Source organism: Pungitius pungitius, chromosome 17 (assembly GCF_949316345.1).
Source record: "Pungitius pungitius chromosome 17, fPunPun2.1, whole genome shotgun sequence".
Taxonomy (NCBI): Eukaryota; Metazoa; Chordata; class Actinopteri; order Perciformes; family Gasterosteidae; genus Pungitius; species Pungitius pungitius.
The window spans coordinates 16,273,128-16,342,867 of NC_084916.1; the positions used below are offsets into that span (position 1 = coordinate 16,273,128).

General features: G+C 47.8%; 5 protein-coding genes across 5 annotated transcripts; 3 read left to right on the forward strand and 2 right to left on the reverse strand.

Moving 5' to 3' along the window:
- The first annotated feature begins 15,391 nt into the window (after nt 1-15,391).
- kpna6 (karyopherin alpha 6 (importin alpha 7)) lies at nt 15,392-22,163 on the forward strand. Its single transcript, XM_037473774.2, has 14 exons — nt 15,392-15,516; nt 17,884-18,017; nt 18,098-18,190; nt 18,295-18,394; nt 18,497-18,591; nt 18,856-18,987; nt 19,096-19,184; nt 19,292-19,391; nt 19,657-19,820; nt 19,915-19,993; nt 20,167-20,292; nt 20,904-21,031; nt 21,516-21,700; nt 21,970-22,163. The coding sequence occupies exons 1-14, from the start codon at nt 15,513-15,515 to the stop codon at nt 22,155-22,157; spliced, it is 1,617 nt and encodes a 538-aa protein (XP_037329671.1). The 5' UTR covers nt 15,392-15,512; the 3' UTR covers nt 22,158-22,163.
- A 4,882-nt stretch (nt 22,164-27,045) lies between these two features.
- On the forward strand, nt 27,046-32,968 carry txlna (taxilin alpha). The gene is made up of 11 exons (XM_062558552.1): nt 27,046-27,130; nt 27,846-28,341; nt 28,931-29,179; nt 29,309-29,400; nt 29,858-30,028; nt 30,286-30,480; nt 30,576-30,695; nt 30,777-30,851; nt 30,943-31,035; nt 31,114-31,209; nt 31,423-32,968. Exons 2-11 carry the CDS (start codon nt 27,855-27,857, stop codon nt 31,720-31,722), a joined length of 1,878 nt encoding a protein of 625 aa, XP_062414536.1. The 5' UTR covers nt 27,046-27,130; nt 27,846-27,854; the 3' UTR covers nt 31,723-32,968.
- A 238-nt stretch (nt 32,969-33,206) lies between these two features.
- eif3i (eukaryotic translation initiation factor 3, subunit I) lies at nt 33,207-35,818 on the forward strand. The gene is made up of 11 exons (XM_037473843.2): nt 33,207-33,355; nt 33,700-33,792; nt 33,874-33,961; nt 34,043-34,108; nt 34,197-34,346; nt 34,590-34,717; nt 34,857-34,967; nt 35,109-35,198; nt 35,288-35,361; nt 35,436-35,528; nt 35,616-35,818. Exons 1-11 carry the CDS (start codon nt 33,353-33,355, stop codon nt 35,695-35,697), a joined length of 978 nt encoding a protein of 325 aa, XP_037329740.1. The 5' UTR covers nt 33,207-33,352; the 3' UTR covers nt 35,698-35,818.
- Nucleotides 35,819-36,331: 513 nt separating this feature from the next.
- hdac1 (histone deacetylase 1) lies at nt 36,332-40,751 on the reverse strand. The gene is made up of 11 exons (XM_037473787.2): nt 40,601-40,751; nt 39,464-39,576; nt 39,172-39,289; nt 39,007-39,081; nt 38,734-38,872; nt 38,412-38,553; nt 38,230-38,322; nt 37,657-38,146; nt 37,411-37,566; nt 37,283-37,328; nt 36,332-37,158 (listed from the first exon to the last, which is right to left on the reverse strand). The coding sequence occupies exons 1-11, from the start codon at nt 40,647-40,649 to the stop codon at nt 37,131-37,133; spliced, it is 1,449 nt and encodes a 482-aa protein (XP_037329684.1). The 5' UTR covers nt 40,650-40,751; the 3' UTR covers nt 36,332-37,130.
- A 2,185-nt stretch (nt 40,752-42,936) lies between these two features.
- marcksl1b (MARCKS-like 1b) lies at nt 42,937-45,788 on the reverse strand. The gene is made up of 2 exons (XM_037473884.2): nt 45,406-45,788; nt 42,937-44,489 (listed from the first exon to the last, which is right to left on the reverse strand). Exons 1-2 carry the CDS (start codon nt 45,487-45,489, stop codon nt 43,878-43,880), a joined length of 696 nt encoding a protein of 231 aa, XP_037329781.2. The 5' UTR covers nt 45,490-45,788; the 3' UTR covers nt 42,937-43,877.
- Between the last annotated feature and the right edge of the window lie 23,952 nt (nt 45,789-69,740).

Consider the following 69,740-nt stretch of genomic DNA (forward strand, 5'->3'; position numbering starts at 1 on the left):
AGCGAGATTGCTGTACACACGCGGCCCGGCACTACATCCCAAAGCTATTAGTTGCTGACAGCGTCCTCCATTCAGCCCCCCCTCCCCCCCCCCCCCCCAGGCCCCCTCTCCCGGCACGCACACAACGCCTGGGGCTCGCAACTCTCTCCTCGCACGCCACGGCGCTCCCCTCTAATAGCTTTCCGCGCTGCAATCTAGCCGCCCGGCCGCCGAGTCAACCGCGTGCATTATTCCGGTAATTGGAGGCCATTGATTGACGGACGGCGAAAAATGCGTCGCAGGACAAACGTGCGGGAACTATGTGCACCCAAAAGCAAATGACAAAAGGGGGTCTCTTTTCTTTCTTTTCATTTTGAATCACAACGAGCGGGGGTGGGGTGGGGGGGGGGGGGGCGGCGAGTGGAGGACAAAAATCCAATGTGGTTCCATCAGGAGGGACTATAGGACGGAGGCTGTGAGACGGATCCTTTCCCACCTCACACAAGTAAGAGATCGGCCCAATCGCTGCGGCCGCTTTGTCGCCCTTTGTTGGGCCCCGTGGGGAGGGGGGGGTTTGTTGCAGGGACCACTGTCTGTGTGCGTCTGTGTACCGCGTTTCCCAAGCGGGTCTCGTAAAAGTGCCGTAAACTTTTCCGTTAAACGGCTCTGTGACGCGCCGTCCTCCCCCCCCCCCCCCCCGCTGCCTCTCGTCGCCCACACTTAATCAAGATCCATCGTTCCCAGGAGTCTCTGTGTGTGTGTGTGTGTGTGTGTGTGTGTGTGTGCGTATTCGTGGGAATTTCAGTTTGAATTAGGGCCTGCCGCGTCATTAATATCCTGTCTTCAAATATATGCTCTTTTCATTCACACTCAATGGTGCTTTCATTTCTGTCATTTCGCTCCCCCCCTCCCCCCCCAAGGTCAAGGCCGTCGTGCGGATGGATGAGTGCGTCTGAGGAAGAGGAGGAATTACGGCCCGCTGATGTAGAACTGTGAGGAAAATGCCCTTGGATTGATAGGCCAGGTAGATGCGTATTTTGTTGCAGCTCTACCTTGTTGGTCGGTGGTAACTAGAAGCTTCAAACTGTATGATTCATGCGGTGCAAAAGAGAGTTGGAGGTGGGTGCCCCTGAAAAACAAAGGAAAATCAGAAAAAATAACAGTAATTGTAATAAATAACTTTGAGGAGCTTTGACAATGTTGTAAACGATCCACACGTCTCGTCGTCACCGTCCGGCGTCATTTTAACGTCCTTGACGGAAGCATGGTTCCAATTAGCACACCACCTCAGTCAGATAAAGGATCAATGAGTCAGGCACAATTTTAGCTAAACAATCCCCCCGGGGACCCGCAATCTGCTGGAAGGGAATGTATTTTCGGTCATTTCGCGAAGAAGCGGGATCGCGTTCCTCCTCATTCCCTCTCAAATGCCCTGGCGAGGACGGCTAATGAGTCGCTACGGACTCTCGGCGGATATTATGTGTTTGTCCAATGGGCAGTTTGTTGGCGAATGAACGGCACGGTCCAACATTCACATTTGCGGAAAATGGGTAGAAATTTGCTTGCCATTCAATCTTAACACTTTCTTCTTCTTTTTTATTATCTGAAAGGCATTTTTCACATTACTGCTATTTTGAGGGTACATATGTCCCGTTGTCCCTGAAACACCCTTGTGTTCCATCTGAATTGCTGACACCACTGTAACCAAACCCCCTTTGGTAGTTTCTGCGTCACACTTCTCCTCTTTGTGTTTTTTTTTTCGGCGTGGCGTCCCGAGGTCACAAACCCAACAGGCAACACACTGGACCGAGAAAAGCCTGAAGAGACGGAAAAAGGTGCCGTCCGCGTTGGCGAGGTGGAGGAAAATTGCTGCTAACTGTCCCCACAGACGCGGGTCGGGGGGGAGGTCAAGGGTCAGAAGGGGGGCAGGGGCTTATTTAGCCGAATTAGCCGCGGGCCCCCGCAAGAGGTGGCCTGGGTCGCCCAGGCACCAATTGACCCCGCTGCCTCCCGGGCCCGACGGCGTGCTAGGAGTGCCAGATCAGCGGCGGTAAAAAGGGTGGTTTGAACAGAGACTTTGCAGAGCGCAAGCTCGTTTGTTGTGTTGTTTTTAAATATAAAACAGCTGCGTAGAATTACTCACAGCTCTAAATCACATTGTGACGAAGGCCATGGAGGGATGCGATTGCCTTTGATTCAAGGATGGTACCTCAAGTAATTTCACTTGTACAACAGCTTAATTTCTCTGTCTAAAGGACTCACAGTCGCATCATGTGTTTTGATCTGTTCACGCATTGAGGAAAGAGTGTTCCATAAATACCTTCAACAACTGCACATGACTGTTTCTCTATGTATCAAAGCATCTAATAGAGGTTGTCGAGTCAATACGCATGTTGCCACCTGTGCCTTTTTTCACCCGAGTGCAGTTTACAGGCAGAATTGATGTTGCGTTCCCAGCGAGGGACCTGGGGTGAGGCGCCCTCTTTGGAAACCTTTCCCGCCTGCAGGAGCGGACGCATTTCATCGACGGCCCCCTAAGCGCACACTTCCAACCAAACCTCCATTTTTATTTTCGCCCCGTCGGCCTATCCGTCACTCGAAGGGCTCTCGGGGACCTTCAGGTCACTCGGGTGCGCTTCAGGTGCACTCCATACCGGTGCTTTCGCCGCTCAAGCCTTCCCTGGACTAGCTTCAGATTGGTCCTCATGGGAGCGGCCCACGTGGAGAGGAACCTTTCGGCAGCATCGCTCAGACGGGAGTTGAACACTCCAGGGAAAATCACACCCTTGAACTTGAATGGTGTGTTATCCCATCGAACAAGCCAACGCGCTCCCTTCCTTTAGGTCTTGGAGAAGTTTTTCGACCCGCTGAGTCATCCCTCATCCCTCAGGTCCCTCCGGGTTCGTCGGACAGCAGCGAACCTGCAGTCTCATTGCTATTCTGGATCCGGACTTGACATTTTTCTCTCATTCGTTCCAAATGTGACCATATCTGTTCCGGCCTATATACCAAAATATACATATTTATATATAGATGTATACAAAGACGATACAAATTGCTTGATGACCTTCTCCCTTCACATTTAAATGTTCCACCATCACCCGTCCTAAATCGGCGAGCTTGCTTACTTGTAGGAGAAAGTTTGAGCGGTGGCGATAAAGTGCATCCTTCGCGGAGAGGAGGCTTGATAATCGTTTGCATCGTGACCTTTCCGTCTAAATGACAACCAACACGAGATCGCCCAGATTGTCGCACATCCGTTGGCATTTAAATCCACAAAAAGGCTCCCAAACACCAGACGTGTTCACCGTGCTCCGAGTGATGCGCGTTCATTTGTTTACTCTTAACCCTTTCGTTCTTAGAAACTTCTATTTAATGAAGGAAAAGAGGGAAAACGCATCGATGCACACAATGCATCAACCTTCAAAAACACACCATATCTCACATTGGTGCTTAAAAACCGAGGCTGTTTAAACTGTCCTGTTACCTGACATTAAAATCACTGTGTTTTATTATAATCTCATTTTTTCCAGCAGAGCCTTCTGTGTAAATGATCTTCTGTGCAGCTTGAAGATGAGCAGAGGGAGAGGCGTGCGCTACATATACACAATATCCAGATAATTAAGCTGTGACATAGCGGTAGATTGACAAATGTTCCTCTGATCAGATGAAAAGCCCGATTTGTCTCAGCAGAAATCCATTTGTGTGTGTGATCCCCAGCCAGATGCCCTGAAATACTGAACCACATGTACCATGATGAATTTAGATTATAGATTATCCTCTGTGCTGTGGAGTCCAGGGTGATGTCGGCGTTTATTGGATTCGATATGTGAAACGCCGAAAGCAGGTTGTGCATTTTCAATAAGATAAGAGCGAGTGGCTTATAAACACGTTCTCATATCCTTTATTTGTGGTGTTGGCCTACAAAAAAAGTATATGATGATATGATATAATGATAAAAAAGAATGTATGGATTCTGCTATAGAAATAACGTCCAGTAGCATGTGACCAAATGACCCCCCCCCCACCCCCCCCACCACCACCAAGGAGGTGATCAATACAAAAGGGAGAGAAAGTCGCACAACGCCATTGTGTTTTTTTCCTTTTCAGTGATGAGAAAAAAAAATCTATTTTTGAATATTCATATTTTTTGACACCACTTTTCTGTCTTTTTTGAACAGAAGCTCGACACATTCAAGGTATTTCCTTTTTCAAAAGGAACACGCGGACGAGCAGGCTTTCATTTCTTTTTTTTTCACTCCGAGTGTGTGTGATGTGCTTTTCGATTGACCGGCGAATTACCGCCAAATATAGACGGGGGGGGGGGGGTAAATTGATGTCCCCCCCCCCCCCGCCCGCGCAGGGCAAAAGCTGTTTTGTTTGTTTGTATGTTTTGTTGTGGCGTAGACATCAGGGACTGAAGGGGGGGTCAGACCGCTGAGGGTGACTTTGACAGCACGCCAGGGGGCTCCCACAGAAGACCGAGAAGAGAAGAAAGGAGAAAAAAAGGCCACCAGGGGAAAAAAGAGAGAGAATAAAAAGAATAAACGCAGACAAGAACATTTGTGAAAGGCAAGAGAAAATAAACAGCTTTCCTCCGAGGCTGTTTCTCCGATTGCCTACCCCCCCCCCCACCCCCCCATTGTATCCTGCAAAGCTTTGCTGGCCTGTCACAAAAACAAGGTTAGGTGTTGTGTTTTTTTTCTCCCCCCCCCCCGGCTTAGTGCCCCCCCCCCCCCGTTCTGTGGCAGATACAAAATGTTTTATCAAAACCTGTTTATGGAGACGTCATGTCTCGCTGCATAATACAGGAGCTGAAGACGGATGAAAAGGCCCAACCAGAGGCTGACGGGGGGGCGGGGGGGGGGGACGTTCCCGCGTTGGGGAGGAATTCTGGACAACGGGACAACTCGCAGAAGTGACCCGGGGGTCGACGAGACGGGTCACTCGCCTCGGAGGGGGGTCAACCGCGACGTCGCGCGCCCCGGGGTTCGGGTTTAGATCCAATCTGCCGCTCTACCCGTCTAAAAATGTGCCCCCATTTTTTTCGTGAGAAAAAAAAAAAAAACAGACAGGAAGAAATGTGATAACGCATGTGGGGAATGGGAGATGAAACTTTTCACATCTGTCAAATATCTGTGTGAAAAAGCTCTTTAATTTGCTTGTACTATTTGCGGCGGCAGCTGGCTTCTGCGAGATTGGAGGCTGACACTGAATTACACAAGCGAATTCCTGCAAGTGCTCCGAATTAACCCAGTTAGGCTTCACACACTCAACAGGCGCCGTCCCAATTTCCCCAATGCACCAGATGTTTTGGATGCTCCGCACCAGGGGGGGAAGAGGAGGAGGGGGGGGCCAGATCAAACCGGGAAGTTGTCAATTATTTGTTGATTTTCTGAGGAAATAATCCATCTGTCAACGAATAAAAGTTTGCTTTTGGAATACATAATGTACTTATGTAAAAAATGAAAATACGTCTCAAAGTACACCGGTTTCAGCAAGCGAGACTTCCTTGGGGGCCTTTTTTCCGGTACGGACGCCCACCAGACCAGACACGCCGGAGGCTCTCGGGGGGGGGGACAGCCGAGTGCAGCCGGACGCCCACGGCGTCCGTTAAGTTAAACTTAAATAAGTCTGGTGAGGCGCATGTCTGGCGGTTGTCGGGCCCCGGTGGGGTCAACGCGGATCGAACAGAGACACGCGCGCCCTTATTGCTGCGAGGCGGGGAGGGGGGGGCGGGGGCGGGGGGGGGGGGGGTATTAAGCTGCGTGGAGTAATACCGTGAAAAGGAGACCCAGAGGCTAAGCCCGTCGTGTGATTAGATGCTCTTTCATTCCCCTTTCTGCCCGAGCACACGCTATGAAACCAACGCCGCGTTTTCAGGTGATGGGCTTAGACACCACCTCACCCCCCCACCCCCACGCCCACCCCCCACACTGTGTAACGTGACAGGCGTGACTGTTGAAATGTCACCCGGATCCCAGCAGACCCGGCGGCTGGGAGGAGATTTAGGGAAATGAGATGAGGATGGCGAAGAGGGGGACGGGTTGGGGGGGGAACGAGGCCGCGTGGAATGAAAGGGAGGCACGGCAGAAGAGGGGGGAGGGGGGGGGGGGGGGGCGCGGGGGTCAGACAGCGGGATTTTCAAAGTGAGTGATGGGAGACGCAAAGGTGAGAGGAGGCTTCCAGGTGGAGGAGGCGGATGGTGCAGAACAGAGCTGGTGAGGTGAGAGGGGTTGATGAAATACACGGGGGAGGGGGCAGAGGGGGGTGGGGCGGGGGGGGCGGGGGGGGTAAAGGTGGAGCAGTGTCAAAAGGGGAAAAGCCGGGAAGGAGAAGTGATGCTCTGTAATCCACATGCAGAATAATTGGCTCAGTAAGTCAATACATTCATATCATGCATGTGCCGCTGCCTTAGTGTGAGTGTACTTAAGCCCCCCAGTCGGTCCTAGAAAGGATGAGCTCCACTGGTGGGGTGGAGGGGGGGGGGGGGGTAATAGCCAGGAAGCTTATTATTCCCTCTGGGAGATATAGCATCGCTTCCTGTAAGAGGGAAGAATGGTACGTCTGTTTATGTACATGTTGGTGTGTGTGTGAGACGCAGGCGGAAAGAGTGTGTGGCCTGCGCAGTCATGTGATTTACCATAGCAGGCCCTTTAGGCTTTATTTTTTTGGGGGGGTGGGGCTCCTTTCTCCCTCTTACTAGTTCCTACCCTGCAGAAATGGACTCCTATCTCCAGCAGCCGGGGTGTGTGGAGGCTCGATGCCCCGTGTTTGGACCTCATTGTGTGTCTGCAAGTGGTGTGTTTTGCCCCGCTGTTCAGAGACAATGTGCTACTGTGTGTGTGTGTGTGTGTGTGTGTGTGTGTGTGTGTGTGTGTGTGTGTGAGAGAGAGAGAGTATCTGCAGGCCTTGTTCGGCTAATTACTTGAAAAATGTAATGTTTTATTAGGTTGAATATTTCAAATTAGAAAAGTAATCACTCAAATAATTACCTAGTTGCTTGACACTCAACAGAAAACTCACAACCGATAAGACATTGACAAAAACAGTGTTACAAATAGACACAAATAGAACAACTCGAGAATCCTGTGGGGAAGTATTTCTGAATTTCTACTTCAAGGCATTTCAAGGACCTGTTTAAAGAGGCGAGAGCAGGCTCCTACTTCATGCTGTGTTTGAGTACCATTCTTTTTAGAAATGCAGTGGTATTACACAAGAAACTAGCGTTAGCTTAAACGACACTAGCCACTGATCCTAGTAACTCCTCGTAGTCGTAATTCCAACAGTCTCTGCCCCCGTTTAGCACTGTAAAGCTTTGCTAAGGAGCCCTTGGATCAGCTCAGCGTCTGAAGGTGTGTTATCTGTCTGTCTGAGAGGACCTGAACTTAAAATTGTACTTCCTGTACGTGTGTGTGTGTGTGTGTGTGTGTGTGTGTGTGTGTGTGTGTGTGTTGTGTGTGTGTGTGAGCTCGCCAGCGATCTGTTGACACACTGAGCGATTGCATCCATCCATCCTTTTTCTTTTCTCTCCCCGGGCTTTTGGACTCTGTTGGACCACAGTCACAGCTGTGCAACCCTGGTCCGACAGCACTGCCACAGGCCCCCCCCCCCCCCCACACACACACACACAGCCACAAAAGAATCCGGGGCTAAAGAAGTTGTTACGGATTCCGTCTCCCCCTTTCTTTGCTTCCTCCGGTCTCACATGAGCGGAGCAGTGAGCTTTGAGGAAGCCACGAGCAGATAGTAAATTTGGGTTTAAGTCCCCTGCGGAGCGGAGAGACGGAGCGCTGCTCTCTAATACGTCGCAAACCACATCTCTCGCTGCGCCTGGAAATCATTTGAAGTCAAGAGATTTTCACCAATTCGCGAGCCGAAAAGGCCTCGGAGACGCCCGGTGCACATAAAGTCAGTGTTTGCACAGAAATAAAATCTGGCCCGACCCAGAAGAAAGATTCTGCCTGAGTGTTGCATTGACTTTACTTCAATGACAACTGTGTTTGTGGATGTTCGATAGCGACAGGTACCGAGCTCCTAGCATCAGGGTCCCGGAGAACCTTGAGTGAGCGAATCAACCGGCGTCGTTTCAACCCACAGAAGTGCTTTTTACATTTCTAAAGATACGCAGATGGTTTCCAGACTGTGCTGGCCTGATGCAGTGAGAATGAGAGAAAATGGAAAAGCAAACCCTTCCTCAAAGCGTGCATGACTTTAATGAAGCAGAGAAAAAAAGCGAAGAAACTGAAGGGAAACGCATTTGAGTCAAATTGAATTCAAGAGATCACGCTGTAACGTGAGATCTCTTCCGTGCAATTTGATATAATTGGGACGGCCTGTGGATTCCTCGTCTTAACCTCAGCTCAGCAACCTCAAGGTTATCGGCTCATTTCTTAACATTCGAATTTACGTTACATGTCAGAAAGAGCTTTGATCCATATGTCGTTCACCGTAGTAGCTTACCCCCCCCCCCCCCCCCCCCGTGGTGCTTGTAGCTTCATTCTAATTAACAATGGCCACATTTAAAAAACACGTTTTAACACGTTATTCATTTGACGTTAGGAAGAAATACTTGCACAGAGTTAGAGGACACTCTCCAACAATGAGTTAAATATGAAGCCCCGCAGGTGAGGGTTAGCTTAGCATAGCTTAGCACAAAAGTGGGACTACTCGACCTGTACATTTTGGACTGTTGAACAATGCCTTCTGTGCTGACAGCAGGTCTGAGCGATACTACGACTGACGAGGTGAAAGAAAGAAGCCTCGCAGGGATACGTATCAGCATTTTGCTCTTTGACACTTCGGTCTTCGCAGGTAGAGAAACGCGTAAACAGGTTTTGTGTTTCCCACAGAGAAGTGTACGCCGCCTTGATGGGAAGTGCACAACATGGAGTCAGCGTCTGCAAAACGAGTTTGACGGCGACGGGTAAAGACGAAGGGAGTCCTTCTCACAAGAGGGTTTGAAAGGTGATTCATATTTTAAATAGATCTTTGTATTTCTGCTCTAAACGTTGCGTCTTCAATTCAACTGACAAGGCTTACTTTCATTGTTTTTTGCAATGCTATTTCATCTGGGCAACCATTCCATTCATTATTCATTCATGGAGTCTTTCCACACAGGGATAAATATGAAGCGTGGCAGAGGTAAACCCCTCTAATTGTCTTTACCTTTTGACACTTGACACTATTGGTAAAGAATGATACAATGCATTTTTTAAAATTTCTTTTCACTCAGGCTCAGTCCTGGGACCCTGATCCCCCCCCAAAAACCTTTACCTAGTAGAAAATAAGAAGAAGAAACCCCCAGGTAGAGCATCGGGGGCGTCTTACTTCCTCAGTCGGAGCAGTCTTTGCGGTCCAGACCGACCGTAGTACTCGCTCACTCCTTCGTGTCAAAGGTCACATCATCATTGACTTTCTCGATGCAGTGGCGCCACTAATTTACAACCAAGTTCATTCATCGCCAAGATGACAACCTTGGAGTACCACCTCAATACGAACTCATATCAGGATGGGGGGGGGGGGTTGCACCTCTACCTGGGGTAAACTACGCCATTTGAATGAGCTTTGCACCATTTGACCTTGCAGGCGGTGCCGTAGCTCGGGCGTATACATATATATATACCCGCGCCGCGTTGGCCCATGCCTCGCGATGCCATATGGCTGCGAATGATCAAAGATCCCGTATTTGACTTTGAGATTTCTCCAGAGGAAAAGCGCCGCAGCGATGGAGAGGAATTCACATTAAAAAGTCTCCAGCTGAATCTAATTGCTCCCCAGCCCCCCTCATTTCTTTAAGATGGAACTCCTGCCATGATGTGTGTGTGTGTGTGTGTGTGTGTGTGTGTGTGTGTGTGTGTGTGTGTGTGTGTGTGTGTGTGCGTGTGTGTGTGTGTGTGTGTGTGCAAAAAAAAAAGGGAATGGGGAGCTATGGTATGGTGGATATTACACCCAGTAATAAATGGGAGAGGAAAGAGAGGAGGACGCTGGAAGATGACTTTGTGTGTATCATCAGGACGACAGAACCGGCGCCGCCTCATCAAATGAAGGCTGACGACGAACGTCAGGCTTCAAACTGAAGCCTCTGATGAAATAATGATTAATTAATTGATTGTGGATCAAACCGGTCAGGGGAGAAGATGGAGAATTTCTAATGAAAAGGAAAAGCTGCTATTCATCCCCACAAAGGAGCATCTAAAATATGGTTCTCAATCTTAACAGATACTGACAAACTGAGATGATGAATTCAATAATCTTGCAGATGGAATAGTATCGGACCCTCCTTTCAAACTTTAAACAAAGAGGGAAAGTTTCTTCTTTTTTTTGCACTGACACAAGTGTTATTCCAAACCAGGGCGAGGGAACATCGGAGGCTGAGATGATTCAGAGGAGCAAAGAAGCACGTCGGCATGCAGATAGGTTGACGTTTGATCAGGGCTTGCATCTGTGTTTCTCTTTTAATTAAAAAAAAAAAAAGGTGTTGCAGGTATTTTTGACAGAGAAACCGTTTAGCTAGAAGATTACTGTGGAGATGTATTGTCTCTTAGATCTGCCACTCTTACGTAGCTTGTACCTTCTCAAACAGCTAGAAGGACAAACCAATATATTCCCATATCAACCACAACGGTACTTTGAGTTGCCTTTCTACATTTTCTATTAGACTCACCTGTCATCTCAAAGGCCAAAGCCCTTTGTATGAATCGTTTTATGAAACTCGGAAACCAAAAGGTTTGAACCCTACGACGAACAAGCAGCGCATTTGCATAATTACCAGGTTATCAGAATTTTGAGAAAGCATTCCAAATATCTAAGATAAGTAACAACAACAACGTTCTGCTCGCTGCAAATCAAAACGCGTCACCGAGCTGCAGGTAACGAGCGCCGGCTGGACGCACACAGACGGACACACAGACACGCCAAGTGCTCTCCCGTAATTAGGTGGCGATGTAGTGGCTTTTGTTCTCTCTGATTAATTATCAGCAAGCTTTTCAGGAATGCGAGGAAGCAGCCAATTAAACCCGTTTCCAGGTTCTCGCGCTGACGCTGCGTGCGAAAGGTCAGCGGAGGTCGGCTCCGGTTCTGGTGGGAGGCAGAAGGTGCAGAACGGGGGGAACGGGGCGTGTTTCGGGTCTCTGAAAGGCCACGGAGGCAATTTGCTAATTCATTTGTTGCCGTGCTTTCGCCATCCCCCCCCCCTCCCCCCCTCCCTCAATCTGCCTGTTACATGAGTAGCGGAGCGCACAAAAAAAACAAGCAATGGCGGCGCGGTGTTACGCTCGTGGGAAGAAACACATCCTGTCGAGTGACGCGCTGTCAGAGAGGATTCAGAAGTTAACTCAAAAGCCATTTTTCAGTCTTGAGCTTAATGTCTTTTTTTTTTTATTTTTTGTGGCCATCAATCATCACAACAAATAAGGCTGCGGAATAAAAAGCCAGAGCAAAAAAAAAAGGACTTTAATTTAGTTAATTCAGTTAATTTTGTGTCCCGTCAGAAATGATCACACTGCAGAAACCTGACTGACTGAACGGACCCTTCGGGTTTCAGCTCCGGGGGGTTAATTAGACAGGTTTGCTGGGGGGGGCGAGCGATCGAGGCCGCGAGGATCACGCTGTTATTTACCGAGCCCTGCGGTCCGGGGGCTTGTGGGTGATGCGCGTAATGGAACGGCGTGTAAGAAAAACGCGGGGGCCGCTCATTACCGCCTCTCTCCGGATTTACGCCCCCCCCCCCCTTGCAGGGAGGCCTGTGAAAGCCCTGTAGTGAGGTAGTTAGGTGTTGCCGCTCAGCCTCAGCCGTACACATCACCTTTACGAACCACTCCTGTCCGATTCCCGCATCGGAGCCGCCCGCGGGGGGGGTCTCAAAACAAGAGCCAAAAAGAGCCAACATCTAACGGCTTTAATTAAAGTCCCCCCCCGGCTGCAGCCGAAGCCGAGTCATTTGAAGACTACTTCTGAATTCTTTCTGCATTTTGTGCAGTTGGAAGCATGACGGTGAAGTTGAGTTGCGAGAGTTTCCGAAGCTGAATGTGTTGTAATTACTTGTTGTCAAAAAAAAAAGTCGGCACGGTGGAATCTCCCTCGATAGAGACTTTGAAGCCTTTTGCTGCCGAGGGGTTCTTCTAGAAAGCCCAATAACAACGATGCAAACGTCCTCTGATGCGGACGACGAGGCCTGAATAAAAGCACTCTTGAGTTAATTGGCCTCGTTGAGCCGGGTCGATTGGGCTGAAATTGGCCTGTGAGTGTTACGTGGTCATTAATTACAGCGTGTAAAATGACGGCGGCATATCGATGCCCGTCGGCCCGCGATTCGTTTTAGTCGATGATCCAATCAATTCCCCCACGAAACACTGTCCCGACTCTCGCCATTGTTTGCGCTGTTTGTGCTCTTACCGATGTCAACCCTCAATGTTCTGACATTTATCACTAACTACGTTTGAATGGTTTCTCCGTCAATGTCATTGTGTTAATTATATGTGTTACCTTACCTTACATAGAAATCATTCCAATGAATCCCGGGATGTGAACAGACTTTTAGGAAATAGAGAGCACTGGTGTTTGTACTTTAGTATTCATAGATACACTCACAGCTGAGTTAAGGGACTCGATGTTGTAAACGGAGGAAAAAGTTAAGGAGGTAGCCTTTGCCACTGTGTAAAAGTCTCTTCCCCAAATGTCCTCCACTGAAGGCATTTACACGCTGTAAGAATACCCCAATAAAAGTCCTGCATGTACAGAAGATATAAACAACCCTCAGCAATGGCAAGAAAGTACATCGACTTCAGCACCTACGCTGAACTGCTTCAGGTGATACATTAATAGATGAGTGATAAGAGCATTTTATTTAATCAGTCTGAACAGATGTGTTTTCCAGATGTCACCCAGCTGAGAGCTGTGCCTCCATCGAGTCCATCCTCCGCTCCTCCGCCGCCGCCTGGTTCTGGTTCTGGTTCTGATAGAAGTCGGGTTTCCCAGGCGGTGAGAGGCCTTACCCGGTCCACGATTTCATCACCTTTACAGGGCTCTCCAGTTGTCGTGTAAAAAAGTGGCTTCCATATTTGCTCAATGGCAACGGCTTTTTTAGGCCGATCTGCCGCCGATTTGTCTTTTATCCCGTGAGGTAAAAAAAAAAAAAAATCATACTATTACTATTCAAACGGTTCCCACAAATCTCCCTCTCACTCACGCCGAATGATCGAATGATCCGCAAGAATATTCCAAAAAACACCTACTCAGCATCCCACTTATCGGCCGCCGCCACCTGGCAGATGTCAGAAGGCGAGAGCGAGACGGGGAGAGAGAGGGGGGGGGGGAGAGAGGGAGGTGGCCCCAAGTCCTCAGATTAAAAAAGAAAAAAAAAGCAAGGAATGGACTGCGCCGAATGATTTTTTTTCAATAGTATATTATGAAGACATATCTCCTCTTTTCCATTCATGGTGCGACACGCGGCTCTCCTCCCCGTGGTGTTACCCTGCTCGCCCCCTTTATTACCCACAAAGCGTTCAGATGTTCTCTCTCCCGCAGGCTGCACAGACACTTTCTCACGTTTTTTTTTGGCAAACTAGCGCAATTATTATTATACTTGGTGTAATTGAATTAAGGAGCAGTTTAGACTGGGGGCATTTGCAGACACATATAAACTGAACTGCCCTTCGAGGCTTTGTTTTTTTCTTGTTTCATAATCCACCTGCACAGATTTTCGTCCCGCTGGATGTTTTATCATGGATTTACTGCCGGGAGCATTATGCAAAACAGCAAAGACCTTTGCCTGTGAAACCCCTCCTCTGGATTAAGTAGAGTTTCTTTACGAATGAAAGGGATTGAGGTCTTTTTAAAGGGGCTGTATGAATATGATGCATTATTACTATTATTAACCTCTTTGATATAATCTTTTGGACAAAAGGTGGTCCAAATGACCAAAGTGACTGTATTATCTTCTTAGAAACAACTAAAAACTCATTTTGATAAATAAAAAAAACTCAACTTGATGAACACGGTCGGTGGTCTCATGGTAATTTGCTTGTTGAAAATGCTGTGTGTTATTTTTCAATATTGCTGACTCGCCTTAGACGGGCTACTGCCGCTAATGAGGTTGGCGAGAGAGGTCTTCCTGTTTGTTAATTTCATCCTTTTTCTTTTATAATGTACAGCCTTTTGAATTTGGATGAAAAGGGGGGGTATTGATTGTAGTGTGTATTGTACCTACATTAGGGGGGGGGGGGTGATGGTGAGTGGGAGGCCAAAGCAGAATTGACCATGTCTTCCGCTTCACTCTAGTTTTAAAACCCGCTCGGCTCTTATGGTTCCATTACAGAAACAGTCTCTACTCTGTGGCACTGACTAATGGATAGCCTTTTGCTTCTCTGCAGAGTGGAGGCTGCGGTGCGACGTGCTTCGGCGGGTCTAGAAATGAAAAAGGTAAAGAATACAGAGAGGAAGACCTGTGAAATCAGATTCTGATGAGCCCCGGCGACGGGCCCTGCAGACGGGTTCTGCTCCTGTGTGTTTTGTTGTCCGATGCCAGCGGAGAGAGAGAGAGCCGCCATCCGGCATGTGCTGTCCTTTGATTCATCTCTGCACCTGCTGAGGGCTGCGGACCCTCGGACCACAGTGGCTCGGCTGAGTGGAAACCAAGCCGCGGCCTGTGGGTGTGAGCACGGACCTGTGAACAGGGTTGGTCCTCATCCGCTAAGAAATGGTAATTATGAGAAAGTATCTCGGTTTTGCCACGGTTGAGTTGACCTCCCGTACAATCTCCGATGGGGGGGGGGGGGAAGAGACGGCACGGCGAATGCATTACATTTTATTTGTACAACATTGCCCCCTGAAGTTCTTTCTGGTGTATCTCCCAAGTCCCCCTCGAGGGCCCACGTCAGAAGACAATGCTGTGGCACAACATAGTGCAGTAATTTACCACTACCTGCCCCCCCCCAAATTGACCACGCAAGCACCTCACCTGTATTACTCTGTCACATTCACTTTGGGAAAAACACCGGGGAACCACACACACACACACACACACACACACACACAACTGCACGCACACTCGAGCACACAGCACACCACACAGTTTATTTCAAAACCAACGTGGTTTAAGCAGCTTCACTGCCGAGAGGACTCTGAACCGAGGTATGCGGAATGTGGAGAATGTGAGTCATGTGTGGCCTTCTCCAACTTGAATGGCGTTTTAATGATGGGTGGATGAATGAACTGTTTACCGCTTATTCTACTAATAAACAAAAAAAAAACATCAGTGAGTCAAAGGGGCACGGAGAACCACCACATCTTGGTGTAATACTGTATTTTAAACATATAGTATTTTATATTTAAATATGAAGGAGTGTTTCGTGAGGCTCCTGCGTCCTCTGGTGGCAGGAAGTCGCTGTTATATGTTGACGTTTCCGTCTCCGGCAGACATATTGCTTACAGGAGCAAATTCTGGAAGGCTAGGAGAGAGAGAGAGAGAGAGAGAGGATTCCAATTTGATTTATATCTCCACGACTTGATACGCTCAAACGACACGGGACGTAATGGGTAAGTCTTTCGGCCAATCGAGAGCACATATATGCGTTTAGGTGGTCAAATGTCGGGAGGCGTCAGCGACAGCGGTGGCTGTAAAGCCCTCATCCTGTCACTGTTGTTTAGCTAACTAACGTTACTTAGCTAACGTCTTTAGCATAGCAGCTAGCCACAGAAAACGATATTAAGTTAGCTAACTTAGTAGCGTCAGTTGAGTTATTCATTTACGCGATTTGATCTATGTAGAGTTGAATTATTTTAAACATAGGGTGGGGTTTAACTCTTGTTTCAAAGTAAAACACTTCCAACATAACCTTATTTTGACCCGAGCAAACTTAAGGAAACTAGGCTAATAGCTAGCCAGCTAACTACGTAGGTGGCCGTGGCATTTCGTGGTACGGTGGTAAGACTCGCGTAAAGATTAACCAAGGAATTGAGTTATTATCAGTCATCTCCTAATGTTGGCCTGCTTCTTGGCAAAGTGGCGTGTTGTCTCCCGTCTTTGTCTGACATTACATTGCAGGTGTTGCTAGCGGCAACAGCACCACTCAAATGGAACGGTGGTAGAAACGCTAACGTAACGCTAACGTTAGATAACGTTATTCGGTGTTGTGTGGGCTAGCGTTAGCTGTGTGCTCCGTGTCGTTGCGGTGGCGTGGTCGATTGTAACGTGACAATAAACTTCCAAAAACTTATTGTTTTTGTAAGTCATCACCTTATAAGATGACACGGTTTAGTGGTCCCCGTTTTATCAGGCGCAGTTGTGTGTGCGTAGCGGCTAACGTTAGCTTAAGTTAGCTGTGTTAGCTCTGTCATCCAACCCTATTCATCGATCCAACAGATATAACTACACACTCTTAAGTCCTTAGCATTTACGTTATACCACATTTTTTCCACATGTTTTTACTGCAGAGTCGGAGCACGTAGAGTGACTTGAAATGAAAAGATGTCGCATTTATGACAGCTCACAAACGGCAGCGAGCGATGGTTTTGACACACCGTGGACTCGCGTGTAACGTTACATGTGACTCGGGGGGGTCCCCGTGTTTTCCAGACTATTCCCGAACAGGATTCCTGCTTAGTTCTGCGTGTGTTTGTCCTGTCATTTACAGACACAGCTGTTTTAGACCAACGTTATGTATCCGAATTAAATATTTAGATGACAATCTTCATTTTACAAAGTGTTCAAAACCATATGTCAAATGGTAACAATATATGTACAAGGACCTATCAAACTGGTCCAGGTGTATTATTGAGATCGTTCAACCATTCCTTTTTTGTTAGTCACCTTCAGTGTGTTATCTGTCACTAAACCAGGCTCTTGTACCTTGCCCTGTGAGACTAAATTTGTTAGTTGATTAGCCAAAGTCTGTCTGTCCGTCTCTCTCACACGAGGCTTTAAAGCCATGCAAATGTTTTGGGATTTTGACAAATCCGCTGTTGAGATTTCTTCCACCACTCTGCAAGAGCTTTTAATTCTACTGTTGTTGTTTTTGGGGTCCTGGCTCAAATTAGATTTTAGTCCACAGGCACCGTGGCCTAATAACCTCCACTGTTCTGTTTTCTTTCCTTTTCAAAAAGGGCAGTGCAGACATGTCCCCTGCAGGGCTTCTCCGCTGCTATCCAGCCTAAACAGTCATTGCAGTTCACGTAAAGCAGCTATTCTAACTCGCACGTTCCATAAATCAGAGCATCCAGCAGCAGCCCGTGCTCCCATGCTGCCACCCCCGTGGCTTTACCATCTGGACAAACTACACACACATTCATAAAACTTTTTATGAGGCTGGTGGTGCTAATGCTCTTAAAATTATCATGCCCTCAATTTGCGCAACTTGTTCAAATATTTAACCTCGAGGAACTCCCGCCGTTACAATCTGGGCTTTTGACAGACGAGGTTTCCACCACCTAGTGCTGTTGACAGGTTTCAATGTTGTCCCTCGCTCACTTTCTCTCTCCTGTTGCCCCGGGTGACTCAGGGATCTGCCCAGTTCCCCTCTCTGGTGGCATGACTGCACAAATACTGAGGACGTTTGTCCTATCTGGGCACCAATTAATGCAAACTCTGCGATTTAACTCTTCTGAATAAATACGTCTGTTCGGCCTGCCAGCTGACTGGTTGATGAAAAGCTTAGCGGTGTGTGTCTGTGTGTATTTTTAGGCTTTCGGTGAGCTTATTTGTACAGGGCCTTTTTATATATAGACCAGTGTTCATGCTGTGTCATCATCATGGCTTATAATTACAGATTGGTCAATGGTCACGTGTTCACTTACACTTCCCTCCATATGGCGTAGGCTTTGGTGAAGCAAATGGGGCTCAGCTGTTTCCTGCTTGTTCTTGTTGTGTCTTAATCGTGATGTCTACTTGTGTCTGCGGCCCATTAGAGCCGTCAGCCAGTCCGGCCAAAGACAACTATAGGATGAACCGCTACAAGAACAAAGCGCTGAACCCTGAGGAGATGAGACGCAGGAGAGAAGAGGAGGGCATCCAACTCAGGAAACAGAAACGAGAACAACAGGTTTAATCAGATCCGTTTTTATCTCCGTTTGAGTTTATGAGCTTTTATTGAACATGGTCTGATATTTAATGTAATCACAGCTTTTCAAGAGGAGGAATGTGGATGTTCTCAATGAAGAGGAGGCCATGTTTGAGAGTCCGCTGGTGGACCCGTTTCTCAGCTCTCCAACATCAGTGAGTGTTGGTTTTTCAACTCTTCTCACAACGTCAACAGAGAATTCCACACAGAGCGATTGTCATTATTGGTGTTGTGAGTGCTTGTGAATGTGTTGTTGCAGGAAGGAGTCATCACCAGAGACATGGTTGAGATGCTTTTCTCGGAGGACCCAGAGCTTCAGCTCGCCACAACACAAAAGTTCAGAAAACTACTTTCTAAAGGTATAAATTGTTGACTTGCAGTGACTGAACACCTGTTTTACCAGTTATGAAATCACCCAGGACCAAACAAAAGTATTCACATCCCGTGTTACCTCATTTCAGAGCCCAACCCTCCAATTGATGAAGTCATAAACACGCTTGGAGTAGTTGAGAGGTTTGTGGAGTTCTTGAAGAAGAGTGTCAACTGCACGCTACAGGTCAGTTTGTACACACAATATGCATTTGATGTGTACATGAGATGTATATAAATATCCACACAAATACACATACAATGTGTCACCTGACGTGTAGGGTTGAAGACGGTAGCTGCTGCTACTACGCCTAAACTTCTTTCTGATACCAATTTTATATTGCTGTAAAAACTCTATTACTGTATAAATCTGTATCTCCAGCAATACATTTGAAGGCATAGCAATCAACTGGTGCTTTGTCCCTGTGACCTTTGTGTGCCCCCCCCGCAGTTTGAAGCAGCTTGGGCACTGACCAACATTGCATCAGGCACGTCCTCGCAGACAAAGACGGTGATTGTGGCCGGAGCGGTGCCGATCTTCATCGAACTGCTCAACTCAGACTTTGAAGACGTCCAAGAGCAGGTAACGCGCCGTGCGTGGTTGGCGTCACGTGTATTGTGTCCATCCATGTGTGTGTCTGTTTGGCATTCTATCGCTCACGGCGGTCTGGTGTGTTGGTTCTTTCTGCAGGCGGTGTGGGCCTTGGGTAATATTGCAGGGGATAGTGCCGTGTGCAGGGACTACGTGCTGAACTGCGAAATCCTTCCGCCGTTATTAATGTAAGCGCATCTTCACGCTGGTTATGGCCACCAGCTTTCCTACCTGAGGTATCATCTGTACAGTCTCATCTCCTAAGCTTTTCTTTTTCTTTTTTTTGTCATTTCAGGCTTTTGACCAAATCCACTAGATTGACCATGACAAGGAATGCAGTGTGGGCTTTGTCTAATCTCTGTAGAGGAAAAAACCCTCCGCCGGCTTTTGAAAAGGTACTGCTATGCTTCACACACCTTTTTATAACTGTTTACGCACAATTCTTCGCACATATCTTATGAATCCCTGTTGATGCGTCTTTCTCCAGAAAGATTCGATTTTGAAGGGCATTGTACATACTGTTTTTTTAAAAAAACGCTCCCGGTTTACTTTTTGGTTACCATGGTAACAAAAACAAGCATGTAGCCAAACTGCTTTTCCTTCAACTGCTACTGTTGTGTGTATGTGTGCTTCTGGTCATGCATTGTGTCTGCCGTGCAGGTGTCCCCCTGTCTGCCGGTGCTGTCCAGGCTTCTATTTAGCAGTGACCCAGACCTGCTGGCGGATGCCTGCTGGGCCTTGTCGTACCTCTCCGATGGCCCCAATGACAAGATCCAGGCTGTCATCGACTCCGGCGTCTGCAGGCGCCTCGTAGAGCTGCTCATGTAAGTCAAGTCACGCTCTCGGCTCTCCTTTTACGCTGTAAATATGACCCGTAAATACTTAAACCATTTCTCTGCTCCACCCGCTGTCCTGCAGGCACACAGACTATAAGGTGGCCTCCCCTGCCTTGAGAGCTGTAGGCAACATCGTAACTGGAGATGACATCCAAACACAGGTGAGAGGGTATTCACTGACGTTTCTGTTGTGTTCCTGGTCTTTACGCTGACTTCATCCTCCAAAGGGCTCATCAAGAGAAGGGCTTTCACTGTCGCGTGTGGTGTTCATATTTCACTGTGAACCCCTTTTTGTTTCTAAATAGAGGACTTCCTCTCACCCTCTCGTGTATAGGTGGTGTTGAACTGCTCGGCTCTGCCCTGTCTGCTGCACCTCCTCAGCAGTGCTAAAGAGTCCATTCGCAAAGAGGCGTGCTGGACCATCTCAAACATCACAGCAGGAAACCGAGCACAAATACAGGTGATGCATGCTAACAAATCCCAGAAGGCTCCCCAACTAAACCTTTCCTCCACTAATAACGTATTACTTAAATGTCAAGACAAATTACATTGTAATGGGAACACGTGTTAGGGATTGTTTTGTTGAAATGTAATATGTTGAGGTGTCAAAGCGACACTATTTCACCGCTTGTGTAATTTAGTCTGACCTTCACATTTTTGTCCATTTATATTCTGTGCCGTATTCCATCATTGAATCTCAACACGAGCACAGCCTGCAATAACTACGACGATTGACAGACCTTTGATTTCAACAGAAACCGCTTAACAGCTGGTTTAACGTTTTCTTTTCTTCTCGTGGCAATGTTTATGTAGTGTAGTAGTCAAAGTGTTTACTCACCCACGTGACGTTTAAAACATAATCAACTCGGGGAGACAGTCCCCTTTTTCATATTCAAATCTCAACTACGACTTGTTTCATTCTGCACCGGCGTCACTAACCTTATCCTCACTTTTGAACATAATCGTAATGCTAAACGCGAAGCTTCCACGGTAACTGTGTTGAAGCTGGAGACATCCCCACTGATTTTTTTTTTTTCTTTCCCCCCCCCCCATCTCCTCCCGCCCCCACAGACGGTCATCGACGCCAACATCTTCCCGGTTCTGATCGATATTCTACAGAAAGCAGAGTTCAGGACCAGGAAAGAGGCGGCGTGGGCCATCACCAACGCCACCTCTGGAGGAACGCCAGAGCAGATCAGGTTAGGGGGAAAAAAACAAGGTCAGGTTGAACCCGGCGGGGTCATCCTGATACGCTGTTAAAAGGGTTCGATGGCCCTGCATCAGATGAAGGCTGTGGAAGCATGAGCGTTATATTGTTTTGTGGTGGGAATAGTTTCTAAAAAAGAGAATAAAAATAAACACTTGCACTTAAAAAAACATTAGATAATACTGTTGAATGTCATTGTTTGAAAAGCCCCTTTTTAAGCTTTCTGTGCTTTAGAATTGTCAACAATATAATACTGTGTAATAAGAAGTAGTAATAACAGAATTTGTCCATTATCCGTTGTCTTGCTTCCCTTTGCGTCATAAAAGGCACATATACTGTGTTGCCATGGAATTGGCTGATTAGCTTGGTTACCCCTTGGGCAACATCTTCAAAGCTTTAAACAGGGCGACTCTCAAGAACCGTCTTGAGTCATGAAAATGCCAGTCTTCAAAGTTGATTATTGTGTGTGTACTCAGGTACCTGGTGAACCTGGGCTGCATTAAGCCGCTGTGTGACCTGCTGACTGTGATGGACTCCAAGATCGTCCAGGTGGCCCTGAACGGGCTGGAGAACATCCTGAGGCTGGGCGAGCAGGAGGCCAAGCAGGAGAACAGCGCCACCGGAGTCAACCCTTACTGCAGCCTCATCGAAGAAGCCTACGGTACAAGCAGGGCTGCTGTAGTGTTTAGGAAATCCATGCACAAGTTGCATCAAATTGCTCATAGTCACCAGTAGGGGAAGGTTTGATGTTTAACATTTTGGTACCAAAACCAATAGTTTTATTGGGAGAAGTGATTTCCAACTTGTAAAGCTTTACAACCTCATAAAGTAGTGACGTTTGACCAGTCGCCGCCTCTATCCAATTACTTCTATTATCTTAAAAACGGCCATTTTTTTTTTTTTTTTCCATCGTTCCATCTGTCTCTCCAGGTCTCGACAAGATCGAGTTCCTCCAGAGCCACGACAACCAGGAGATCTACCAGAAGGCCTTCGATCTGATCGAGCACTACTTCGGGGTGGAGGACGAGGAGCACAGTCTCGCCCCTCAGGTGGACCAGGCCAACCAGCAGTTCCTGTTTCCCCAGCAGGAGGCTCCCATGGAGGGCTTCCAGCTTTAAGTCCCCCCCCCCCCCCCCCCCCTACCTCACCTTTAAAATGCATCACTTTACACCCCCCCCCCCCCCCCCCGCCACCCCCCACCTCCAGTACCTCCTCGTCTCATGGAGGACCCCTGAAAGCCGAAGTCGCCACCCCCTCCCCCCCCTGACCTCCACCCTCCCCACACCCCCGCGATCGCCCACAGACACACCCACCCGTAGGTAAAACTGTCCTCCAGCTCTCTCCTCATCCAGTGGGCCCGACCCACGTGCTGCCGGTCGGGGGGGGGGGGGGCTCCATTACACTTCCCTTGACGAGGCCGTGATCGCCACATGAAGTCGGCTCGGGCTTCAGGAACACACACACACACACACACACACCGTCCTGCCGTTGGCAGTGGCGATGGTTGGGTTGGTTATCTTTTATATACACTCTTTTGGGTTGTTTTCCAGTGGGACATTTGCTATTTTCAGGTTTGCTCGTGCAAAGTCCGAAGAGTGCGAGGTGAAGGCGAGCTCTGGATGTCAGTCTGACCCGGCGCAGTTCAAAGAAGAACACACAGGAACATCATCCCCTTCCGTTGTTTTATGATCACTTATTTATATGCACTTGTTTTAGTGCGTGTGATTTTCTTTTTTTCTTTGGTTTTCTGCCAACAGGCTCTATGGTCATAAGGCCGAGCTAATTGTGTTTTTTTTGTTTTTTCCACTCTTCTGTTAACATGTCTTCTATTTTTTTGGGACACATTTCAGCGGAGGTGTGAGGACTTGAGACAGGAGACTCTCTCGGCCCAGGAAGGGGTTTGGCAGGAATAGTTGGCGTGAATTTGGTTTTATAGCGGATATGTTTAAAGATCGAGGGGGAGAAAGAAAAAAAAACTTTTGAGGGTGGTATAGTTATAGATCCAATGTTCGTAGTGTGCGGTGTTATTAATAACAATACATTTGAATTCTGGAATGATCTAACTATTAAACAAGGCATAGCTGGGGATTTAGGCTGCGGGGGGATTTCAGCTGCAGCAAACCCAACTTATTTTTATATTTAAACAAACTCGATGTATTGCAGATGGGGTGAAATGCCACTTGTGGTGCAGACTCAACTTTTAAAGTCTGAATCCATTAAAGCCCGGTGAAAGCGGGTCGCTGCTGGTTCCGCGAGGCCCTCGTGCTCCCCGTCCCCGGCTGCGTGTGTTGGGGGGTGTGACGGGGGTTCTGCATGGCGTTATATTACCCTGCGTACAGTCACTGCGCAGCCTCATTTCCTTTTCTTTTTTGTTTTAAATTATCGTGGCAGCATTTGCAGGTAAAGAAACAGGAAGTGGGCCACGGCGCTGGTTTGGTGGTGTTAACAGTGACGGTGTAGTGACGGGTGGTGTTTTCCGTACAGTGGTAGAGTTGACCTGTGACCTGCGGCGTTCTGGGGAGAGGGCTCGATGGCTCGGCCCGGCTCCGTTGTGGCTTCGGTGTAAATAGCTTGTCCTCGAGGCTCATGGCGAGCCGGGTCTGTCCGGGGGGGGGGGGGGGGGCGCTCGGACCGCAACCACCAATTCAAGTATAAACATACATTAGGATTTTGTTGTATTTGCATTGTATTTGCGCACACTTCATGCACACTTGCATACAACACCAGCAGACACCTTACACACACACACACACACACCTCTCACAGATGAGTGGCTAGCTGCGAGAGAACGAGTTTCCATGATCTTTTGAAGAAAAAAAAAAAGTTTTATTTTATTTTTAAACTGGCTTTTCTCCAGGGAGGGAAAAACGCCATTTTTGGCTGTTATTTGATTTCAGACCTCTTACTACAGTTTTTGTTTTATTTAAAAAATATATATATATATTGCCCGGGATTCCTTTTTTTTTAAGATCAATATTGTTTTAATAGAAACAAAAGTTTTTTTTTTCTTTTTTTCATATTTAAATGTGTTTCACTGCACAAAGACATCTCATGGAAACTTTTTTTTTTTTGTACTTGTTTCTAGCCACATGACTTCTGATGGTTTAAATGATCCCTGTGAGCCCTGACCTTGGATCAGAAGCTGATCTGGGATCAGGCTTCAGGCCTTTGTGGTTGTGTGATGTTTGACTGACGGGCACCGCGTGATCGACTCTTGACAACGACGACGACTGGGAGCTCCTGTTTGCGTGGATCACTGAACCAGCCTTAACATTAAATCATGATACTGTGAACAGAACTCTGCAAAAGCCCACAAACAAATGGGATCACACCCTCATCAAGGAGGTCACTTTAGCCAGAGACACTTTACCATGACGCGCGCGTTTAGATCCACTCGTTTGGTTTCTTTCAGTATTGCATTTTTACACAAGCCATAAACTTCCACTGACGGCGCAACGCGCTGCTTTTGGGTTCAAGTTTGCCTTGCTAGCGAGATGTTATCCACAGAACACGTGTGCTCCCAGTGGACGTAAAGAGTTGAAATCATGAATAATTGAGCATCAAGAACTTGCCTCTACGTGACGGAGCGGCATTTGTAAGCGAAGTCTTCGATTTTTTTTTTTTTTCACGGCTCGGCCGACAAATAACGCTAGAATTGCAACGTTTGGAAACAAAAGAACAGTGCATCAACCAGGAAAAAAATGATTTATATCTCTTGGGGGGGGGGGAAAGAAAATGCACTCCTATTCACAAGTGCCAATCCGACCAACAGAGACTGGAGGTTCTTACGTATCTGTCTTTGACTTTTGTTTTTCTTTATCTTTTATTTACTTGAATGTGCACACATTTTGTGCAGAACATTGCTGCTCTATTTTCCTTCTCTTTAAAGTTACACTTTTTTTTTTTTTTTTTTGCCATTTGATTCTTTTGGGGGAGTGGCCCCAGCGAGGCGGTGGTGGAAATGGCCAGGTTTGATATTTAGCATTTCTCTCGGCTCAAAGCCAGCACCTCTGTGTGCTCAAGGAAAACTGCACCGATAGAGATATTTTACATGTGGCAGAATTGTTTAAATTTAAGCTACTATCATAGCGGACAATTGCAGGTACGGACCCGTATTGTCGTAGTTTACCAAAGGTGTGTCATCCTGAAGGTGGTTGGAAATTATTTGCTTGATGTTGTGTCTTCAACACTCAACTGACTGAGAGTTTGCTTCATTTTAAAATCTGCTTCTTTTCATTAGAAGCTGCAATAGCTCAATCCTCACTCAGCTTTTTTTTTTTTTTTTTTTGGCTTTTCCTCAAGTTAAATTACTGTTTTTTTTTAGGGAGTGAAAAGATCTGCAAAATTGTCCTGACGGCTGCAATAAATAGTCCAAAAATCAAGCACCCAAGAGGCAACGATCCACCTACAGGTGACACTCCGCCGCTCGGTGAGGCTGACCGAGGCGACTACTGGACATTCTTCTAACACAAAATCTGTGATTCAGGAATTGTGCAGTGATTTACATTAAAAAGTATTATAAGTTAAACTATATGTATATTCTGATACATTGACGGGGGGATTCACAATTCTAATCACTTCTGAGAAGTGGAGAAAAAGCCTCATTGGAACATGTCACATGAAGAAAGAGAAAACAAATAGTGAGCGGACGAGCCTTCCCTGCTTTTCTTGATCTTTTTTTTTTTTGGCGTCAAACGTTTGTCCCAGTCAGGCTGCACGATCAGGAAGCTCGTGATCCACGGGGAGGGGGGGGGGGGAAATGAGCAGGCATCACTAAAAATATCTCAAATCTGACTTGTCTTCCGTCCTAGAAGCTGTTCACGTCTTTATGGAAATCTAAAGCCACGCTTGGCTTGGTCAGGTGATGTCCTCTATGCTACAAATGTTTACAATGCTACATGTTTGTAAAAAATACTTTTTCATACGCCACCACTGACCAGTCCCGATGTATTCTCTGCTCTGGTCCTTCTCATTTCTTTTACATGTATTTATTTTCTCTACTCTTGTTTATGATTTTTTTTTTTTTTTTCTTTCTCATTTGCTCAATTACCCATCTTAAACTGTGACTTGACTTGACTTTACCGACGGTATGAATGAGTGACGAGAAACTACACAACTTCAACTGAACATGTCACATAAACATAAACATGCAAAAAAAATGCATACAGGAAACTGCAACAATATAAAGTGTAAAGGAAATGACATTGAATTTGAAATTGTTCAATGGAAATACTGTACAAAACAAATAAAGTTACGTTACAACCCTTTAATGGAAATGTCTGGTCTTTGTTCACTGCTGTCATTGAGAACGAATTCTACAGAATTTAAGTAAATTCAGCATCACACTGTAGCAAAGTTGTGTTTTATGTCCAAGTGGAATTTTACTTTGTGTAAAAAAGAAAATAAAAAAAAATCTGTTCATTTCAGCTAATAGGCTACATGTCTTAATTTGAAGCTCAAATAGCAACATGCAACCTATACTTAGTATTTTCTTTTTTTCCCATGAGAGATTAGTACTGCATTTAATGCTTGAGTTTGGTACATGAATAAGCATGTTTCTCCATACATTTCCAAAGCTCAGATCTGCATTGCTTTTCTAGTATTAGCATTACTAGTAGGGGGTGAGAATAGATCTTCCTCTTTTCAATCTTTTCTGTTTGAGTATTGAGCACCATATGGCTCCCAGCCTTTCAACACTGGATCATTATTTGTATTGTTTGATCATTTATATTTATAGACATTAATGTTAATAGCGTGTCTTTATTAATATAAAAATATAAAATATTTCTATTTTGACTGAGCTATTTACATACATATATATTCTATATACGAAAAGATTACATTAATAGATTTATATTAATCAATCCATATTAATTGTTAAAGTACATTTTACATCAAATATTGTAGTTGCAATTTTTTCTCTGTAGGTGGCAGCAAAGCAGGATGTAGTGATGTAAACCGCCAAACTACCAGGAATGAAGAAGAATCCAAAGTTATCACCGGAAGTGTTTTTTCCTGGCTCACGCTGTTGTGGAAACCCGCAGTTCGCAGACAAACACTAACGTTAGCTATTTCCTCCTTGAGTCTGAAGGTAAACAACTCCCTAATATCAGAGAATTCGGGATATATAATTCACGGACTAGCACCCGAGTAGTCCGAATATGTTTTTCGAAGTTTGTGTCCTGTATACATAAACCATCACTGTGCAAGCTAATTTAGCCGCATCTGGAGGCTAACGAGCGTTAGCAGGTGCTAGCTAACGAGATGTGAAGATAGCAAGTGTTAAAGCGAAAGCTAGCGAGGACATGGACATGCAGTCTTGACAGGACATTTTGTTTAAATTTGTCATGGCGTATGTTCGTTAACATGCCACACTATAATCCGTATCAAAAACATGTATAACGTAACACATACGTAAGTGAAGATGACTGCCTAACTTTGGTGGTTATAGGTCCATAAAAACGATCTAAGGTTAGTTACGTCTTTTTTGGGACTTTGCGTAAGGCCAGCTGTAAGTAATACTTAGAAAGCAGTCATTACATTTTAATACGTAGAAACAGCTCCTTAATATCAATATTAACCGTTTATCTGCCTCGGGAAAAAAAGACATCTGGCTCAAGAACAAATTAGAATTTTAGAATTTAGCTCAGTTTGTCTGAATGAGTTTATTTCTTTTCACCTTTTCCTTGCAGATGGTCCAGTATTGGGGGAAAAAACACCCCTAAAATGTCACTGAGTCATATGTATGAGTAAAAAACGTTTTAGAGTACTTTGTGCTTTTTATGCTTCTCTTTTACTTGTAACAGATACCAGAGATGAAAAATCAAGACACAGAAGTGTCTGCCACCCAGAGCAGTGAGGATGCTCCACCTTCAGTGGAAGTGATGGAGTCCCTTGCAGCTGCAAATGACAGCTCTGAGAGCATCACAGACACACCACTGCAGACAGACACCCCGACGGCAACAGACACCCCGACACACACAGACACGCTGCCGCTGACAGACACCCCGACGCACACAGACATGCTGCCGCTGACAGACACCCTGACGCCAACAGACACGCTGACAGACACCCCGACGCACACAGACACGCTGCCGCTGACAGACACCCCGACGCACACAGACACCCCGACACACACAGACACACCACTGCAGACAGACACCCTGATGCCAACAGACACCCCGACGCACACAGACACGCTGCCGCTGACAGACACGCTGCCGCTGACAGACACTCTGACGCCCACTGAGACGCCGACGCCCACAGACACGCCTCCACAAGGCGACGAGGCAGGAAGTGAAGGTAAAGCTTTTTAGTTTTTTAGTTTGTGCTTTAGACTTTGTTTGCTTTTGACTGAGTTTTTGTGACATGAGAACTGATTGTAGCACGGTCAGTGTTGTCACTGTGGATGGCTAGGATACATGTTTTGTAATAGATCACCACCTAATAACAGCGTGGGTTGATACAATGCAAAAGTTATTTGCACTATTACATATTAAAATCACTCTTAAAAACCAGCCCTTTTTATTTGATTCTAACATATGTTTGACCTGTGTAGAACGCTGCTTAAGGTTAACATTTAAAGCTGTTGATATTATTGATAACATGCAAATTCATTTTTCATTCATTCACATTTTTCCTTAATAATTGGTTTACTTCTCCCACTAGGTTTGCATATCTCCTTGCAAAGACACTGGTAGATTAAGTTTGTGCTCTTTCTTTCAGAAAATGTTTGCTTGTCTGTGTTATGGGTCATTTAACATGTTTTTTCGGGCCAGTGATTCGTGGCTTCTCAGGTTGTTAGTGTGAATGATGATAACCGCATGTGGTGCATAATTTGTGCCAAGGAAAGGGTTCCTAAACAAATGCCCCCCTCCCCCTCCTGCCCTAGTTGCAGAGGCAGCTCTTTCTCAATGTGAATTGGCCGAGGAGCTGAGCCGGCAGCTGGAGGACATCCTCAGCACGTACTGTCGGCAAAGCCGTTCGGATGACGCCAGCCCCGTACCCAACGGCCAGTCACACAGCCCCCAGCTCAACGGCCTGAGCAACGAGAGGGGGGGCGGCGGCAAGACACAAGGCAAAGCCAACGGAGCTGGCAGCGGGGGGCAGAAGAAGACTCACGATAAGAAGAAAGTGAAAGGTCTGGGTAAGGAGAATTTGTAGATGTTGCTTCATGGAGATACAAAAAGATGCCTTGAAAACAGTCTAGAGGCTAATTTAATCACTAGTTCTCCCCTGAGTCCTGTCTCTGTTGTGCTTGTTGATGCAGGCAAAGAGATTACTCTTCTCATGCAGACTCTGAACACACTGAGCACTCCAGAGGAAAAGCTTGGAGGCCTTTGTAAGAAGTATGCCGAACTGGTGAGTGTTTTGCACGAATGGCGTTCTTTTTATCCAAAAGTATAGCCCGAGGCACGACATTTCTTCTGTGGATGTAAATTAAACAGACTCTCTTTTCCCTCTGCTCTGATGGTAATGTTGTTTTCATTAGTGCTTACAATTTTGTCCATACAAGTTTTTGAATTAAAAATGAATAGTATAAGTAAAAGTATTTACCAACACTCCATCTGTGGATATACAGTATACAGGAATGTCCACACTTACAGTCCCTCTGTTAAAGGAGTGTTATGGGAGATGTAAAGTCAGTTTGGATGAAAACAAACAAACAGCCTAAGGGCCATGCTGCATAGTTTTAAAGCTTTATTTGGTTTCCTGCTCAGTAGCCTGTGTAGAAATGACCCGGATAATCAAAATAAATCATTGATGCCATGACAGCATAAAGCATACAATATGAATATAATATATATTTGTGTGACAGCTGGAGGAGCACCGTAACACCCAGAAGCAGATGCGCGTGCTGCAGAAGAAGCAGAACCAGGTGGTCCAGGAGAAAGACAACCTGAGGAACGAGCACAGCAAGGCCGTGCTGGCTCGCAGCAAGCTGGAGAGTCTGTGCCGGGAGCTGCAGAGGCACAACCGCACACTGAAGGTAAGCGAAGCGCTTAGAGGCCGCCGCATCCACCCGATCGATGTCTACGGTCCAGCTTCTGTGTATTTCTCAGTTCATTTAAATGCTCCGACTCCTCAGATTAGCTTCCTGCGTGAGACCCCTTTACTCAAAGGGTTTTTTAATGCGTAGGGATTGAACTGATGTTTACAGAAGTTTGAAGCCCATGTGGGATATTCACAATTCAGCAGAATTGATGGCTTGGAGATGACTCCGATTCAGCGCCGTCCTTTTCACAGGAGGAGGGAATACAAAGAACGCGTCTGGAGGAGGAGAAAAGGAAGGAGGTGACCTCCCACTTCCAGGTGACGCTGAACGACATCCAGGCTCAGATGGAGCAGCACAACGAGCGGAATGCCAGCCTGCGGCAGGAGAACTCGGAGCTGGCCGAGAAACTGAAGAAGCTGTACGAACAGTACAAACTACGAGAGGAGGTTCGTGCCTCCCTCAAGTGCTTTTCACTGCCAGTCCCAGTAGTGTGCATTTCACCTGTGTGACGAGCGGTTTGATTCCCCCCCCCCTCCACCAGCACATCGACAAGGTGGTGAAGCACAAAGACCTGCAGCAGCAGCTGGTGGACGCCAAGCTGCAGCAGGCTCAGGAGCTGCTGAGGGAGTCGGAGGAACGCCACGACCGAGAAAAGCACTTCGTAAGCGCTGCGTGCCCTCCCGCTTTTCTTTCCAATGCGTAAATGTCACCGGGATTTGACCTTTGCCCTCGTGTCCCCCAGCTGCTGAAAGAAGCAGTGGAGTCTCAGAGGATGTGTGAGCTGATGAAGCAGCAGGAGGTTCACCTCAAACAGCAGGTTCCTGATGCGTCTTCACATTTCTAACAGTTGGACTGTGATTGAAAATGTTTGCATTTAACTCGCTGTTGTTGTTGTCGTTGTTGTTCAGCTCTCACTGTACACAGAGAAGTTTGAAGAGTTCCAGACCACCCTGTCCAAGAGCAACGAGGTCTTCACCACGTTCAAACAGGAGATGGAGAAGGTGAGGCTGTTGATCCGTGCGGGCGAGTGACGGAGGAAGGGAGCCGGCTTTCTGTGACGCTCTGGTTTCGCCTTTTAGATGACTAAAAAGATCAAGAAGCTGGAGAAGGAGACGGCCATGTACCGCTCCAGGTGGGAGAGCAGCAACAAGGCTCTGCTGGAGATGTCAGAAGAGGTAAAGCACACATTGGGGGCGAGATTTTCAGACGTATAAACGACTGAAGGCAGGACGGAACCAGAAGACCCGGGTGGTTGGAATAGGGCGGATGTTGTTCCAACGGTGATGGGCAATCGGGAACAGTTAAAATGAAAGTCTGTGGTGGTGATTTGTCGTGTAGTTGATGGCACAAAAGGCCCAGAGGCTGACGCGTGTCTTCCTCGTGTGCAGAAGTCTGTGCGGGACCACGACTTCGAGGCGCTGCAGGGGAAGGTCCAGCGGCTGGAGAAGCTGCGGCGAGCCCTGAAGGTCGAACGCAACGAGCTCAACAAGAAGGTGCAGAACCTCAGCGGGCAGGACGCCGTCCCGGCGGGGGCCCCCGACTCCCCCTCCCCCCCGCCCACGGACCCTCACCCGGAGCCTGGCAGCAGCCCCGCCCCCTGCTCCAAGTCCTGCCACTGTGACCCACAGCTGGACGCGGACGCCGGGCTGGAGGGAGCCGGGGCGCCGCCCATCGCCGCGCGGCAGTGAAGCGCAGCTCATCAAACAGCGAGGTCAACCTGTGTCCTCCCAGCATGCACTGCGGGCTCCATAACAGGCGATGGGAAGATCGCGCCTCGCCTGTCGGCACATTTACGCGCTCACCAGAGGGGTCGCGCCGCCTCGCTGCTGCTGGGGAAGACGCCTTCAGGCGTGCGATCTGAAAGCCACTCCTGTAAATGTTTTTCAGGTGAAGGGATGTGAGGACAAGTCATATTCTTAGTCACATAGAAATATTATAGAATGCTACAAAGGTTATTGAAGGATGTTTGTCGCTCTGAAATATTCTTGATCTCTAGTTTCAGAATTTTCTTTCTTGTGGACCATTTTAGGGAAATGTTTCTTCTTCTTTTTTTCTTGTTTGCGTCTTTTGAGCAGTTTTTCTGTTGTGTATTTATTGTTTGAATAATAATCTCTGGTATGAAATGTGTGTATCGTACGGAGCACCACTATAATCATCGGTCTATTCATTTTACACATTTAAAAAGCTGTTAATTTGTATGACTTTTCATTCCTAACCCCCCCCCCCTGAGTTCAGATGTTGTTTGCTACGTTATTTTTTTACATGCTTTTGAGTCTGCTTAAAACCTTCTAATGACGACCACTTGAAACTTGTTTTTGCGCATTGACGCGTGTACGCCTGTGTGTGTCTATGAGATTGTGTGTATGTGGTTCACACACCTATGATTGTCTCCCCCCGGTAATAGCAGTAGCTCGTAATCAGGTTTTAACGAGAGAATGTTCAACGACTTCTATGCAACGCTTGCTTCTTTTTTTTTCTTTTTCTGTGGCGGTCTCAACTGACGAGCACTTAGCTGAGAATGTTTTTTTCATCATTGTATAAACCGACCACATATAGCAGAACTTTAGTTTTGCTTTGCTGAGAACCTTGTTGCTTTCCTCTCCATAGCTGTCTGACATTGAGCGTAATGTTGTACATCTTTCTGGTTCTTTTACAAGGTGCCGTGACGGGTAAAGATGGAATGTTTGACTCCCAAAACGTGCATTTCCCCCCCAGTCATTCTTGTGTACTACTTAATATGTAGCAATGGATAAAAGATGTTAACAAATCAAGCTGGCAGACAATTTATCTTCCATTGTCCCACAGGACAGATTCATTGTTCCTCTAGTCCCGTGGGCAGATGTGGAGGAACCAAAGATGTCTTGTTTGTCTTTTGCAGTACTATTATCTGGCCCTGTACATTTTGTTTCTTGTTAAATAAAAGATGTAAAAATATGTAGCTGTTTGTGTTTTTCCTTCTGGCTTATTTAGAAAAGATTAAATAAATAGAACACAAAACTTCATATGGATTTAAAATGCATATGTGATAGTATTTAATGATTGACAATCACTTCATGTTGGAAGGGTACAGCCTTGAATTGTCCCCAGAGACGAACAACTTTTCACACACCTACGCCACCAATGAACCTAAGGTGTGTATTACAGTAATACCGCTAGATGGCGCTCTAACTTGATTCCGTCTTTCTGCCCCCGGAAATACGTCATCTTCCTTTTCCGCCGCTGCTCCGGCGCCCTGAAACACGAGTGCCGATCTTTTCTCTTTTTTACCGGAGACTGTCTGAATCTACTTAATCGACTGGTTACGTTCAGCTCATCAAAATGGTTCGTAAGCGTATTTGTAAATGTCCGTAGTGCTATTAATACCCGTAACAACGCACATTCTCGTGCTGCGACAGTTAGCGCCGGTCAAGCTAGCATATGTAGCCTGGCTAACGTTAGCCGAAGAATTAGCCAATGTTAACGTAAATGCTAGCTAGGGTAACTGTTAGCTAAACAACGTGAGTGATGCGAGATGTGCACCTGCCGCCCTACTGCATTGGGATCGATAAGTAAACCCAACATTTTTCTGAGCCCCCGTGTAATGCTCATGCTCATTCGAACCCTCTGAGCGGTTATCTCAAGAGAGCAGGTCCTTTGTGCTGACACGCTGCGTTTCTTCTCCACAGAGACCCATCCTGCTTCAGGGCCACGAGAGGTCCATCACCCAAATCAAGTACAACCGAGAGGGGGACCTCCTGTTCTCTGTCGCCAAAGACACGGTGAGATCACGACGACGTGCCCTGGCGTCACGGTCTGATTCCGCGTTAAAACTCACCCGCTGAAATGTCTCCCACTTGTAGGTAACCAACGTGTGGTACTCTGTCAACGGGGAGAGGCTCGGCACCTACAATGGACACACAGGAGCTGTGTGGTGTGTGGACTGCGACTGTATCCCTTTTTTCTACAAATGCACTCCTGGATGCTGGTGTTTTCATAAATGTCGGGCTCCTTAACATGTGCTTCTCTCAGGGGACACTAAAAACGTATTGACGGGGTCTGCAGATAACAGCTGTCGACTGTGGGACTGTCAGACTGGTATGTGGCAACGATCCCTGACAGTTAGGTTCCTAGTGCCCGGGGCTTGTCGGGCCCACTAACCCGTGCGTCTCTCGGTGCCACACAGGTAAACAGCTGGCGCTGCTCGACACCAACTCTGCTGTCAGAACGTGCGGCTTCGACTTCAGCGGCAACATCATCATGTTCTCCACAGACAAGCAGATGGGCTACCAGTGCTTCCTGAACTTCTTTGACCTGAGGGATCCACAGCAGATCGGTAAGCACCTCGCACTGTCACAGTGGGGGTCAGTGATCATTGCATCAAATCTGCAGTATTTCTCTCCATTTAACTCTGTCACAGTGTCACACATCACTGTATTCATAGCAGCCCTGTTTGAGCTGTCTGGTCATTTTCTGAAGACGTTCCTCCAAAGCCGAGCTCTATTTACGTTCAACAGAATTAAACCCATGTCCTCTGGGAGTTCTAATGAGTATTTCTCCCACTTTTGTGTCTCTGCAGAAGACAACCAGCCCTACCTGTCGATTCCATGCAGTGACCACAAGATAACCAGCGCCGTGTGGGGCCCGCTGGGAGAGTACGTCATCGCCGGCCATGAGAACGGAGAGTTCAACCAGTTCAGCGCCAAGGTTGGTAAACCATGTGATGGACGCTGTTCATGAGGCCCCCGGCTGCAGACCCGAGCTCCTTTCTACCGCCAGGAGCGGTGTGAATAAAAAGTATTATATAGTCTCTAAAAAATGTTGTGAATTTGATATTTAATGGCAGTCCGGAGAGATCGTCAAGAAGGCCAAGGAGCACACCAAGCAGATCAATGACATCCAGTCATCAGTGGATCTCACCATGATCATCAGCGCCTCCAAGGACAACACTGCCAAGGTAAGATCGAGTATACGGGACACCAAATTGCTACATTTGTTAATAAATACTACCAATTAGTCAGGGCTTATTTTAACTTGCCTGTCGTTGGACATCATACTTTGTTATTGATCGTCTGGCATCTCCTGTGTCTCTTCTCAGCTGTTTGACGCCGCCTCTCTGGAGCACATCAAGACCTTCAGGACAGAGAGACCCGTCAACTCTGCCGCCATCTCCCCCGACATGGATCACGTAAGTGCCGACTCTGTGGTGGGGGGGGGGGGGGCGGTAAGGGGCGTCACCGTGCACACGTGAAATGAAAACCACCTCTGGTCACTCAGGTGGTGATGGGAGGTGGACAGGAGGCCATGGAGGTCACCACTACCTCCACCAGGATCGGCAAGTTCGAGGCCAGGTGAGTCAAAGAACCGCCTCTTCGTCGTGGCGCTCCGACCGAGCCGCTCACGCCGTTTTCTTCCCCGCCCTCAGGTTCTTCCACGCGGCCTACGAAGAGGAGTTCGGCAGGGTCAAGGGTCATTTCGGCCCCATCAACTGTGTGGCATTCCACCCCGATGGCAAAAGGTAAGATGGCACGCCCACCCGTGAGTTGGTTTTGTGTGTGTGTGTGTGTGTCACTGCTGACCTTTCCCGTGTGCTCGTTGTTCACAGCTACAGCAGCGGAGGAGAGGACGGATACACGAGGATTCATTACTTTGACCCACAGTACTTTGACTTTGAGCTGGAGGCGTAAACGACGCAGTCAGACTGTCCACTAACCACCCGCCTCTTTCCCCTCATTGAACTGATCTGTAATCAGCGCATTTCTCACCAGTTGCTTCAAATAAAGGTAGAGAGGTTGGGACTGCATCTCAGAGACCAGAGTTTCTGGTGTTTTTTCTCTTTTTTCTCTAACATCACTCTAAGCCTCTTGGAGGCATCCGAAGCGACTTTTGAGACCCGGATCTGTGGAGCGACTGGACCTCAAAACACTCCCACGTGTTACAATTATCTTTGTTTTGCCATTCCACACTTCACCATAAAATTGCTGAATTCAAGTTGTGACTGTGTGATCTGTGAAACGGAAGTATACAGTATAAATTGTATTTGTTAAAGACGTCAGTTTAACTGACTATATGTACGTATTAGTGTAGAAATTGTGGCCTAATGGCGCCCCAGTCAAAAATGTAACGTGTTATAATGCAATGAAAGTTGCTTTGGATAAAAATGTCAACTAAATGACATGTAATGTGGGGTGAGTCAGTTAAGTACATTTTTATATTCAGTGCATTCAACTTTCTTTAGTATCAAATTCAGGGTATTGTAACAAATAGTATGGCAGATGTTTATTTTGTTAAACCATTAAGTCAGAGGTACATTGTTAAAAAAAAAAAAATAAACAGCTCAAAGGTAATTTCTGCTGCATCCTGATGGCTAAAGATCAACACACTGACCAAAAATGTAGAGAAACTTCTCCACTTTGGATCCAGAAATGAAACAAATGTTGACAATTGTTTAATCCAAAGTGTACAAATTAAATCAGGAGAAAATATCAATGACTTTAGATTTTATTAAAAAGTTATGAATGCACATTTCACAAGGTTAAAACTCTAGACAACACATGAAGGGTCCATTTAACCAGCTAGCTCCGCCTTTATGTATCATGGTACAAAATATCCAACGAGTCGCTCACTTCCACCTCTGGAGAGGTTCAAACATTCATAATTCCACGTACAAACGATGCAGGAAGAAAAAGAAACGCACAGACCACGATCACGGGAAGAACCGGTCATGAATTAAAATAAGTTAGAGCACCGATCACAGCCGTATGTACAAGCTAAAGGCGACGTTATTCTAAACATGCATTCAGTGATAAGTTGACGACAACAAGCCAAACAGTTTGTCAATTGCTGGTTATTCTACAGTATCGTAAATAGATGTTTAAAAGAGAAAAGCCTTTTTGCATGTGCATCCCCACGAGCATCTTTAAATGTGTAACAGCGTGACGGGAGAGGTACTGACTCGGGAGCTCTTTCGTGTGGAAGTGGACCCGGTTCTTAGAAAAAGCTGAAGGAGTTGTGCAACACTGTTGATTGGCCGGGCTCGCCCATAAACACACATAATAAAACGGGACTACAAAAAAGGCTCTTATTGTCACAGCAGGAGAGCACAGGAACCCCTTTTCCTTCAGGTCGTCTTCACCTCTTCTTTTGGTCTGGAACAAACAAGAGTTTATGCAACGACACGCTGAAAGAGGGTTTCGCGGGGGGCCAACTTCATTTTGTTGTATATTTTTACAATGACAATCAACATTGTTATTTCTAATGTGGAACTCTTACCCTGATGTGTCCATCTTCTCTTCCTCCTTCTCCTCCTCTTTCACTTCTAAGTGTCAGAGAAATAAACGATGAGCACATTGCGTTTACATTATTATGATCACATTCATCAGCCTAGTGGATAGTCTCACCTTTCTTCTCCTCCCCTTCCTTCTCCTCCTCCTTCTTCACTCGTTTCACCTTCTTGTGGTTGGCTGCGTTCCTGCGGCCTCCTCCCTGCCCCTCCGCCTCGTCCTCAGAGTCAGAGAACTCCTCCTCGCAGGCGATCCTTTTGTCGTGGGCGCGGACTGAAACGCACAAAGACGCACACTTTCATACACGGAGCCCAGACTCCGTCTACGTGCTGGGGCGGCGCCCACGTCCTTCGCTCCACTCACTGGAGACGCGTTTTTCGGGCTCCTCCTCGTCCTCCTCGCCGCTGTCCGGGTGGGGGGCGTCCTCGGGGATGGCCTGCATCTGGACGCCCGGCGCGTGCGGCAGCATGCGGAGGTTCTCGAACAGGCGCTGCTTGATCTTCTCCAGGTACTCGCTGGTGTTCTGGTTGGTCATGTTGGACGGGCTGATGTGCAGCTTGAAGTCGGGCCCGAAGTACTCAAAGTAGTCGTTGTAGGGCAGCTCGTTGGGGATGGACGAGTCCAGGGCCACGGCCGTCTCGTACGTCCAGCAGCGGGCCACGTTGCGGATGGTGTAGCCCCCGCCGCCCAGCATCAGCAGGGGCAGGTTGAAGCCTTTGATGTACTCCACACATTTGGCGTGGCCTTTGATGGTGAGGTTGAAGCAGCCCAGTCGGTCTCCAGAGAGAGAGTCGGCGCCACACTGGAGGACCACCGCGCTGGGCTGGTACATCTCCATGACTTTAGCCATGATCTAACACACGCAGACACACACATTAACGCCTTGGAGAGAAGAGGGATCGTGGCGACTCGATCAAACCCAAATAAGAGCCTCACGGGTTTGAAGATGGCTTCGTAGGACTCGTCGTCGATGCCGTCCCTCAGCGGGTAGTTCACTGCGTAGTATTTGCCCTTTCCGGCTCCGATGTCCTGCAGACAGCGCAGACAATCGAATTACAGCCCACGCACAGAGAAGCTACACAGGTGGTCTTAGAAAGAAAAACAACCAACAAACTGACCCTCAGGTCTCCGGTGCCAGGGAAGTACTCCCCGTACTTGTGGAAGGAGACGGTCATGACCCTGTCTGTTGTGTAGAAGGCCTCCTCCACGCCATCCCCGTGGTGGATGTCAATGTCGATATACAACACCCTCTGGTGGTACCTGGGGAGGAGAGGGCACCCGGTTTAACAACATCAAAGGAAGAAGGCCTCTTACAGCCATACAATTAATAAATTAAACTATTTTTGACCTTCGCTAACTGACATCAGTGCAGCGAAGACAGACAAACTTCACCATCAACTTTCTACCACAGTGTTTTTTTAAAGGACAACAGCAGCTTACTTAAGCAGCTCCAGGATGGCCAGGACGATGTCGTTGACGTAGCAGAAACCGGAGGCCTCGGACTTCTTGGCGTGGTGGAGTCCGCCGGCCCAGTTGATGGCGATATCCGTCTGCTGCTTGTTCAACTTCAAAGCACCGGCTAGAGCGAAAGATACCGTGAAGCTTGAATAGACCTCAATGACAACAACCGTGTGTGGACTGTGCTCCCCGAGCCTTTACTTCCGATTTTTTTTATCTCCTAAATTATGGGTGGGTGTTGTTGGCATAACTCACCGACAGATCCACCTGTTGAAAGCTGGCAAAACTCAAACAGGCCGTCAAACACCGGACAGTCCTCTCCAACATTGACTGCAAGAAAAACCAAAAGAGAAACTCAACGCACCTGAAAAGTAAGAATAGTTGGGCGTCCATCGGGGGGGGAAAGGTAAAAACACTCACATCGCTGCATCTGTTTGCTGTACTCCGACATGTTGTCTGGTCGTATGGACCTCAGGAACTTGATGTAGTCGTCGCTGTGGTATTTCGTCATCTCCTCGCCACTGGCTTTGTGTGGTCTCTGGACGCACGTGAGGAGGAAAGTCACAGCTGACGCCTCAGTATCGGACAGTAAGTTTCACTTACACGCGTACACGGTCATCCAGATATTCAAAGCAAAGTCATGGACAAGGACGGCTAACGAAATTAGGATTACGACGGATCGGACCGTTGGTTTGAAGGTAAAAGAACTCACGTAAATCTCCATTTTCCTGTACAGCCCATAGTTGAGGAGGAGGTTGTGCGTCATGCGGATCCTGTGGGGCTTCATGGGATGGCCCTGGCCGTAGTAATAGTTCCCAACATCCCCTGGAAAGCAAGAAAACGATCCAGGCAAGTTAATATAATATATAAAAATATATATGCAAAAGAAATCTACAGCTGCAATGCAATTTCTATTACTAGATTGAATAAGATGAACCGGTCTCCATACGATTCATCAAGAGGCTGAGTTTGAGAGCTTTAGTCTATTGTTTGGACAATTTTCCAATGACTTAAAATTAAAATCAGAGAAATATAATATAACATGAGATGAGATGATGAAAGATAACATAAAAAATGTGCTGGACTGTAGATGTATTCATGGGATAACGTTACTTAAACTGAGCTAATGTTAAATGCACGGACGTCGGAGTCAATGGTCATACGTGTCAGTCAAGTAAGGAATTAGATTTATAAATTGTTTAAACACACGTTACGATAAATAAATGACTGAGAACATCAACACAAGCTTTACGCAGCATGACGCTCCTACTTGCTACTTTCAAATTAACGTTACAGTGCAAACGATGTCTAACGTTGGCATGAAAGTGTTAAATTTAATACATATTCAAGGAGGGAAATGTATTATTATTTTAATGGTACGTAACGTTTCTCTTTCATACGTTAGAAAAAAAAATAGCCGATGAAGCAGAGAACATCTTCTCGGAAGTTCTTAACAATTTTGGAGAACAATGATGAAATTAGCATCGGGTAACGTCCGGTCTGTGGCTTCTCTATTAACCAGACAAAATACCGAACATATCAACAATTCACAAATCAACAAAGCCTTAAACGAAACTACACGAATTGCTCAACGTATTGAATAACTAGAAACTCACATGAACACCTAGCTAGCAAGCGTTTAGATGCTATGCTTAGCTAGCGTTTAGATGCTATGCTTAGCTAGCCAATCGAGCAAGCTAGCGAATGTTAGCTAGCTGTACCGGCTAGCTAGCATGGTGGTACAGCACGCTTATTCTATTTTAAATACACGTCGAATTTCCTGAACATCTACACACATCTGCAGTCGCTTTAACGGGAAGAAAACGAGGTGTACATGTTGAATATTTACCGTCATAGTAATAGCAAACTTTTTTCTTTGTTCCTTGAGACAGCGCCATTTTCCCCCCCGATTACTCCGCTGTTTAATGCCCACCGGCACCGCTCTTGCACGTAGGGAACCAGCGGTGAGCTCTCGTCGACCAATCACAGACGCCCACCCGCCCGACTGGGAGGAGCCGGTGATACAAACCGAGGACCGCCGAGTTTTTTTTTTTTTCAGCCACAACCAGACAGCGTCTAGACTGGAACCGAACTCAGTGGCACAAGCCCCCCCCCCCCCCCCCCAGGACATTTTAATGTCTTTGAATGTCAGCAAACTGGACAATCAGGGGACGACATAGAAGAGGAAGTCCTTCAGTGTGGCCCGTTTCTGCAGGGAAGTCACTGGCATGCCAATTGAATTGTGCCCAAGGACATTGGTATAAAAGCAAAGTTATTTGAATTAAACGAACCCCAATTTGTTGCCATTTTGTCCTGTTACATTAGTAACCTGGCCTGAACTGGTAAATATTAATATCATTAAAGAAAGAAACATATAGATTGATGGTTTAATCATCCAGCTTAAATCCATTCGCCAATTGTTCCATTGTTGTGACCTTTCAAAAAGCAAAATAATAGATTTCACATGTAAACAACTTATTTTCTTATTCATTGCACTTGATTCATTTATTTCACAAGAAATGATTAAGAAAAATAACTGTAAAATGTTCATTTTCATCAGTTCCCTCTGCTGAGATTTCAAGAAAGCGCCCAGAAATAGAATAATATATCATTTATCTAATCTAGGTCATGGCACATAGAAAAAAGAAAACCACGTACACAAATGCATGTCTCTTGCCAATATATGCACACCTTGAATCCAAACTAAATACATTTGTTTTAATAAAAATGATTCTAAAAGCCTTTACTGTGCTGTTTTACAACGCAGTGCTCAATGAGTGTGAGTATCGCCATATTGATGCAGGCTACACAACAGATTGGGAAACCACACAATAGGCCATCAGCTTCCTGCCGTTGCCCATAACCACCAGCAGGGGGCGGTGTGAGCTCATCTGGGTGTCACTGTCTCCTCCGAATCTCCCTCAGACTCCGGTGCGTTGCTGGATGACAAATGCAGCATCTGTGAGTCGATCAATCAGAGAAAATCATGTTTAGGAAGCAGTGCAAACAACAACAAAGAGGATCAACTAAAGCTCACCGTACCTGCACTATACTGAAGGCATGAGAATGAAGGCTTTTTTGCTTGACTCTGAAGTCACTTACGGTGGAATAAATTCACCCTTTGGGGCTGAAGAAATCGTCTGCTTCAAGAGGCAGAAGGCCGCGTCCATGTGGAGGCCCCCCCCAGCTTAGTTTAAATAATTCATAATCGTTTTGAAGACCGGCTCCAAACGGGCCTCGGATCTCGACTCAGCCCATCAGCATGTGAACTAGGTCAGACCATGTGTTCGGTTGGCCATGTTCAGAAGGCCACTTGCTCGCTTCAAATGCAGGAAATATTGTAGTGGTGCTGGAGGAGGAGGAGGAGGAGGAGGAAGAGGAGCGAGTGGCGGCAGAGGTAATGGTGTTGATCTCAGGTTCACACCACTAATGGAGGGCCAGGGGGGGGGGGCAGGGGGCCATCGTAGCGAAAGCGCCGTTCAATTATCTCAAAACCAGTGTTTCTCATTCTATAGAGAGTCACAAAAGGAAATAATCTGACGTCAAAGATAGTTTATAGTCTTTGCTGGATGATTTAGGTTTCTTCAAGCTCAGGACAGGCCCCTGGAGGGGATTTGTGATATTGGGCCGCACAAATAAGATTGACCCGTCTTGACGTGTTTTGTTTAAATCTGGGCCACAGTGAGCGACAATCCAATGAAGCGTCATCTTGGAGAATAAAAAGACACGACCCAATGAAGCGAAGCCGCGTGTGCCGACCAGCAGCCACTGAGGACGATGCTGAACCATTTGGCTTTAAAAAAGCGGTGTCATGGCGCCGCAAGTGGAAGGACTGACCTCAACATCTGGAACGTTTTGCCTAAAAAATGGGCCGAGGGGGAACCGCCCCCCCCCCCCCCCCCCCTTGGAGTGTTAAACGAGGGAAAATTATTATTTCATTGTTTGGTTTGTAAAAAAGGAGAATGTGTTTATGCATCCGTTTAAAAGTTGCTTTAAAATGGAGTTTAGGGTCAAAAATGGAAGGAGGCGGCTGCTATTAAGCTCATTATTCTTTCATTTGTCTTATCAAAGCGATGTAAGACGACGCGTGTAATAATCAGAATGTACAGTCCTGCCGCTGCTGCTGCTTTTGAAACGCGTGCGTGGTGCGACGCGAGTAACCATGGAGACACGCACACAAACGAGGCCGGTAACCAACATTTATTTACCATTATCAACTTTACAATAAAACCAGAAACATCTGTCGACATTAGCAAAATAAAGAACAGAAATCAATCCAATGTATTTACAGAGACAAAGCAGATTCAGGCTCACATACGACAGGTAAACAACTCTGCTTCATATCAAACCGCAACAGTGAACATAGCAAGCTTAAGTGTTCTTTTTTTTTTTTTTTTTCATAGTAAGGTAAAAATCAAAGTTGTCGTCTATTTTTTTTTTTTCTTTAAACAAACAAGTAATAGCTTCTCTGAATCTTTAAGATGCTGCTCTATAATACACCACAAAATACTTCAAATTTGGGTTAAAATATAGGAATGTAAAAAGTTGGCGAGTCTCTTCATTTTCTGATTTCATTTTTTTTTTCTTTTGCTCTATCAACAGTCATTTCAAGTGGTGGTGGTGTCCTAGGATCTAGCTTCTTTCCTTCAGCGAGGAGGCATCTTCATTTGCACAATTCTTCTTTTCGGGTCAGGGGAGGTAGGGGGGGGGGGGGGGGGGGTGTGTATAGATGCTTTGACTCCATCCATTCTTCATCCGGCTTTGCTTCGTGGTGTCATCAGCTCGCGTTCTACCCATTTTTTCTTAAATTCCAATTTGGCGCCCGGCGCCCGGCCCACTTAGTCCGGGTCCGGGTGCGGAGCAGTGACCCGGGGAAGTGATCTAGTGAATCTAGTCTGTCGTCTGGTTGTCACGACAACAAGTGGCACGTCGAAGGAGTCTCTCACATACATGTGTATATATTTACATATACATATATCCATATACATATGTATACATATACATATACACATATATATATAAATATATATATGCTATTAAATTCTCTCTCTTTCTCTCTCTCTCTCTCTCTCTCTCTCTCTCTCGAAAAAAAGGTTCACCCAGTTCATTGTGAGCTTCAGGTACAATCACTCTTTCTTTTCAGAGGGGGCCGGGGTCGAGCTGCTCTCCTCCGTCGGTTTCGTGGCCTCGGGGGCCGCGGCAGCTGCCTCCTTGGCCTCCTCCTTGGGGGCCTCCTCTTTAGCCGGCCCCTCCTCCGCCTTCGGGGCCTCGGGTGCCGCAGCAGCAGCAGCGGCGGCGGCGGCGGCAGGGGCGGCCTCCTCCTTCACCTCCTCCTTCTTTTCTTCCTTCTTCTCCTCCGCCGGAGCAGCAGCTCCGTTCTCGGCGGGCTTCTCCTCGGAGGGGGTGGCGGCAGTGGCGGCGTCCGGGGTGGCTGCGGCGTCGGCGGCCGGCGCTTCCTCCTTAACGGCCTCGCTCTTCTTGGTCTTCTTCAGGTTGAGTTTGAAGTTGAAGGACTTCTTCAGGGCGAACTTCTTCTTCTTCTTTTTGGGGGTCTCCTTGGCCGCGGCCTCGCCTTCGGGTTTGGCCGCCTCTCCGTCCGCGGCGGGCGCCGGCTCGATGGCGTCCCCGGCGGCGCTGGCCTCGGGCTCCTTGGCGGCATCGGCCGAGCCATTGGTGGCGGCAGCATCCCCGTCGGGCTTTGTGGAGACATCCCCGTTGGTTTTCACATGTCCATTCTCCTGAAGAAAAGAAGAAGAAAAAAAAAAAGGTTGACACCATAAGTCATCAGTCTCCAAACCGCACGTTTAAAACCACCGCCGATGCATGAAAATCGAAACGAGGCTATTTTCAGAGGGAGCATTTGTCGTCTATTCCCCGGGCGCGGCGTCGTGCTCATCAATTAACCACCGTGTCGCGCGGCTCCGAGGCGACGCCTTGCAGTACCCGGATGTGGCGACAGGCGGCGGTGGCGCCTCGCGGACGGGCCGCGGCGCCAGACACACAGACACGCATCGGCTCAACAAAGAGCGGAGCTCATCGATAGAGGCATGAAACCCCCCCCCCCCCAGAAGAAGGAGGAAAAAAAAAAAAAAAGTAAAATGAGTAATCCTGAACCGATGCAATCAGAAAGCTGGTACAATAAACCCGGGTTAATAACGTGTAATATCAAACAGTCATAACGATGCCATTAAACTGTTGTTGCTCATATGACATTTTTGGAAAGCGAAGTGGTTGCCCAGACGACAGCCAGCCTCGTCCTTTTAAACAGGGAGGGGTCGTGCCTACGTGCGCTCGAGCCGACCCCCCCCCCCTCCCATTCAATGCCTGGCACTATCAACCACGTTGGGCGGATTGGGGGTTAAAGCTCGTTCACAAATAATTAAAAATCAATGGACTTCATCTCAATTTTTTTTAATTTACGATAAATAACAATTATAGATTATTTTGTTTCTTAATGGGGGGGGGGGGGGGATCCGCAGAAGACAGCAATACTAAATAAAAATAAAACACCTGCCTTGCCCCCCACCCCCTTCAAAAAAAAATGTCCTTACAATCAAGTTGCATCGATCCGGCGTCGACTGAACGGTGTGAACCACCGCTCCCTATTCGCCAGATAACGCGCATCCCCATTGATGAAGAGTGAAGGTGTGTTACCTGTCCGTTGGTTTTGACAGCTGCGGCCCCCCCGGCGGCGCCCGCCTCCGCGGCCCCGTCTCTCCTGGACACCTTGGATCCCATTGTCTTCGACGCGGTCTGGGCGAGTCTTCCGAAGGAAAAGGCGAAATTAGAAAAACTGGAGGAGAAAAAAAAAAAAAAAAGGAAGAACGGCTGCGAGTTAATCCGAGCGCCCCCCCCCCCCAGGGAGAGTTACGGGTCCACCGGTGGAACGAAGAAGAAAAGTGTCGCTTTGGGGATTTGGCAGTTTTTTTTCTTCTTCTGGTCGTTCAGGTACTTCCCCTCGGTGGCTCCTGTGGTCGGACTTGTCACCCCGCTGGAGAGAGACCCTTCTAAACCCAACACTGGTTGAACGCGACGCTTCAGCGTACAGCGGGTCCGAGGCGCCGCCCGTGGGCGGGGCCCGCTCGAGCTCTGGCCAATCAGAGGACGGCCCAGCCAGCTCTGGCCAATCGAGCCTTTACACTCTATGTCGTCCCCCCCGCAGCAATGAAATCAATTTACTTCAGCGCAAAACTGTGTTTTTAGGTGGTTTTAGTGAAAGTATGTTTTAAATTTAAGATTTTTTCTCTCCCTTCATCAGTGTGCCTTTTACCGTGCGCGTGCTCTTCTACTTCCGGTTTTGGTTGAGCATTTAGTCAAATGTGGAGAATGTCAATCAGACGTGTAGCAGGTTGTATGCAGGTTGAGGACTAATTAAACAATGCCTTGCTGTGATCGTAGTAATCCTTGACAGAATGAGTTTTGAAGCAAACTCCACCACCTTCAGCAATTTACATCATCCAGGTCGATGGAAACGCTGTGAATAAATGGCAATGGTTTCCATTAAGCCTGCAACCAACCCTTCTGTTTATTATTCTACTACTACTGTATTTTCGTCTGTAAATGGCGGAGAGACGACTTTGGCTTACAGTCCAACACACAGCATATATTGAATATGCTGGAATTCCAGAGTAAGACAATGAGAAACAGCAAGCTCTTATTTTCTAAAAAAACAAACAAATGCTTCAAAATAAAGTCAAAATTTGGTTTGTAATTATCTGATGGTTTCGGTTTCAGGTTACAGTAATCCTCTCCATTCATTCAATGAAGTAATGCAACAGTTTAACTTTTGAGTATTTGTTAAGGAAGTTTCCCAGTGTGTCACTTCTGGTTTCAATAGCGCTGAACATGTCGAAAGATCCCAAATCCCTCTCTGATTCAGCATTTAGTCACAGTCTTTCAAAAATCTAATACAACACGTGTTTCCAGAAGAAAATTCAGTTTTTATACATATATATATACAGTATATATATTTATGTACCATACGTAAGTATGCAGAAACAAGACCTCTGGCCATACGACTCAACATGTGACCAATTTCCTTTGGCTGTGGCCGTCCAGCTAGCATGCCAATTATTCGAATAAGTGAGTTATGGTGGTCATGAGATCGCGGTCACGGATGTCTCAGACATAAGGTCAAAACACCTCACAGGACCCGGAGTCTTTACGGAATACAACGGCTGAAACGTTCGCCAGAAAGGTTCAGAAAGGAAACGTGGAATTGAAACATCACTGTAGAGTTTATTGCGGCTGCTTTCCCACTTCTCCACCCTTCTCTTCCCCATCCACCCGTTCTCCACCCGCAGGAGCAGCTGAGCTGAGAGGCGAGTCGGACCTACTTTCGTCAGACAATGGTGAATACGCGTGGAGTCCATTGTGGGCCCGAGGACACGGGGTTGGGGGGGGGGGGGGGGGGGGGGTCACCGTCACACGGTTCTCCTCATGGCTTCCATGACTGGAAGTTGTTGTTCACTTCCCGCTTGTCAACAACATACCAGCGGCCCAGATATGTCGACGTGACCGCCGCGCACATTCCACCTGATCGCCTTCCTCGCGGCAGCCCGTGGAAGCCCGAACACCTCGGGGTCGCAGGGGGGAGGAGAAAAGACGCGAGTGCTCGGAGGTCACGGGCGACCCGCCCCTTGGTGGGCCTTCGCGGGAACGTTTGGAACGCCGGAAGCCTGCAGCTCTCCCGAGTCACATGGTCAAGTCAAACGCAAAACTTTAGCCTCGTCGGAGGAACCAGCAGAAGTCAAAAGGCCGTGTATGCATCAGCTGTTTTGTTGTTGTTGTTGTTGTTGCAGGTTTCTATTCTTACAGACACTTGAATGTGTAGAAAATATCGCTGTCATATTAGGGTCTCGTCGTCACCACTCGGTCACCACTCGGCCCCCGCGTAGAGCGCGTGGCACGTGTGCGTCCGTGTGGGTCCGCGTGCCACACATAAGGGGGGGGCATTGTCGAGGGACCAGCCAGCGTCGACACATAGACACACATTATTATGCGATACAAACACAGGGCACACAAAGCCAGGCAGGGCATCAGCTGTGACAGAGAGGACTCTGTGTGTGAGTGTGGGGGCGGGGCGGGGGGGGGGGGGGGGTATGATAGAGCTGGGGCCTCAGATTAAAGAAGGGGCCGGTGGAAGACACCCAGAGGTACCGTGGACGCAGTCACATCATTGTTTGGACAAACGGCGTGCTGATAGCTGAGTGATAGCATCAGGTGTGGTCAAGGTGTGTGATAAGGAGAATACCTCGCGATAAGAAGGGGCATCGGGGGGGGGGGGGGGGCATTCTGAGGATTTGGAGGTAGAAGATGTAGATAAAAATGGAGCCAGAGCAGAAACATTTGAGGATTGATGTGTCGTGTGGGGAATCCATGCTGCACGTCATTCAGTGGCTTCGTATTAGCTAGACAGCTAGACTTCTTTTATGCCCCACAGTTTGGCCTCAATTCACTTCAAATCGTTTGTCTCATATTTTTCATTCTCTTTGTTGCCGTGAAATGTGAGAAAAACACTTTTCTTCCATAAATACCGCATAAAAACAACGGTCAGTAATCGATACACCAATTGGGTTTTGGTGTATGTGGAAAATAAGATCTGTGGTTAACAGAATCTGAACGTTTTATTCTGTGACTCATGTGTAAATAAATACCCCCCGTTGTGACTTTAAGTAAAAAAAACAGATTAAAAGTTAAACATTTTTAACAAACACGCGTGTAAATGATTTATAGCCTTATTACGTTGGCTGTTTCATTTTTATGAACGTCGTGACATTAGTCATTTGTTATTAATCTTTGGCCTTCTGCAGGTAAACAGGTAAAGCATAAATGGCTTTTAACATTCCCCTGAGGAAGTCACCTAACTCTCCCCATGTGTGCTCTACTGACTGAAGGTGTGTCGGCGAGGTGCTTTCCAACCGGTGATGTCATGGTTATATGGGAAGGTGGGGGAAACTGAAAGTGTGGTGTCATATTCACAAACAGCCACCGACGTGAATCAAATAGTTCGGTCTCCATAGCAACCTTCTGAAACAATGCGGAAGGGTTTCTAGTTAAGGTTAAATGCGGGCGCTGGGGATTGAATAAAGGAGAAATGATATTCTCCAAAGGTATTTAGTATAGAATGTCCGCACATGGCGGCCATCTTGGTACGGGCAGCTGGCTCACCCGTAACATTGTGTTGGTAGTGGTACATTTTTCAAACGGTTTGGTTTGTAATAAACGTCACAGATGTAATTATGACATTACATACTTGTATGCACCAACCAAGATGGCCGCCATGTGCATACGCGGACGAGACATCTAGCCTTTTTATATAGCTATGCCCCCCACCCCTCCCCCACCCCCCTCCCCCGCCCATTGATGGTGCCGGTTGGAGATCGACGTTTCTTCGTCCAGACTTCATCCCTGGGTCGCTGTTACCTGCCCCCAGGGCATTTATCTCATGGTAGTGGTAGTTCATTCATGTCACGTACTTCTTTTAACTTATGTATGACCCCCCCCCCCTCCTCCTGCTTCACACACACACACACACAGTGAAGCCGTGCATCCCTGGATGTTGGGCGGCGGGTCAGCTCCGTCTCCCTGAGGCAACGTTGTCCTGTGCTTCTTCATCCTCCCCATGGGTGAGCCTCATGAGGTAGCAAGAGGCAACAGGGGCAAAGGATTATGGGTAGGAAATCAGCAGCGATTGAGGCGATCATCCGTGCTTAGTGAATACTCATTACGGACGGTGTCAAATCAAACAAGGAATTACATATTTGTGTGACAAAGTACTGTTTTTTTTTTTTTAAAGCCTAGGGTCCCTGCCTTGGATTATAAACGGCACTTTTAATCAAAGCCGCGGCCAAATATCCCTCGAGTGCTTCCCCAATCGTACATAAGCAGCGATTCCCAGACCTGGCGGAAGGGACAATAGACAGCATACGGCTCAGCGTTTGAGCGGACAGATGTCCGCGCTGGACAAATACCGAGCAGGAAAAGAAAAATAATCACCGCATTAGCTTTTCGGCCCCAATGGCCCCCAGGGTCAGATTTAGGGGCCCAAAAAAAAAACGGTGCAAGGAAATGGCGAGGTGGAGCTCTGCAGCACACCCGTCTCTCGTTAAATGTCAGCTAAGTAGGTCACATTAGCATGTCGTCTCGAGCGGCGGCCCGGTGCCACGCAGTCACGGGCGGTTCGGCGTCCCAATGTGACACTGAGCGGGGGAATCGTGGTGAAAAAAGTCCACACGAGCCCATTCAGAGGGTTTCGGTGCTTTCCCTCCACTGCTGAAAGACTCAGTTGGACCCACGGAGCGCGCCGCCGAGCGCATTATCAGCGTTTTACTTTCACTTTCAGCCCACCTCGGGTCAGAGAGGGGGGAATCCTTCCGGGGATTTCCGAGTAAAGGTCTACAGTGTAAATACCGTTGTACAGAGGAGACATTAGACACCCCCCCCCCTCTCTCTGTTCTTTGTGTTACATAAGACCTCATTTTGAAATGGGTCTACATTATCAGGATATAAAGCCTATTTTGTAATAAATGTGGAATTTCAGCCTTGCCGTTGCCCAACAGTGTAGAAATAACTTGACTCAGCCTTCCAGTCTGTCTTTGTCTAACATACTGTACACACACACACACACACACACACACACACACACGCGCCTGGCACATGGAGCTCCTGAAATGGTGTCAGCCCAGTATAAATCCTTTTTGACATATGAGCGTGCCAGTGACCTTATTACCATGACAACGGTTTCTACGGGATAATAACGTTGTGGCAATGCTGACACAATATGACACAACAGCGCGGACACTCATTGTGCGATGTGTTGCTGAGGGGTGAACCACTCGCTTTATTACTCTCCCTTCTCTTCCGTGTGTGTCTGTGAGTGTGTGTGTCTGTGTGTGTGCGTCTGTGTCATAGATTGTGTAGTGGATTTGGAGGGAAAGCGTCCTTCCAGCTGCTTTCAAAACATGATTGATATAAAGGTAGGTCAGGCCTATCTCTGAGCTCGTGAGCGCTCACTTCCTGTGTGTGTGTATGTGTGTGTGTGTGTGTGTGTGTTTGTGGTTGTGTGTGGGTGTGTGTGTGTGTGCATGCATCAAATCTGCGTACACCCACGCGAGAGTCCGAAAATAAATGCTTCTTCTTTCCTACACGTGAGCGCATTCAGCAGAACGGAACAACGCATCCACCCCCCCACCCCCCTCCCTCCCTCCCTTTTCCCTTTTCCTGCCTCCTTCGCTTCCCTCCGCGCGTCCTGAGTGGGAGAGACAGAGGATGTCGGCGGAAAGAAGGGGGGACCAGGAACACCGAGGGGAGAGGGAGAGAATGTGCAGCTCTGCATGCTACTGGGACCCAACAAATGCGACTTCGAGGGAGACTGATGAAAGGGGGGCGGACAGGAAGAGCCGAGCGCCCAGTGTGGCAGCTCAGCCGGATTCATGTGGTGTTATCGAAGGGGTAGCTCGTATTTTCCATGCAGATCTGTGAATGTGGCCATTGTTCTTCTTCATTCTTCTGATTCCAGGCAAACCAGCAAGTAAATGTTTGTTCCTCGAAACCAAAACTATGAGGTTCACGCTGGAATCCACTCAGGAAGCCGTCTCTCATTCACTCCACTCAATAAATGAGTACAATAGTATTCGTTATGACAAGAGACAAATGAGATCGGTGAACTTTAAGCGATATTGGGGGCGACGGTGGTCGGCGGTTCAAATCCCGGCTACGCCGTGTGCCATGTGGCGGTGTCCCCCGAGCAAGACACCTTGCCCCCAATTGCTCCCCAGGCAAAAATGTAACGCATGGGTTATAAAGCGTCAGCTAAGTGACACGTGATGTGATGTAATATTGGTGGCCAGCACCGCATTCACTTCAGCCTGACCTACTTTGACTGTGTTTGGCTGAATTACACACCGGCGCGGGTTTAGAGTCAAAGTTGTTTATCGCGCGGTTGATGAGTCAGAGATGGAACGCGGCGAGAGGAGAGAGGGGAGAAGGAGTGCTGATGAACGGCACACTGACCCACTGGTGTGAGACACACACACGCGTCCTCATTGAGACCCTTGTGACCCACAGCTGCTCGGCTTCAGAGCCACGGTTTTTTAGTTTAGTTTTTGAGTTTTTTAATTAAGCGCCGAAAGAACGGCTTCTGCTAGTAGCTCGACTGCCTGCTGTTAAAGGTGACAAAGTAGTGAACAAAAAAAAAGGAAAAAAAGTGAGTGAGAGTGCAGATGTTTCACCAAAGAACCTTTGGATTGGAGGATTATTTCATTCTTTCATTATGATTCTCTACCTGTGTTCCAGGCTCAGGTTCCAGGTGTTTGCTCTTCTCTTTAACTTGTTGCCCTCCTTTGATTTCATCCTTTCTTGCACAACAACGACAAAGGCACCAAACAACCACGCGGTGACATCATCCCTGCTGTGGACTGTCGGCATAGTCGACTAATCAAGTGGATCTGAGACATTATGCGTGAAAGGGATATGGATCTAATGAAAGGCTTCCAGGGACATATCAGCGCTGCGAGTGATGGACGCATTCCCTGCACCCAAAAAAACCAAAAAAAACCCCACATGACCCATAACCGCGGGGGGGGGGGGGGAGAAGAATCACACGCACATGCACACAGAATGAGGATGTGGTGCGACCGAGCGGCAGTGACAGGCCACGGCGAGAAGGCCCGGCTGAGCGTACGCTCGCTCCGCCTCTTTAAAAAAAAAAAACGTGTCTGTGGTCCCACCTGTTTCCTATTTAAGTCCTATTAGTATTTTTGTATCTGTGACTCTGATGTGAGTTGCTCGGAGATCATTCGGGGGGGGGCGGCGTGGAGCATTCCGGCACTTCATTTTTTAGGGGGAATGGACAGAGGAGGGGAAAAGGCGTTTGAGTCCACAGCGCTGCTGACACGAGGTGGGGTGGGGGAGGGGGGGGGGGGGGGGGGGGGCGAGGCAGTCAGCTGTTGAACCCAAGACACAAAACCACATCCGCGGCCTGAACCCGACACAGAGACCGCCGGCGGGTCACGCCCCGCTTCCAAAGAATTCGGAGAATCGGCGTCGTTCTCCCAACTAGGCGAATTGGTCCGTCATGTGGTCGGTGCGGGTGTGACGCAGTGAGGTCAAACGTGGGTGACAAGGGCGGGGGGGGGGGGGGGGGGGGAGAAAACAGGGCAACGCCGCCGACAGTGGACACACACACACAGACACACACATGGACTTTGCCCTCCCAGCACACCCTCTAGGCTGGCACATGGAGCGGTGGGGGGGGTGGGAGGCTGCATGCCCGAGGATGAGACTAAAAAAGAGAGAGAGAGAGAGAGAGAGAGAGAGAGAGAGCAATCCGCGGATGGCAAGATGGCCGCCTGCCTCTCGCACAATCCCGCCAAATTAAAAGACAACATGAACGCGTCGGCTCGCATGGAGACATCAGATCGCTCTGAACACACTGCGCCTGTTGGAAAAATCCCCCAAATGACTCCTGGCGGATGGTTTTTTTACACTGGAAACGCTTTCAAAGCTCAACACAGATTGTGCACATTAAAGACATCTAGGATCTGATCTCCAGGCACAATATGTGCACTGCATAGCATTTTTTTTGTGGGGGCATGGGAGTGTGGGGGGGGGGCTTTTGCGACAAAGGCTAATGATCCCATAAACATACATGGGCTACTGAGACGAGAGGAATGAGTCGGTAATCAGCAGAGACAGAGGGGAGGGGGAAAGGGGGGGGGGCGCAGTGTGGAGAAGTGTTGACCTAATTCTGTGCAAATGGCTTCTCGTGGGACAGAATTGATGGTGTTTCACATCGCGACGCCTAAGACTGAGTGTGCGCGCGTTGAGGTTGTGCAGACTCATGAAATCTATGACACCCGGTATGGGGTGTGGATATTTTTTTTTTTTCTCTTGTTACGAGTTTCTTTTGTGTTCGGGGCAGGAGTCCTTCAGAAAGGAGTAAATGGAGAAAATGCAAAGGAAACTCAGACATTTAGTCAAACATATTGAGCATTTTAAGTTCTTTTGTCTCCTCTCCCTGTCTCTCTCTGTCTCTCTCTGTCTCTCTCTGTCTCTCTCTGTCTCTCCCCGTCTCTCGTTACCTGTCCCCCGAGTTGACAGAATCATACGTGGCACCAATTACCCCGGTCTCGGGCCTGTCAGCTGCAGGAGAGCAGAGCCGGAGGAAGTCAAGAGGACAGCTGAGCGTCTCCTTGCCCTCCTCGCTGGGGTTCGGAGGCTGAGGCTGCGCTGATGGGGACACACGTGTCTGATCCGGAGTGTGAATCTGTGTGTGTGTGTGGGTGTGTGTGTGTGTGTGACATTAAGCCCAGACGGAGGCTAGCAGGTTAGCATCGTCATTGGTGATCACAGCTTTTAGCTGTTTTTGCCATTCAAATATACCTCTAACACACATACGTCGAACTTGCCGCGCCGTCAGCGAACCCTCCCCCCCCCCCCCCCCCCACCCGCCCCCGTCAGCCGTACCGATCGCCAGTGGCCCGCGTCCCGTCGAAGTGGGGCAGGATCTGGCCCGGACCTGAAATGGGTTTGACCCCCACCCCTGCAAAAAAGATTAGGAGTGTGCAGTTCTTTTAATGGATCACATGTTAGAGATTTATGGTAATGTGAAACTGATCAAAGTGCAATATTTGAATAGGATTCCACAGAAACCAATCATAAACATGATGTTTTATTACTGTTGTTCAGCCGGACTTTGGAGCGCCGTGACAGTCCTTCCATTGTTGTTTCAATTGTTTGGCACTGAAGGTGTGACAATAAAAGACTTTTACTGTTTGCTGTTTGCAGACCAATGTTCATTGGTGGTGAAAATCTCGATCAACGTCCATCAAGGCCGCGGCCTTTTGCCTCTGCGTGTATGCAAATGACATGCAATGATGCGACATGTGTGTAAATGGCATGCAATGAAGTATTGAAGAATTGGCTTTATAATGGGTTGTAAAGAGAGGCACAGCGAAACTACAACAAAATACTTCTGCATTCCAAACGGAGTGTCTATTTTTGAAGGGCACCCACCAGAAGTGAAGGAAGGGTCTTGATCCGCTGCCGGCGATCAACAGATGGCCGATTAGCATTTCCAAATCTGTAGTCAAACTCTGTAATGAAATGGGGAATGATTGGAATTCAGCAAGAGACTTTATCAGCTCGACTCTCTCTCCCTCTCTCTCTCTCTTTCTGTTGCCTTTCCTCCTGTTGATTACCAAGTAAAACATCCTTCTGATGGCTCATTGATCGCCCTGCTAGCTTTAAACAGAGCGTATTTATGGCTGCGTGCCCGTGGAAAGACGCACTCGAGAGCAGTGCAATTTACTCCTCCTTTCACACCGCCACCTCCTCCTCTATAACACTCTCTCTCTCTCTCTCTCTCTCTCTCGCCTTCTGTCTCTCCATCTCGCTCTTCCGTATCCATTTCCAATCAGCTAAAATTCCCCGGGCAGGGCGGAATAATGTGTCATCGTTCACTATATCAAGTGCATGTGGACGCACACACACACACACACGAGCGGGTCCTATCCTGTAATGTCATTATGGCACCCACTGAGTCAAATTACACTGAATCAATAGGTCTTGTTTATCTGTTGGGGGCCTCCTTGCTCTCAATTACAGCCCAGGGGAACGTCTAGGGAGGGGAGCACGTGTGCGCCTGCACCTATCAAAGCATGCATGCATGCGTGTGTGTGTGTGTGTGTGTGTGAGGTCTCTTTTTAAGATAGCCCCGGCTTCATCAGCGGCCTTCGGGCGAGTTGCCTCCCCCCCCCCTTTTTTTGCCGGCTCTGCATTGGGACGAGAGGGCAGCAGCATCGGAGCAGACATTGCCGATGGGCAGATAAGCTAATTGACTCCCCCCCCCGACTGTGTGCGTGAGGAGGCCCATTGAGATGCAGCCCCGGCGTCTGAGGCGCCGCCACGCAAACAATGAGGAGAATGTTAACGACGGGCTTCTCTTCGGCTGCGAGGCAAACAGCGCAGCAGCCCCAACGTCTCTCTCTCGCCGTCCATTCAGCCAAATGATCCACGCGGCCCGGGAGACGATTCTGTGATGAACATTCCTGGAATAGCGAGCGGTTTTTGCATAGCGCGGTCAGCGTAGGCAGGCGTATCCGGATACCCGTGACCGTTTTGTTTTTCTGCAAAATGTTGACTTTGGCTGCTGTCTCCCAACCGCAGGCCTGTGGAGACAACCTGCTCGCTCCACTTAGCCACACCCCACCCCCCCAGAAAATTTCTGATAATTAATGACAATAAACCATCCTAACAGAGCACTGCTTTCATTCTCATCCAGTTAAAATGGAATTAATAGAAATAATAGAATTGCTCAATTGAGCCGATCAAATCGATTCTCCACACCGCAGTGAGAGCCACCGACCTGCCGGCCGAGCAGCTCGCCGCCTCTTCAACCGATTCATCCATCCCTTTTTCATGCTCTGCTGTGATTGGCGGGGGGGGGGGGGGGGACACTGAGAGGAATCTAATCCAGATGTTCAAAGGGCTCGCAAGGCTTCGCCACAGCGGAGCAGAAGTCTCCACCCGCTTCACGCTTCACATCCGGCGGCCTCTTGCCACCCGGTGGGCGGCTTTTTGACCTTTGTTCTTTGACCAGCAGAACCCTTCACTCAGGTCGCAGGTCGATGGAGAGCAATGTGTTGCAGGAGTGGCTGCAGTGATTGACAGCTAAGACGGTAACTAAGAGGGTCACTATGACACTTGCGTTGACACTACAACAGACCGGCAATTAGCACACTGAACACAGACCAGATAGCCAATTAGAGCGCCGCTGTTAAACCCCTCCCCCCACCCCCTTGTATGGAAACGAGGATGGGAATTTGTAGAAAAGCACTCAAGAGATTGCAGAAAGTATCGGCAGCAGATTTCAACAAAATGAATGAGAGCAGGATGAGGACCGGAAGGCTCCAAATTATGAGAGTGGGACGACAGCGGAGTGATGAAGGAAGGGGTCGGGAGATGGAAAACCAAGAGGCAAGGCGCGGGACGAGAGTGTGAGGGGGTGGAAACACAGCAGAAGAAGCAGAAGAAGCAGAAGAAGAGGAGGAGAGAGGGCGCGTCCACATGAATGTCTCATATACGTACAGACGCGTGTATTTATAGGGCGTCTTTGAGTGCGGGACTGTATGCAGGTGCAGACTCCAGGCAGTCCTTTTGATCGCACAGATGAGAACGCGTGTGTGTGTGTGTGCGTGTGTGTGCGTGTGTGTGTGTCTGCACGGGGAGGATGAGTTCAGCCGCAGAGACCTGATGAAGACTCTGCCTTGCGGTGAATTTGGAGCTCACATCACACTTGATCACTTGTGTGTCATGGCACAGCGTGACATGTCCATCACTTGCACGCACATACGTACACACACACAATCCTATCTTCCTTCTGTCCATCATGCTTCACTCGTCACATTTATTCATGTTGGGTAATCTCAGCACGTCACACTCTCAGCTGCTTGATGGGAGCCGTGGCTTTTAGTGGAGACTGAGTACGTTTCTGGTAATGGGATTGAGCTCCTGATGGGAAATCCAGTCACATACGTGGAATTTCCTCCTTTTTATTTTTCAGTCATGAACCTCTTGAAAAATATCATTAGCTCTTAAACAAAGTTTCTCAAGTGATGAATAACTGGAAGTTTTAGATCTCTGTTTTAATTCTAGTGTTTTAGTTGAATTATTTTTAGATAAATGATGTTATTAATTATTTACACTATTTTGGACATCTTAGAAATGGTCGTGTATTTAGAGGAATATTTCATTTGTGAATCTAATAGCCAATTTTTATCCAATAGCTTTAAAGGTCACGAGGTGACGCCTCATATTTTGATAAATAATAAAACATTTTTTAAACCTCTAACATCAAACAACAAGTTCCATGTTCTCTGTTATTTGTGTTTTTATGAAAGCCGCTGTGTTTCTTTTGGAAAGACTTAGTCCAGGATTTTGTTGTTGAGTACTTAGTTCGGGGGAATAAGGAGTTTAAATCTTCTTTTAACTCTTGGTAAGAAAGTTAAAGACGGTATTTCACAATAATGTCGGCTTTCACAGAAATCCTTCCTCCCGTCCTGGTGAGACTTCCTTGAGACTTTGGGAGACGTGTGTTGTTGAGGATTCCCTTTCTCTTTCTTATCCTGTGTTTACGTCTGGTCTCTCCCTCCTCTGCCCCCGTATCGTCCCCTCCGTCCGTCTCCCGTCCCGTGTGTTGACTCGCTGCAAGGTCTGTCTGTTGACCCAGAACATAAACAGTGGAACGAACGCGCGGGTCACTGTCAGGGTCACTTTCTCCCCCCCCCCCCCCTCCTACACTTTTTCCCCCCCGCTGGTAATGACAGGTCTAGACATGCTTGATTGGGATTAAGGCCCGGGAAGAGCCTTCAGAGCCGGGGGCGGGAGGGGGGGGGTCAAGCTGGGAGGAAGGCGGCTTTGGCCTGGACCTCGGGGGGGCCTGCGGTGGGCACCAGAAGGCCCACATGGAGCTTTCTGGAGGTTATGTTAAGGGGTCTTGGAGAGGGAGAGCGGTAAGAATGCAGTGGACTCGTTGGAGCTCCGAGGGCTCCGAGGAGACCGGAAGTCTACAAACTGAAGTGATTTTAATGTAACAAGGGTGTGAATGAAAACTTGCGGAACTTAACAACGCCTAAAAAGAAGCAGGAGGAGCCTTGGCTTCCAGCCAGGTGTGACTCTGTGACAAAAAAATGGACTGAATTATTGAGTATTTTCCTGAATGAGAAGTAAACAACCAACGCAAATGCAATGCATTCAATGTACAGCCATGACGTTTTAACCCGTCCACCTGCGTGTTTATTGACTCTTTTCCGTTTCAGGTGAATGCAAATCGAAGGTAAAGGACACCTGAGGCTGTTGCTCACTCCGCTGGGCATAATAAAGAGGCCAAAACACCTCCCCAGAATAACTGGAAAACAGCATCCAGCAGGGGGGACAGTTCAGAATGGAACCCGCCATGGATCCAGGGTGCTCCAGAGAGAGGCTGACCTTGGGTGGGATGCGTGTGGCACTGGAGATACGGAGCAAAGGGGGAAGGTTAACGTGAAGGAATAATATCGACTGTTTATCAGCAACATGCAGACAAAAAGGCACAAGATAACACACCAAACCAAAATTTACGTGCCAAGTCTGTCATTCGGACGGAAGTTCAAACGTTTTGTTTCCGAGTGGTTTGAGGCCGTGATGTAGGTTGCAGGTGTGGAACAGCTGTGGTGTTTGTGTTAGATGTGAACGGCTCAGGCTTAAAATCAGCACGTGAACGAGGTAAAATACAGAAGAATGTGGCACGAAAAGACAGTCAGACTTTTTCTTCATTCTGTTTCATTCCTGTTCTTTTTCTTTTCTTTTTGTGCATGTGAGTCCAAAATGACTGATGCAAAAAAAACAATGTTTTCATTTATCCCCTTCTTCTTCTTCTTCTTCTTCTTCTTCTTATTAGCACCGATGTAGCTGCAACAAAAAAAATGTAATTAACGAGTACTTCTTCTAGGGGAGCGCCTGGTGTGTAAATGTGTAAATGTAACACACACCGGGAGAGACTCACACCCACGGGTTCCCTCCCTCATTCACAGCCCCCTTTCTCTCCGACATGTAAATGCGTGCTAATGATGTCATTAACATCCTGACGAGTGCAAATGGGGCGACAGATTAACGCACCGACGGGGGGGGGGGGGGGGGGTGGCTTCAACAGGGCGAGTCGCTCCTCTTTGACTTTGAACTTTGACCCCGTTCTCGGGCCTGCCCCCCCCCCCCCCGGGGTGAGTGTCTCTGCGGACGTGTGCTCGTTAGTCCTCCCTCCCTGAGTGAACCGAGCGACGGATCCTTTCGCCTCTCGTCCCACTCGCCTCACGACGAGCTCTTTGACGTCTCGTTTGACCCCCGCCATTGCGCCGCGTCCCCTCCCTGCGCCTCCATCCCCCTTCGGGCTGACGCGGTCACATGCTTTCGCCGCACTTGCATCATGAGCTCCCACACACACACACACACACGCACACGCGTGTCTTCCTTTGGGTGTTTAAAGGAGCAGTGGAAGAGTTAACCTTTGACATGGAGGCTGCGTGGTCACCAGGGTCGGCGAGCTTCTTGTAGGGTTTTCGACAGGAATCGATGGGGAACCCTGAGGGTCTCGTGTAGTGCGTCGTGTTCAGGTGCACTAACCAGCCGCTGGCTCTCCCGATATCAAGAAAACTGGTCTGCTCCGGTTTCCACGGGAGGTGGATGCTCTAGCAGCTACGTCACAGTGCAGCGTGGGGGGACGGGGGACGGGGGGGTACGCGCATCTGAAAGACCCTCGCTGGGTCAGCTGCTTCGACTCGTTACCATTGAACCAGAATAACAAAAGGGGTGTAAGTCACAGCGGAAAAGACGTGAGAAGGCAAACCACCCCCCCCCCCCCCATCATTCATGGCCTACTCCTGAGCCGGATGCTTTGCACGTTTTTTTTTTCTCTCTCTCTCTCTCTCGAGCAAACTGAAATATTCATGTGTGTGCCCGTGTTCCTGTGTGGGAGCGGCTTCACGTGCACCCCCTCCCTCGCACCGACGTGGGGCGGCTGCCGGTGAAGACGTGTTGCTTTTGTGCACTTTTGTGCGCGTGCTGCTGCATTTTTTTTTTTTTTTGCCAGGTGATGCGTGAAGCCCAGTCGATGGATTTAGCTCCCAAAATAAAACCTGGGCACATCAATAACCCACGAGCTGCTCTGCACGCGCTCACACAAGCGACAGAAGGGGAGGAAGTGGCAGAACATGCATCTCTTGTTCTGCATAATGAAAAGCAGTGCACTGCGCTTCAAAATATCCACGTCCTTCTCAGCAGCGCATGCAGCCTTATGCTAAATTTAAAACCAGCCGCTGAGGGAGCTGTGGAGAGACACGTGACACACATGTCTTCAACACAGCGCGGGGGTTTTAAGGTCTCTGGAAGGATTGAATTTGAGTTTGAGGCAGTGAATCGGTGTTTTATTTATTGAATCTGTGTAGTTTGCTTCTTCCACAGCCTCTCCATCTCCCCGTGACCCACATGGCTATTTCAAAGAGCAAACCGGCCGAAACCCTCTTCTTTCTCCATCTCTGATTCTTCTCCTCCTCCTCGGTTAGATCTCCTTTTCTCTCCCTTTCTAACTCCCACAACGTGCACACACACACACACACCAATTTCCCAGCCCGAATATTCCCTCTGTTTGCCTCAACCTCCCCCTCACTGCCCTTTACCCCCCCCCCCCCCTCCTATGAGGAGACGACCGGAGGCAGCAGCCGGTACATGTATTGCCCGTTGCTATGTGGGCGCCATGACAACCGTGATCAATTGGACATGGCGCTCACGTATCCAGGCGAATGGGAGCCTGTGTGGATGCGGCTCTTCAAATGGCGCTCACGTATCTAGGGGATGCTCGGGGGGGGGGGGGGGGGGGGGGGTTGGTGTCGATTGAGACTCCTCTTCCTCTTTAACCCACTGAGTGCAAATGTGAGCGTGTGAGCGTGTGTTTGCACATCCGTGTGTGCGTCTTTGTCACGCTGTCACACACACACACACAAGGAGGTGAGAGTGACCATCACACCGGTCGGCCACTGATCACATGATCACATCCATGCGGCGAATGGAGGCTGATACGTTAACTTAGATATGATCTGAAGCCTTAATGAATTAGCAAGGGCTCCTGTGGGAGACACAGCGGTGGGTTAATTTACCGTTTCCAGATGTGCTCAAGGCTTTTTATGATTGAAATAAAGAGGGAAGCCCAGAACATCTGACTGGGAAAAGGTGTGAAACATTCTGGCAGCTCATCGCCGTTCATCATCTATACGTCTGCCTTCCAGTCGGTGCAAATGATCTACAGACGGAAGCTGTGCTATAAAGAAAAAGCCCACGGAGGTGCAGCTGTACCCCCCCCCCCCTGAAGACAAGAGAAGCATTTGTATAATACATCATATTGTTACGCAATGTGTGCTGCACTTCTTCCTAATCGGGTTTGAAGACAATGCAAGTCTAACCTTGATTAAAAACTGCCTTGAACACAGGGTTTTAGCATCAACCCTTCAAAACAAAAGGCCGAAAAAGGTTCAAACCCGAGTGCGGGCGGCCAGTTGCCAAACCAGACCAAACCAGACCATTAAACACCAGCACCCACGACTGGAGACCAGTCCGGACCAGTCGGCCTCCACAGAGCGGCTCGGGCTGCCTGTAATCTGTCTTTACGCTTTGCTGCCAACTGGGGCACTTTGTGTCCCTCGCCGTGAACACGCCCGTCCCACCAGCAGGCAAGGCTTACCCCCCCCTCACACCGCCGCGCCTCTCACCTCCTAACCCTTTGTGCACATACACGCGGCTGAAAGTGAAACGCTTCGTCATCACCGACTGACAAATGACCCCCCGTGTGAGGCTGCTGCATTCAAATGGAATGTGTTATTCAAAGCTGGAGGGGGGACACCCCGCCCCTTTGGACACAGTAGAGAAACACACACACACAGTGGCATTTAACTCCATATTAACGCAGTGCAGTAGGGCAGTCAATCATATTCACAGACAAATCGCCACGTTTTGGAGGCCGAGTGGAGCGATGAATGAAAGCAACACAGTGGCGAAAGTTTGTGGAATCCGCTAAAAAAAATTAAAAAATTAAAAAAAAAACTTCACCCTGTGATCACGAGCAGCTTCAACGCCAGAAGAGAAGCTCCCGCAGAACCTGCTCTGCTCCCATTGGGGCTCAAGTTGCTTATTTTTTTCATTGTGTGAACAAACGTCGCTGGGAAACATACGTGTGATGTTTTCAATTTTCGACACGTGTTGGAATTTAGCAAAAAAAAAAAAATGGCACGGTGACAGAAAGCTCTTGAGAAGAAGTGTGTTTGGTGAATGGAGGAGCATCTCGACAGCTCATGGCTCTCTTCACTCGTCCGTGTGCACAAAAAGGCCCACGTTGTGATGTTTTCAACACGGAACCCGGGATCAGAGCACAGAAGGATCGGTGCCAAAATGCTAGATGAACATGAATTAGACTCCTTTAGGACGAGAAGTTCCAGCTAATATTTCTGGGTTTGTGCGCCGCAAGACGAAAACAACCCTCTGAGAAGGAGCTGTGACGATGGACCTCCCAAACGATGGACTGCATCATTCCAAACAAATCTGATCAACGTCTCCTCCACAGTGTGGCTGTTCCATGTCGAAATCTTCTCCTCCATCTCCTCCCGTTAGGAAGGAGGACTTGAAGGCCCGTGGCTGACGCTAGCCGGGCCGGAGGTCCTGCGTACCATCTGTGAGAGGAAAGACGCCCGCGGCCTCGTGTCTTTCTGGCTTTCTGTGGGGGGAGTTTCACGCGTAGGGGTCTGGTTTTTGCACCCGGGGGGAGGGGGGGGGGATTCAGATGTAGATGTTGTAAGTTATTTGCACCATCACCGAGCAGATGATGCCTCACGTGACAGTGCCGCGTTAGCGATGCAGACGGTGACCCCCCCCCCCCCCACACACACACACACACACACACACACACACACACACACACACACACACACACACACACACACACACAAGGACATCTGTTTTCAAGGAGATGTGGTCTGAATCGTGTTGTTATTTTACTTCCAACCCACGAGAAGGCCACACAAAAGGAAACGCAGGGAGATTGCACATAAATACCCAACAAAAACAGTGTGTGTCAAGTGCTTCCTGCTGCCAAAACCTACCCCACCGCGTGTGCGTGTGTGTGTGTGTGTGCGTGTGCGATCGAAGGTTAGAGGGAGTGTCACATTTTCATTTCTGGTAAGTTCACATTTTGTGTAAAAAGCTGACCGTTGGGGTTTGGCATAAACACAACTAAATGTTTTCCCCCGAATGCCAAAAAGAAGAAGAAAAAGAAACCTATTTTTTACGTCCCTCTTTACAAAGACACTTTTCCTGCTGATGGTCACAGATTTTTTTTTTAAAAGAAAAAAAAAATGTCTTTGCCCAAATCCTCCGCTGGTTGTCTGGAAACCTCCCGTTCAGGAGAAGAATCCAGGAGGTCACTGCTCCCACAACCCTCCTCTCATGTCTCCCTTTGGGGTTTTTTCTTTTTTGTATGAATGCAAATGAGTTGGCTCCTGAAGGCCCAGTGAACATTTTTTGGTTGAAAAGACGTCTTTTCAACGTCTATGCCAGACGTTGAAAAGACGTTGCAAAATGGTTTAAAAGTGAAAGACGTCTATATTTAGACCACATATCAACGTGATTTTTCATACGGTAAAATGTCGTCCTCTACTTTGTGCTATAGCATTATTTTATAGGTGTAAAAAGAAATGACGTCCACATTTGTGCATTTACCATCGATATCAAAAATCACGTTGAAAACGGGTCTAAACATAGACGTCTTTTCAACGTCTATTCGTAGACGTTGAAAAGCAAACAACTTTCACTTTTAAACCAATTTTAAACGTCTTTTCAACGTTGGGCCATAGACGTCTTTTCAACGTTATGCCATAGACGTCTTTTAAACGTCTTTTCAACGGATAAATTGCTCGCTGGAAAAGTACAGGTTACACACTGTCAGCTGTTGCAGTTTTCAATCATGTCAACAGCCCTTAACAGGGACAACACAATTTGATTAATTTGTATTTATTCATATCAATATAAAACTAAACACTTTTCCTATACAAAACAGAATACAAAAATAAATTATATTTTGTGAAATTATAAGTGGAGCAACAACATGAACCAGTTAGTTTAGAATTTTGTGTTTGTAAACCATTTTTCTGAACATTTTTTTTTGGCACTTCATTTTCAGATTCTGTAACAAGATCTGGCTCTGAGTCACTTGAATCCGGATCGTATACCCTGAAATTAGCTCCGTCTCCCTCATCGTCACTTCAATGATTCAGATTGCGCAGAAGACACCTCAGCTGCAGATGCCTCTAGTCAACAAGTTAATTCAATTCAATTCATTTTATTTTGTTCAACCCAAAATGAAAAATAAGCCTGAGGGAGCTTTACAGTCTAAACATGCAGCATTCTGTCCCAAAACCATCACATCGGCACAGATAAAACTCCCTTCAACTGGACAACCCTTAAGGGTGAACAGCGGAGGAGTAGGTGTGTACAGAAAGAACAACTTAAAGATGTACAGTACGTTCAATTCCTACGACAGAAATTATTCAAATATTCAGAGTAGTACGCCAGGTGTAAGGCGGGACAAACTCCATCAGATGTAACCTCCATCCACAAGAACCTGTGAGGAGGGAAGAACAAAGACTTTAGGGAAAAGGCAAAGTGTGTAATTTGGGTTTATGACAGTAATAAAAAAGTGACTGTCCAGTAATGAAAACAGCAGCAGGTGTTTTAGAACCTTTATAAACAATTTATGGCATTTCTGGAGTAACATTTCCAGGTATATTATACAGTACCATACTTTACAATGTTGTTTTAAGCATGCAGTAACTTACAATGTTTTGGCTAGCTTGTTTACAGACAACAAATTGTTGAATTCACTGCAATCTGTGTTTAGGCCGCGTTGCTTTAAAAACGTGTATTTTCTACATGAAATGGGAACGGCAATAATATGATATGGGTACAGCAACAACCTAACGCATAAGCAACACCAAACACACGGAAAACACTCTATGATGTTTACTTTTGGGTCCAGTTCATGTTGAACGCTAGCATGCTCCGAGCTAGCATGCTCCGAGCTAGCATGCTCCAAGCTAGCATGCTAACTAGCAAACTATCTGCGCTAACGCTAACTAGCTTACCAAAATAACAGTCTTTCCCGTATGGAGTGGGCAGCAGTAAAATAACTGGTTCCAGGTGTTCTTCATTCAAACACTCACGTACTTACAGAGTATTGGGGCCGGTAGCCGTAGTTGTATCAGCCCGTTCACGTCGCTCTGCTCCCGGACACACTTCACCTCGCGCTGCACCCGATGGAAGAACTTGCGCATGCGCGTTACAGATGTGATCAGAGTTACGTGTTTTCAACTAATGTTTGAAACGGCCCGCATTATTTTGTCCTTAAAGCATATTGTTACGCCCCACCTGCTCTCCCGAGCAAGGGTTGGCGGCGTAACAGACACACACTCCGTATTTCCATATTCATGACGTTTTAAGAAAAATCTTAAATGCGTTGAAATCACGTCTTTGCGTAGACCAAATTTCGCCGACCAGTTCATTCATTATTATGATAATGTTAATGATATTATCGTCTCTCTTTCAACCATACGTTTCAACATGACACACAATCAATACATTTACCCTTTTCTAGCACGTTGATGTTTCACGCACTGTTTTGCCGGTTGAAAAGACGTTGAAATGAGGTCATAGACGTTCAGACCTCATTTCAACCCGATTTCAACCATATTTCAACGTTGAAATAACGTATTGTGCTCACTGGGCGGGTGTCGTAACCGCTGAATGCTGCGAGGACGTCGTATTTCATTTTGAGGCAATAATAAGTAGGGTGTCAGTAAATAAGAGAGCAAAGAAAGAATCTAACAGCGGGGTCACACACGAGTCACGCCAGCATCGAAAGTTACAACATCCTGCAGTTACTATTTCACGCTTGCCTTTTCATTCAAGGACTCGGGAGGTGAACGACGCCTCTTTAATCGCTCTCACTCTGATCCAGTGACAAAGCCTGTGAAAATGTGTCAAGGCTTCTCCTCCATTTAGTGAACAAGTCGCCGTGTGGCTGTCGTTGGAGATGTTTCATCCGGGAAGGTGCGAGCGACGCCGTGTCTGACGCGCTGTTCGAGGTCGACGCGTGTGGATGTGCGGCGGCGGCGGAAGACGCCTTCCTCCACAAACAGCTGACGGGACCATTCAAAAACCAGCCCAAACGGTGGTTTCACTGGCCTCACTTAGTGGGCACGAAGGCTGGCTCCCGTCGCCCCAATACGACCAAACCATTATTCATCTTTTTCTTTGCTTTCTCTCATGAATAAATATATTTATTTAATATATGAGTATATGATCCAGCATGATATATTGGAGACTTTGTTACGCTACGTTTGGGATAAAATTCCACATAGTTGGGTCCTGATTGTGTACATACAGGTCTCCGGTAAGTTTTTTATCGCGAGGGAACGACTCGACGCTAAACGCGTCCTCTCCTTCCAGCTCGCCAACGGGCCCGGAATCGATGGCGAGGTGGAAGGCGGGGGAGAGGAGAGCTCACGGAGGGGCTTCGGTGCCACGGGCAGCAGGCACAAACTGGGTCACCGGGAGACGGAGAGAGAGAGAGGGCCCGGCTGTCTCCATGGCAACCGCGGTGTTGACAAGCTACTAACCTCCTCGCCTTGGCGAATGCGGCGCGGCGAGAAAGCGGCGCGTCCCCCCCCCCCCCCCCCCCTTCCTCATATTCCTCCCCTCCCTGGATCGGCCACAGTACTGATGTGTAAAAGCAGTATCTGTTTGAGCCTTTTATGAAGTCTGGTTGCTGTAGAACCTCCAGTGGAGCGTGTTTCATGGCCTGATGACGTGATGCTCATCGCTGCGCCTGAAGAACACAGATATCTAACAGACGACAGCTAGAGCGGCGGAGACGTGGACACGTAGGGACCAAAGGGTTCGCTAAACATTAATCAAACATTAATTAATAACAACAAAAAAAGAGGAACAACTGGGCCGGCGATAAATCATCAACAACCGAGGGTTTAAAGTGCATGAAACTCAGATTAAGACTAAGGGCTTGTCACACAATACATAACTAGGGAGGTAATTTAAGATAAATGTAAAAAATGGCTTCTTCCACAGCAAGGGTAACAAAAGCAAAGCATGATGGGGGGGGGGAGCATAAATATATCACCCCCAAGACCAAAGCAACATGGGGTCCAAGCCAGGAAAGAGCAAGGTGCATCAGATGCTGTGAGAGAGAGAGAGGGGGGGGGGTTATCTGTGCAGTTCACGTCGCTCACTCTGCTGGACTCCACGCTCGCCTATCATTTAATTGATCTCCAGGAGGGAAAGATAGCTCTGGTCTCACCCACACAAACACACAGAGAGGAGATGGATTACACACCTACAAACACACACACACACACACACACATTCCGGATTAAAATGCGATTTGTCCCTTCATTAGTGTCAGAAGGATGTGTGAAACCAGCAATGTCGCCGCACGCTGATGTCCACCTCCTGACCTCTTGTGGGATTGCTGTGTACAGTATGTGTGTGTATGTGTGTGTGTGTGTGATATCCAGGTCACTTGACCACACACATGGGTGAATCTGGATGGGCTTGATTGAAACCGGCGGTTAATTCCAGGGCTTCCCACTGAGATTAGAGGGAGAGAGAGAGAGAGAGAGAGAGAGAGAGAGAGAGAGAGGATGGCGGACTAAAGGTCAGAGCCGAGAGACGAGACCGATTGAATTGGCAAAGGCCGCCCGTCTCTGTGGACGTTAACAGGAGACGGAGACAAAGTGCGGATCGCCGTGTCCCGCGGAGTAAAGGAGGGACGGCGGGGTGGAGGGGGTGGAGGGGGTGGAGGGGGTGGTGGGGACACATGGAGAAGTGTAACTGAGTGTCTCGTTCATCCGAGTTCACGCCTACTTTTCGTGTGACTTTCCGCCTGGTGACAGTCAACCAATTAAAAGGGTTAAAAAAGGATCACAAAAGTTAGACAAAAGTGACTCATTTTTCGTTTAATTCAGCGTACATGACGCGGTCATGAGTTTGCATGCGTAGATGACACGGAGAATGTGCAAAGACGCCACATGTGGAGTTGCACCTCGTTGCCGGTGACGTTCTCATGTGCTGTGCATCCGTTTATTTGTGTGCTCTTGACTTTATTTGTAAAAAAAATGGCATTTTTGGCACGAGTGCTGGTAAGTGTCTCTCGTCTGGCTGTATTCAGCCGCTTGTTGGGAAAAAGGAAAAACTATTATAAGAGGTTTTAAGTGGAAAGGAGCTGCAGCCGAAGGTGCCTCATCGTCGGAGTGCCCCTTTGCCTGCGTGTGCATGTGTGTGTGTGTGTGTGTGTGTTGAAGATGCATTGTCCATTCATTCTCCACTAACATCCCAGTGCAGACTCCATCAATATGTCCTATTATGTCCCCGAGGACAATACACCCAGTGTGTGTGTGTGTGTGTGTGTGAGGAAGTGAACGTGTGTCCGTGCACATGCTACTTACCGCGTGCACACGAGCATGACCACATATTTGCACACGCAGAGCGCGCATGCTTTCCGTCTTCCCCCTTCAGAACGTGAAGCTCTCAAGTAGTGCTACACGGGGACCGGGGGGGCCCAGCTGTTTGGGAGCGCGTCGCCCGCGGCGACAGATCTGCATCCTCGTTCTTTAACAGAGAGCAGAAGTGCAGACCTGATCGACATCTGTGGATAAACCATCGTGTCACTCATTCGAAGCGTTTCCCGCACTCGGCCTTGTTTTTGTTGGTTCGCGGGGACCCCGGGCCTGTTGCGTCCCATCTTTTAGTCCGCGCCCATGTGTGAGTCCGCCTGTTTCCAGCCATCAGCCTCCCTCACCCACCACCTGAAAGATTCATGCATCATCTCAGCAAAGAGCTGGGAACGATTAAACATTCAGATTCCAACTTGGAAAATGGAGGCCGAAGTGCTCTCTCTCTGTGTGTGTGTGTGTGTGTAGCGTGTGTGTGTGTGTGTGTGTGTGTGTGTGTGTGTGTGTGTGTGTGTGTACAGTCCCAATAGATGAGATTCAAAGCTCCTATTTTTTTTTCTCTGCGTAATAAAGAAACAGAAGAGAGAGAGAGAGAGAGAGAGGAGCCCTGATTTGAAACTCTGGTTGATGAGCAGCGACGTGAGAAAGGAAAGCAAGTTGTACACCTCATCAGCCCCCAGTCGTGGGGGGGGGGGTCGTACAAGCATATGCTGTGTAGCTTATTTTTACTCATTTTGTTGAGATGAAGGTGATCCTCCGCCCTGCTGCCGCACAGAACTGACTAGTGCAGCGAATGGAGGAGTAGGAGCTGTGGGAGTGAATCGCTCCAGCAGATCAAGTATTAATCTGGTGAAAAAAAAACAACCCCAGCAAGCTGTGATGAGCGACAGA

Excerpts from the sequence above, each read along its gene's own strand:
- eif3i (XM_037473843.2), top strand. Across the intron at positions 34,347-34,589 it reads GAGGGATCCACAGCAGATCG|AAGACAACCAGCCCTACCTG; the intron begins GTAAGCACCTCG and ends GTGTCTCTGCAG. Across the intron at positions 34,718-34,856 it reads TCAACCAGTTCAGCGCCAAG|TCCGGAGAGATCGTCAAGAA; the intron begins GTTGGTAAACCA and ends ATTTAATGGCAG.
- kpna6 (XM_037473774.2), top strand. Across the intron at positions 19,392-19,656 it reads CTCCGCCGGCTTTTGAAAAG|GTGTCCCCCTGTCTGCCGGT; the intron begins GTACTGCTATGC and ends TCTGCCGTGCAG. Across the intron at positions 21,701-21,969 it reads CCTCATCGAAGAAGCCTACG|GTCTCGACAAGATCGAGTTC; the intron begins GTACAAGCAGGG and ends CTGTCTCTCCAG.
- hdac1 (XM_037473787.2), bottom strand. The coding sequence starts at position 40,649 with ATGGCGCTGTCTCAAGGAACAAAGAAAAAAGTTTGCTATTACTATGAC. Across the intron at positions 39,577-40,600 it reads AGTTTGCTATTACTATGACG|GGGATGTTGGGAACTATTAC; the intron begins GTAAATATTCAA and ends CTTGCTTTCCAG. Across the intron at positions 37,567-37,656 it reads GCCCGAAAAACGCGTCTCCA|TCCGCGCCCACGACAAAAGG; the intron begins GTGAGTGGAGCG and ends TGTGCGTTTCAG.
- txlna (XM_062558552.1), top strand. The coding sequence starts at position 27,855 with ATGAAAAATCAAGACACAGAAGTGTCTGCCACCCAGAGCAGTGAGGAT. Across the intron at positions 28,342-28,930 it reads CGACGAGGCAGGAAGTGAAG|TTGCAGAGGCAGCTCTTTCT; the intron begins GTAAAGCTTTTT and ends CTCCTGCCCTAG. Across the intron at positions 29,401-29,857 it reads GTAAGAAGTATGCCGAACTG|CTGGAGGAGCACCGTAACAC; the intron begins GTGAGTGTTTTG and ends TTTGTGTGACAG.
- marcksl1b (XM_037473884.2), bottom strand. The coding sequence starts at position 45,489 with ATGGGATCCAAGGTGTCCAGGAGAGACGGGGCCGCGGAGGCGGGCGCC. Across the intron at positions 44,490-45,405 it reads CTGTCAAAACCAACGGACAG|GAGAATGGACATGTGAAAAC; the intron begins GTAACACACCTT and ends TCTTTTCTTCAG.